A 72,089-nucleotide genomic window follows, 5' to 3' on the forward strand; every position below is an offset into this window, starting at 1 on the left:
TGATGAGCTACAAATCCTCTATTCTGAAATCTCTTCTGCACAAAAAGGATTACCAGAAGCTTTCCTGCATGTTTGCAGCAGAAATAGCTTCCCCCCCACCCCCTCCGTTCAGTAAAAATAAATAAATAAACACATTCCCTGGGTATCTGACAGCTTGACTAATTGCAAACAAGTTTTCAAATGAGGAACAGAACAGCAAGATTTTCAATCAGGTCTCTCCACAGTATATCATTTTAATTTGAAATTTATTGAAAATAAATTAGCGTAATTATCCACCGAATCTAGCATTCATTGACAGTGAGAAAGATTTTAGGCCAAATTACTAGAATTTAGTATTTTAGAAAATAACACTTCCTGTGCAAAGCTCTAATACAAATGAATTTACATTAACAATCAATAGTGGCCTCAGGTTTAAGTAGCCAATGTATACAAGTCTGTAAATTCCCTAGGGTCCCTTGCTGCATGTATTCTTTGATTTGTCATTTGGCTATAGGCTCAATCTCAAATGTACTGACCTTTTTGCTATCTAACCTAATACCTGCAGTTGCAACCTCTGGCTAAGATTAAATCCTACCTGTCCTACCTTGCACTAGTATCTGCTTGAGAAGTTTAGCATCAGCACTGCTGCCTGGTTTGCAAGCCAGCTGTGGTCCCCATAACATCTGTATGACACCTGAGAGTGATAAATGCATTAAAAAACAAAACAAAACAAAACAAAAAAAAACACTAATGTATCAAACAGCACATCAAGAGCTGATGAGGCACTCAAATGAAATAATGATAGCAGATCGCAGATCACAGCCTTCAGTGAATTGCTGAGCAGTGACATGTTCCACACCGCCTAAATTAATGCAAGTAGCTCAGGTCAGACAAAACAGATCCATGAGAGAAAAGGTAACTGGGTGGTGAGAGGAGAATGGCTCAGGCTACAGAGGTCTTTTGGGGCAAGGGAGCCTTGTGGATGCCACATGGCCCTACTTTGGCCTTGCATTAAGCTCATTCACAAAACAACTGGGGTCAATTCTGGTATCTCTGCATGCATTAAAAAATTCCAGTGAAACCCAAGATGACGGAGGACATCAGTGACTCAGTAGGTGACATTCTCCTTTCTGAGTCAGAGCTGAGCAGACACAGCAGCATGATGCTGGAGGACAGTGCTGCTGGACAAGATGCAATGAGATCAGAAACACTGACAGTCCCACACTGTTATTTTACAAAGCTGTTTGCTCAGTTATCCTCATCAGGCTCCAACTGGAAATTTACATCCTGCAGACCAAAGTCACTCTTGCAGTTCTACTGCAAACGACACTGTTCATAATGTTCTCTCTAAAAATTTATACAGCAATGCCATATCATCACTGTATTCAGTCTGGAGATGACTGCAACTCTGCTAAGCAAATCCCATATGTTGTTTGCAGAGCGCTAGGGACCTGTAAAATGTGAAAGAAGCTATAAAAGGTTAAAATTGAACTCTATCAATAAACCCAATAAACTAATAGCGAAATCAGAATTTGTAATAATTTTTATGATGATATGTTAAAAAAAAAAAAAAAAAAAAAAAAAAAAACTATTACATTCCATCCTTGGAATCTTCCATGGTCAAGGAGTGACATAAGTGACATAAAAAATACTATTGTTTTGGTGGTGTCAAAGGAACAGATAAGTTGAGGACTCTCTCCCTCTTTTTCCTCTCCTTTCCCCACTCTTCTGGACACCATTATTACAAACGGATAGCCTCTCCCCCAAGATGCCAGTTTTCTAAATCCTGGCAATCCTTCAGAGGAAGGAGAAGAGGGCAGAACTCACAAGGCAGAGTAAGTATCACAAATGGAGCAAATATCCCATGAGTTTTCCGACACATTTGGTTTGGGGTTTTGGAGGTTAGGTTTAGCTAGGAAAGGCTAAACTAATGAGGAATCTGTATTTCCCCAAATGAGGACAGACAACCCCACAGACGCTAATGTTGGTCCTTTGAGTGTATTCAGCTTGAGTGCCAAGCACATGGTACTCCAAAGAACAAAACAATGCAGGAGCAAACCTGCAGTCTAGACTGACCAGTCTCTAGCACTAGCAAACATCCACCTCTAAAAGCCTGCATGCACTTCAATACCATGTTTCATTATTTGCATCTTCAAGTAAGGTATTTGTTTGACATGGACATAAACCAAATCTCTTTTCTCATTGTTCTCTATTGAGTCTGGGGCTGAAAAAGCAACCTTCACTCTCTCCATTGTGGTAATGACTCTGCTTTCCCAGAAGAATAAATGGAATATTTTGCTGCAAAGTCACAGAAAGAAGGGTGTGAAAATAAGGTGACAGCAGAAAGAGGCCTCTCTCTCTCCCAGGAGAAAATAGGAATTTAAAAAGCAGTACAGTAAAAGAATGTACTAGCTACAAAATTTGCATTGAACATGTCTCCAGGCATTGCAGAAACTCTGAAATTACAACAGATATGGAGAATATGAGCTCTTTCAGATTAAAAGGCTATATTGTCCTGTGAAACATAACAAGCATGTGCTATAGTATATAAAAGAAAAAAATAGTCTTTATTAAAGATAGCCAGAAATGAAGATAGGCCAAAGAAAGTCTTATGTTTATGAAACTGCCAAGGGAAAGGGTGAACACAGTATAAAAGAGACCCCTACTGAATCAGAAATGGCATATCTAGTTTCCTCAGCAGCTCAAGACAGAAAGAAATCAGGTGGGAAAACTACAGAGGACAACAGAAGAGGCTGCAATTTGTTCAGGAAGATGAAAGGCATCATGGAAATCAAGCCTCCGTTTACTTGAGGGAGGGTGGAATAGGAGCAGTGTATAAACCTCAAAGAAGCTCATGATTCAGAAAACAGGCAAACTTCCTCTATGTATTCTTCCCAGACAACAGCACAAATCCAAAGGAAAAAAAAAAAAAAAAAAAAAAAAAAAAGGCAGGGCTTTATTTAATCTGGTAAGAGTTTGGTCCTTGGTCTTTTTCTAAGGAAGTAGAAAACCAAACTACAATTCCTCTCAGTATCATAGTTAAATTGCTAATGTTTCCTACATAAATATTTGCTTGGAAGATTTAAGCTCTCACATCAGAGATGCCATGCCATCCTGAGGATGTGGAATGCATACTGAAGGAAGCAAAACTGACTGAAGTCCAGTTTTTCGTGTTGACTATAGAGAATCAGGAGTCTGTGACTCAGCTCTTAGCTTTGCTACAGACTTTCTGATAATCCAGGTTTTAATTTGGTTATGCCTCCATGGTGTGTCCATGCAACTTCACCCAGTGAAATTGATGTGAACCGTAGCTGTTTGTATTTGGTGAGCTCAAGATGACAGTGCTTCATACAGAAGGGATAAATTGCTGTATATGGAAAACAGTTGTAAAATGTCAAGTTTTTCTTCCAGATTAAAAAACTTCATCTCTAGTGTTAAATACAACCAACAGAGTATATACAATGCTTTTCAATATTTTGCCATAACATTATGTTCCTTTTGATCTATGAATTTTAGTCATAGGTGAAAGGGGATTACTTTTTAACTGATGTTAACTTGATAACTGGAGATGGATTTTGTTTGTTTGTTTTTGTTTGTTTCTTTGTTTCTTTTGCAGTTATAAAAACAAACAAAACCATTATTATGAAAAAAAAAAAAAGAAATTTTGTATAATATTCCTAACCAATGAGTCCTGAACTTTATTTCTTTCCCTTATAATAGGTTAAATTTGAAAGATTTCTTGATTGCAGGAAAATGATGGCATGACTTTGAAAACAATTGTCTATGGTGTCTTAGACATTGTTTTCTTTTAAACAGCAAACTGTCAATGCTTGGATGTCAAGCCAATGATGAAGAACTCTGTTGAGAAAGAACTGACCTGCCATGAGGCAAGAATTAAGACATACTAAAAAGTTATTGAAAACAGCAGTCATTGCCATGAAATCATTATTTAGAACTTCCTGGGATTTTTAATGACTTTGCCAACTTCAGAGAAATGCAAGCCAGAGACAATATTTCCAATGAGAAATGTGGAGGATCTCAAGGTACTTTGCAAATCAGGTGTGCATTCATTGTAGAAGCACCAGTGCATCTTCCGTTGTAGAAAATATCTGCTGTTTAAGAACATGCCACAACTTCATAAAAAAGATTTTGGACACAAAATTAAAAGTAGTTAAATATAATATAAATACATATAATACATAATAATAAATAATATAATACTAGTTAAATATAATATAAATACAACACTCAAATGAGCTTTGACCTGGCTTTCAGAGAGAACCTGGTTTCTTTGGAAAAAAAAAAAAAAAAAAAAAAAAAAAAGTTTGATTAAGAAACTAAAATATAGACATTCAACTCCTTTAGGATCCATGCAGTTGTGAGTCCCTAAGATATGCATTGCCTTTGTGGGATCCCATCAACAGAGCACACTGTAGCACAGAGGTAGAAATAGCTCATCTGAGCTGCCATCCAGCTCATTCCAGCTGCCATCCTCCAGTCTTTCTGAACCCATGAGCAACCACCCAACTCCCTTGAAGCTAGGAAAATAACTCATTTATCAGAGCTGTCTCAATGCATAGGGAGCTGCTGGGGCAGCAGAAGACCCTAAGGCTCTCCTCTCTCCACTGTTTGGGCAATACCCCTGGAAAGCCTGCACTGGTGATTCTGAGGAGGGATTAGGGCACATGCTATTGCTACAAAGAGGAGGAGAAGGAAGAGAAACAACAGCAATTATTACCTCAAGCTGCTTGTCAGCACCAAGGACAGCAAGTGTGATTCTGGACTAAACAGTGCAGCACCACACTTGGGATGCACACCCAGCATCTGCACTTGATGTGTCCCCCTATTTCTTTTTCTCTGGCATCAGGTGCCCAAGACATAAAGGAAGAAAAAATACAGTTTAATTATACTGCTGAAGAACCTAAAACATTTGCTAATTCCTAGGTGGAATGGGACATGGACATTTGCATATCACCATAAAAAAAAAAAAAAAAAAAAAAAAAAAAAAAAGTGGGGGGGGACGACTTTGGCAAATGTTTTGAGTGTTAGAACACAACTGCACATTCAGTTTTGCATTCATTCAACACAATTCGCTCTGTCAGGACTGGCTGTACTCTCCCACTAACACTGTTATGACTCTCCAAGCTGCAAGCAGTGAAGCAGGCAAACAAGTAAAAGTAAGTGCAGGGCTCCCATGTTCAAATCCAGCAGATGTATGTGGAAGGATTTTGGACTTCCCTTTGTTAACCCAAGCTAACAATAAATAAACCTACTTTACTGTGGGACCTGAACCAACAGTGATAAATCTAATCCACTTATGCTACAGAATAAAAATAATTGATGTAGTGTCTTTGCTTCTACTGTTTAAAGAAAAATCATCATGACTTTAAATAGTTGGTGTAACAAAGGCTTAAGGTCTGTTAATAATTTATGTTTCATAGCAAGAAAGAATTGATAACAGATTTTAAATGGGTCGTGAGGGTATGGTCTAACTCTGGCAGTCATGGTACTGAATGCAAAAATTACACACAATACCATTGGCAGGGAAAAGATGGCTCATGGTGGGCAGAAAAGTGGATGGCTTAAGAGGCAGAGAAACAGCAAGTAGTGGCAAAGGGAAAATGACCCTTGAACAACAGTCAAAACTAAACAGACTGTTTGAGTAAATATTTCTCTATGGAAGTGTTAAAGTAATTCCTTCCTAACACAACAGTGAACTCCAGGGACAGCTGGAGCTTGATGACTTAAAGGATAAAGATTTTCTTAGTAAACAAAAGACACTGCAGGGTTGACCAGGGACTTTTTTATTTTATTATTTTATTTATATATTTTTTATTTTATTTATTTTACTTTATTTTATTTATTTTATTTTATTTTATTTTTAGGAATGTAAGATATTAATAGCTTAGAGAGAAAAGCAGAAGGGTAGATATATTGTATGAGACATGTAGTATTAGTAGTGTGAGAGAATATTGCATAAGCCATCTTTTTGGCATTTCTATCACTATGTATTTAATATTCTTAATAAACATCCTGCTTGCATTTTTAACCATACCAAAAGAGGTGAATATCTTTGGACACTCAAATTCAATACTGGCAAGCAATAGACAGGAGTGCTAAATCTTGATTACTGCTTCATGGTCATGACTAACAGTCTTCAATATGGTTCAAGGACACCTATGCTAGCTCCCAGAAGACGACATTCCATGCACGGAAGTCTATTGATGACATCATAGAGCCCAGAAGTTCTCTTGGCACCTCTACAATGCAGCAGAATTTTTTACAACCATACCATCCATGAGATGCAGGACAGAGAGAGGAGGCGATTAGAAAAGGCTGAATCCCATGAATTTAGGGAAGAGGCCTAAAGAGAAGAAGCTAAATTGGGTTGAGCAAGTGACATCTAGAACATAACTAGAGAATTTTGTTTCCTGACCCTTTCTTATTAGCATCCAAACAATGTTGATAACATTCTTAATGGCGGACCTGCTAATCACACATTTACATGTGTGATTACATATAATACAAGACATTGTACCTCTGTTTGAGCTCTGTCCCTATGCACACTCATTGTGCGGGGCAAAAAAACAAATTCATAATGATGTCAGCACAAAGACCCCAGTTATATGATTCAGAAATTTAACTTTATATCCTAGTAAATCCATTTATGTACTGTCCTACAGCTACGGATAAACATTTTGCAACATACTTCTTACATAAGGAAGGTAAGTGTTTAATACTGATTATGTTTAGATCACCACGGCTCAAGAGAGAAATAGACAGTTTGTCAATACCAACTGAATGTATATATACTGTGATTATTGGATTAATCACTTTTGACACATTGTTGGAAACCTGTAGCAAAAAGCAACCCACGACTGAACACCAGCTCAATCACCCAAAAATACGTTTTATGACCTGCAGTGTAACTTCTCTTGGCATAATATAGTGTTATAGCCATTGCACCTCAGTTTCCCTGGAAGGATTTGCCAGCTGGTCTAATAACTTGCAAGGGAACCTTCACATCAGGTTAACAAGACTGACAAAGCCCTCCCAAAATAAGAAAGAGATATAGTCAAACACAAAGTAAGTTTCTCTGGCTCAGGTAGCCAAGGCTATCACATTATGTTGTGATTTCTGTCGCTGCTATATTAATTCATTACTTTGATCCTATTTTTCCCTTCAAGCTCCTATGCAGCTCTGACCAGTTCTTGACACCAGCCTCAAGCATGAATACTTCACCAGCATCCCTGTCACTCCCAGTCTCAAAGTCCCTGCTAGCCAACCTGTTTCCACAATCCTGACACCCACAAGCTCAGTGAGCAAAGCCAACAGTGCTTGCTCTGCTTCATTAAGCCTAAAAGGACATATGAAATTTGTTTACAACACCAGGCCTTTGTCTCAAATGGAAAAGTGAATCTCTGCAACCACTTAAGGTGACAAGATGTAGTAGTTAAAAACACGAAATAAGAACCTAGAAAATATTGGAGACAAATAGTGAAAAGCAGGGTGTAAGTGAAGAAAAGTGCACTGCTGCAGGATTTGGGTTAGGGTCTTAATAACAGTATATTCGTTCTTGTGGTGGTTTTACCCTGCTGGGCAGCTGTACTCTGCCACTACCACTCTCTCACCCTTCATCCTCAAAAAAAAGTGTAATGAAAAAGGGTTATAGATTGAGATAAGAATAATTTATTTAAAGGGTAAAGAAATGGGGGGGGGGGGGGGGGAACAAGCAAAGGCTGCATGGAAGCAAAGAGGAAAACAAAAACAGACACAATTATTCTCTATTTCACATCAATGCACTATGCTCAGCCACGTTCCAGGAAGCAGGACCTCAATACGTGTAGTGTTTTTTTTGGGAGGACAGACATCTTCATAACAAGAGCACCCCTCTCCTTCTCCTTTCCTACTTTTTATTGCTGTGTGACATATGGCATGGAATATCCCTTTGGTCAGTTTAGGTCATCTGCCCTGGTGATGTCCCCTCCCCACCTCATGCCCACCCCCAGTGTACTGGCTTTAGGGGATTTGGAGGGAGTCCTGATGTGATGCCAGTATTGTGCAGCAATGGACACAACAGTGTTGTGATACCAGTGCTGTTCTAGCTACAAGTGCAGAGCATGGCACTGTATGGACTGCTGCAGGGAAAGTTAACTCCATCCCAGACAGACCCAGTACAGTACTCTAGGTATCTGCAGCTTTCATTTCGTCATCTAGTCTAGACAAATGTAATGTTGCCCACCTGGATTCTCCTTGGTAGGTGAGATTAAAGCTAGAATCATGTCACACGAGTCTTCTATTGCCCTGAAGTAAAGAGTTGACCCTGCTATTGCAGGCTGCAAAGGGTTATCACTGAAAGAGGAAAACCATTATAAAATGGTGAGAAAATGCTACAACTAAGTGCAGAGATATATGTATTTAAGTTGATTTATCACTATTCAAAACTAAAAATTTGCAAAATGTAAGATCAGGTTAATTTGAAATAAACATTGTCAGTTTGGTCAGGACCAAAGAGGGGATGGGGAAGAATCACTGTGGGTCAGCCACAACATTTTGTTTTGTGTGAGGTTTCACAAAACCTTTTCCAAAAATCTGTTTCAAAGGAAATTTTTCAAATCTGTCATTTGGCAATACAGCAATGTTTCCTTTTGAAGAAACTGAAATTAAGCAGATTTTTCTGAAAATAAGTTTTCCTGTTTTATTGTTTGGTTTATCCAAATGTTTGGTCAAATCCAACATAATTCATAAATGTTTTGGGTCATCCTGAAATGATATTCTGGTCAATGAGCTTTCCAGCAGAAGAGGGATGTTTAGTTCTACTTCAGATTTTAGTGCTTGTCGGGCCTTCAATATTTGTATCCAAACTGAAGGCTTACAGAGCCTTGAAAAAACATCCACCAGGAAGCTATGCCAGGATGCTTTTAGCAACACTCTGAAAAGTCGTGGGTTTTATTACATATCAAAGTAGACCAGAAAATAAGAAAACACTGAACTGAGAACTCAGTTCTAGACACAACATAAATAAGGTCTGATCTTTATTTCATCAGCTTCATCTCTTACCCAGTTCCTTGCCTATTCTCTGACTACATTTACTAGACTTTTAATTCAGGAGGAGGATGAATGCCTTCCAAAAGTGCAAAGCTCAGCCCAGCCATAACTCCAGCCATCATTATTCAGCCTCCTTGCTGATACCTAGTTGGCTGGCATTAACTCTAATTCCAAACTTCTCGCCCACTACCAGCACAAATAGGACTGCATTCATTAAAAAATAATAATAATAATAATTAATAAATAAATAAAAGCCCCACATGGTGCATTTTGTCACATCACAGTTTTGCACACTCAGTGTAGAGAAAAACAGTTTAGAAAGTATTCTAAACAGACCATTATTTGGTAGCCCGGAAGTTTGTTATTTGTATTTTCTGTAATTACAATACAAATTGACTTCTCAGAGAGTGACAGCTACTACTGGGTCTCTGTGCAAAGTCTTGGTGAGAGAGGTAGCTTTCCTATGAGTTTTTCTAATAACAAATGCAACACAGTGGGTGGTCTGTAGCTTTGGATTTTGTGACCTATAATATTTTCTGTCAGGGGACATGTTATAAGATTGGTTAGCACTTATTTCTTATGGTTGCCCAGGCATATGTATAAAATAAGTAGAAATCACATAAGTCTGACTGCATTTTTTTAAAAAATAATAATAATAATAAAAAAATAAATAAATAAAAAAGAAAAACACTGATGTTAGTCAGATTTCTACCACAATTTGTGAAATATGCTGCTGCTTGGAATAATTTGAATAACTCTCTATATTTATTTGGCTGGGAAACAAACAAAAAAAAATTGCTGGGCTTTTGTTAGTCTTTTGTTATCTTCTGACATATTACTTATAATATTACTAGCAACATGGGATTATCACACTTAAATTCTCAGCCAGGCTCCAGCTATGCTTCTGAAGAGTATCAAAAGACAGCTCAGAACATCTGAAGATTTACACAGACAGGGGAGAACTAAAGGGCTCTATTCTTCCTTCAGTGTTCATGTTAGCTATGCACAGAAATCCCTCTTGTATCAGCAAGAGCCTCCTGAAAGCACTGAACGAGTGCAAGAAATTTATATACCATGCTTTTGAAAATACATAATAGAACTCAGAGAGGCCTCAAATGCTCCTGTGCTAAAAACATTTTATACAGTTTCTTGGGTTTTCCTAATATTTATATTGGAATGTAAAATGTATTGACTTATCAAAATGAAAACTATGTAGATTGAATGTGTACCTGTTTTTTGCAGTCTTACAAGTCTCTTGTAAGTACCAAATATAAGGTGGTCACTGGGGAAGAAGGAAGACTGAAACATTTGGTTGACTAACTTGTAGCCTTTATATACCTTGACTGAGATATATAATGAGATATATAATGCAAAGTGTTCACAATTTAGGAGGTAGTTTTAACAGTTTTTTATGTATAAATAACAACTTCTGCTGGCAATTCAGGGTGTGAGCTTCACTCAGGTTCTATTCTGAACTACCCCTTGGAGGCAGATTTCTTCTCCATTGGCTACATCTAGGGGTGCTAGTTCCTAGCTTGGGTATCTAAATAAGGTTGCTGAAGTTAGGTAGAGTGGAGATGGCATATTAAAACTATAATATGCCTTTCTCTTTTATTGACAGTTCCAAGACCAATCCTATTTTCTCTCCTGTCATCCCAGGATGTGAGCATCTCTGAGACTATATGCACCCCTGCATGGGTAAGATCAATATTTCAATTTTGTTTTACAGAGATGGAACTGCAGTACTGAGAAAAACAAAATGCCTAAAATAACCCAGTGGATCTGCTGCAAAGCAGGTCATTTAACTACTGGGTTTCAAGTCCTAACCTAACAATAAGGGATTGTTAGGGTTAAGGCGGAAAAAAAATGCAACCAAATCTAGGAAATAGCAGGGCACTGATTTTAAATGAGCAAGGCAGAATATTAAATCTCACCCCAATTCTTTGAGTGCTAAGGTGGAATTATTAACACCCTGGGGGTTTTTAAACCATCTGGAAAAAAATGACCAACTTGAAACACATGCTACAGTGTGCAGTATATGCATCTGTGAAGTGAGATGTTTCAGTTCTGTGACAGATCTTCAAAAGCATAACAGTTTCTCCCTTTCACAATGCTTTCAGGTTTATACAGTCACCTTGAATTCTGCAGGTTCTGACTGTTTTCTAAATCACGTGCAATAACCTAGCATCATTAGAGTCTCTGCTTTTGGATTTGGAGTAACCAGAACATGAGACAGAGGGAAGAAAAGGATTTGGGGGATGGTCCCATAATCAGAATTTTACACTTAATGTCAAACAGTGCTGTTGTGTCTGGAAGTTAAATGCTTTGCTGGTTAATTCCCCACAAAGAATAAGATTTTGTTATTATATTGTATTTGCCTGAATTTAGAATACATGAAATGTTGAATATTTCTGATCTGTTCTGGAATATCAAAACAAGCATACAGTCATTTTTTTCATAAAAAATTGTGAAATATAACCTTAAAAAAAAACTTTTGTAGAATCATTGAATGGTTTGGGTTGGAAAGAACCTTAAAGATCACCTGGTTCTGACCCTCTTACCATGGGCAGGGACACCTCACAATAGACCAGGCTGCTCAAAGCCCCATCCAACCTGGCCTTGAACACTTCAGGGATGGGGCATCCACAGCTTCTCTGGACAACCTGTGCCAGTGCCTCACCACCCTCTGAGTAAAGACTTTCTTCCAAATATCTATTTTAAATCTCCTGTATTTGCTTAAAACTGTTACTGCTTGTGCTGTCACTACACTCTCTCACAAAGAGTCCCTCCCCAGCTTTCTGTAGCCCCTTTTAGGTAGTGTCAGGACACTGTAAGGTCTCCCCTGAACCTTCTCTTCTCCAGGCTGAACAAACCCAACTCCCTCAGCCCTTCTTCATAGGAGAGGTGCTCTAGCCCTTGATCATTCACATGGTCCTTCTCTGGACTCATACATCACTGGACTCATTCTTATACATCTATGTCATTCTTGTGCTTTGGGCCGCAGAGCTGAACACAGTACTCCAGGCATGGTCTCATGAGAGCAGAGTAGAGGAGGAGAATCACCTTCCTCACCCTGCTGGCCACGCTGCTTTTGATGCAGCCCAGGATATGGTTGGCTTTCTGGGCTGCAAGCACACATTGCTGGCTCATGTCAAGCTTATGGTCAAACAGCACCTCCAGGCCCTTCTTCTCAGGGCTGCTCTCAATCCATTCTCCACCTAGCCAGTATTTGCGCTTGGGATTTCCTTGACCCAGGTGCAAGACTTTGCACTTGAAATATAATATTGACCTTGCACCTGAAAAATAATTCAATTCCACTATAAGCTGGTATCCACTATAGGCTAACATTGAAGCAGAAAGCTTTGACTATGCATACTGTAGTTTTCAGAAATTGTTCAGACTTCATGGAGATATTAATGAGGCACTGGCTTTCTATTTGTCTTAGGGTGGTGACAGGCAGCACAGAATCTGGCTGGAGACCTGTGACTAGAGGTATTCCCCGGGGGTCAGTGCTGGGTCCGGTCTTGTTCAACATCTTCATCAACGACCTTGATGAGGGAATAGTGTCTGCCCTCAGCAAGTATGCCAATGACACAAAGCTGGGAGGAGTGGCTGACACGCCAGAAGGCTGTGCTGCCATTCAGTGAGACCTGGACTGGTTGGAGAGATGGGCAGGAAGTAACCAAATGAGGTTTAACAAGAGCAAATGTAGAGTCCTGCACCTGGGAAGGAACAACTGGAAGTATCAGTACAGACTGGGGGATGACCTGCTGGCGAGGAGCTCTGTCAAGAAGGACCTGGGGGTCCTGGTGGAAAACTGGTTGACAATGAGCCAGCAGTGTGCTATGGTGGCCAAGAAGGCCAATGGGATCCTGGCATGCATAAAAAGGAGGGTGGCCAGCAGGTCAAATGAGGTGATCCTCCCCCTTTACTCTGCCCTGGTCAGGCCTCAGCTGTTGTCCTGTGTCCAGTTCTGGGCTCCCTGGTACAAAAAAGACAGGGATCTCCTGGAAAGAGTTCTGGGTCTGTTCAGCCTTGAGGAGAGAAGACTGAGAGGGGATGTTAGCAATGTTTACTAGTATCTTAAGTGTGGGGGGCCAACCTCTTTTCAGTGGTTTGTGGGGACAGGACAAGGGGCAATGGCAACAAAATGGATCACGGGAAGTTCTGCACCGACATGCGAAAGAACTTCTTCATGGTGAGGGTGACAGAGCACTGGAACAGGCTGCCCAGGGAGGTTGTGAAGTCTCCTCTGGAGATGGAGATATTCAAGGCCAATCTGGATGCCTACCTGGGCAACCTGCTCTGAGGAACCTGCTTTGGCAGGGGGGGTTGGTCCCAGTGATCTCTTGAGGTCCCTTCCAATCCCTACAATTCTGTGATTCTGTGATTCTGTGATTTTCATGAAGAAAAAGAAAAACAAATATAATTCTGAAAAAAAATATATATATTTTGTTTTGTACACACTTTGAGTAAAGAATTTAGCTGCTATCAAGAATGGAGAACAAGTTTTTGCTTCATTAGAAGTATTAACCCTGCATCATACTGCTACTGGCTCAGATTATCTTCTCATTTCGGCTGTGCTTATGCTTACTTGATGCTCAAAGAGGTTTTATTTTTACTTTGGTGGAAGTTAATATATGATCAGATTTTGACTGTCTGAAGGGATGTACTTGAACACAAATTCTGAGAAACAGTACAAATCTGTGCAATCACCAAGATTTTTTGGTGTCTCTCAATAAGCAATTAAATCTTTGGCAACTGTTGATCATACAATGACAAATGAGACAGTTATATGGAAAAAGGTATATCTGTGAGTGAAGTATCCAGGATTTGTGATTGTTCTGTACAGATTCTGTGTTCTCCCCCATCACACCTGCCAATTAAATGAACTTAAAAGTAACTGAGAAAGTTGAAGGAGAGTGGGGGGAAAGTAACATGGAAAAGATAATTAATGTAAAAGGAAAGTGGAAAGTGTTTGTTTTTTTTTTGTGGGATTTGAGAAAACAATATATTTGATTATTTTTTTTTTCTGTAAATCTGTTCTAAAATTTATCATTAAATGAGGAGGTAATTGCTTCCCAAAGAAAATATCTTTTTGTATTGAATGTTTTAGATAAATGCTTACAAATGTAATACATGTGCAACTGAAATTAAATAAATGATACAGAAATGTTTTAGGAATCTGAACCACACCCTTCTCTAAACTAATATGTAAATCTGAACTTCCCTTACTAATTCATTTTAAACAAGTTTCAGCCATATTAAACTTTTTAATGGGCCATGTTTATAAACCATGTTTATAAACGTAATAAAAGCAGCAGAAGTGTTCTTAATTATGTCTTTATTAATTCTAAATTTATGTTTAATATAAAAAACATGACAATCTTATCATTAAACAGCATCAACAATAATAAATTGCTAAATAAATACAAACAAATTCAAAAAAGCAAGAAGGTTTTAAATCATATCTAATTTTATGTCACAGCTCAGGTGCAGACCTGTTGGTTGATAGACCTGTGCAGACCTGTTGGTTCTGGTAATAGAAACATTATCCTTTTCACAAATGGTTGGTGCTGAAACTGGAACAGCCTCTCACTTGATTGACTGCATCCCAATGAAGAGGTGACTTTCTTGTTTGGTGATTTTAACCCTTTATGCACATAAGACATAATAAAAATAAATAAATTCTGACTTTTAAACACTCCTAACTTTCATATACAAGAGTGGAGGCCTGGACAAAATCATAAACTTTCATTCGTTTCCTTCTGTTTTATTTCCATTCATATGTGAAGATCTTGGGCTGGTCTTCAGATTTCTGGTGAGCATCCAGGTCTTCTTCTAAAGCTTATGGGTTGCCTTGTGAAACTACAAACACTCTTTGTAGGCTATCCTGCTCTTGATCAAAAGACTAATTCAAACTCCCATACTGACTTTTTCTACTTTGAAAATATCTATGTCTCTTTTCTACTCTCTGTCATTATTCATGCCCAAGTGACAAAATGTGGTTTATTATTTTTCCCACTAGCTAGGAGCTATCAGAGTATCAGTTATTAAGAGTATCAGTTATTACTGGTTATCAAAAAAATAAAATAAAATAAAAAATCAGTATAGCTATTTTCCTCTCTGCTAAATGGTATACAGATAAACAAATGAGAGATTCTAAAATACTGCAATACAACAGCAAACCTTCAGCTTTGTTTAGGGTATGTACACAGAAAATAAAATCCTCAAGTCACCATCATTTAATATAAAGACATAAATGCTTTTTATGATAAAAACAAAAGAGATTAAAAAAAATTTCATTGAGTTCTCAGGTATGCAGCCAAGAGCTGTTTTCTTAAAGACATTCTTACAGTTTTGTAGCAGATTTGAAATTTGTATTAATTTAACTTATGAAGTACAGAGAGTATGTGATCCCAGTTGTATATGAGTGCATCTTTATCAGGACTAGGAACCAAGCTAGAAAAACAGGAGAAAACAGGGGTAAATACTTGCAGTTCACTAGAGAAGTCGTTCAGTTTTATCCCTTTTTGGGGTCCCTTGGCAATAATACTACCTTAACATAACAGTGTCATTGGACACAGCCCAGTGGCAGATCTGATTAACACATACCTTCTAGATGTGTATCTGAATTTGATATGAAGATAGAAATGGCAATTCCTCCATTTTTGCTACTGGTTTGTTCCACTGGTTAATCAAATATGGTGATAATACTGTGCCTCATTTCCCACTTTAACATGTCTAGTTTAAATTTCCAGTCAGTTAAACTAAAGAGTCTTTAATATCTAATATTTCTGCTGTATGATGGCCCTTATCCTCAACAATCAAATCACTTATCATTCATTGCTGCACTAATGAAGCCAAGATGGTGGCACAACACAGCGCAGACAGAAGCCTCATCATCATCTATGGAGTTCAAAGTAGGCCTGGTCTTCAAACAAAAGGATAAACATTCTGTGAGAGCACACGATTTGTGATAAACTTAGGAGCCTTTTATCTGACCTGGTGACCAGAACTAAGCTTAACAAGAGAATGTTATTGCAAACCGAAATTTTGACTCTCAGCCACTCTGCCAGTATAAACCCATTCTTACCTAAATTCAGGAAGATTTCTGTGTTTTATTCAAGAATTGGTCCACCCTGATATTCTCATACTCAGTGAAGTACAAGGACAGCTAAACATCTCTGTCTATTTTATCCTAGCTGGCAGCAGTACACATCTCCCAAGAGCAGTTCATGGGCGTCCTTCACCTCCTGTAAATAAGCACTTCCAAGACCACAAAGGATTCATTCTCCATAATTAAGACCTAATTCAATACCCGCTGAAATCAATGGAAGTTTTTCCACTGACTTCAGTGTACTTCAGCCTCAGCCCTGAAACCGACAATCATCTGGTGACATTTGTGTTATATTAACCCAGCCTTTAGGAACTATATTGAGGTCTCCAACTCATTTCACATAAGCCACCAAACAGTAATAATTTTCAGACAGTGTCAACCTGACCCAGATTTGAACTGGCAATCTGGAGCTAGAAAGCACTATAATCCATTACTAGCCCCGTGAACCATCTGGTCACAATATCTCAAGCAACTTATACGGTACTTAGTAGCTGAGTAGTTTACTGAAACTTGCGGATAAAAAATAGAATGCATGTATGTATGTGTTCATGTATGCATCCAAAAATAATTTAGAATTTTATTTTATCAACAGAAATACATACAAGTGACACTGAGTTTATGTCCACATAGATTTGTGTATTAATTTACAGGTTTCGCACTGGAGAGGTGATCAGTAGTCAAAAACAAGAACTTATGATAAAATCCTAATAAAGGCATTTTAACCAACTAGAGTCAGGCATGTGAATGTTTTTGCAAGAATCTCCAGTGATACTTGTGTGTGTTTCTCTGAGCACACAACCACTTAGCCAGACACATATTTTCCTCTAATTATATAAAGAGCCTGTTTTGCTTTTAGGATTTTTTCCCACTAAGATTGGAACTTGTTGGTCATACCCAGAATAAACTAATTTCTGCTACCATCTAGGGTTTGTATTTCACAGAGAAGACAATGGACACAGTTTTCTTTTGTTTTGTACCTTAAACACTCATCCGTATTTAAGTAAAGTGACTGACAAATGCTATTAGGTTAAGTGGTGTTATTTTAAATCCATTTTGCAGACGTATAAATGACTAAAAGATCCAGAGGGAGTTTTGTATGAGGACAACTTGGACCATAAGTCTGTTCATTAAAGGTCATCTTTCAAAAAAATAATTTAGTCTTGAAATATCAACAAGAAAAATCTTTATATGATTCAATGTATATACTTTAATATTTTAATAATCTGCCTGGTCTCAAAGCCACACTTCATTTAAGATATATTTTAGAGTACCAGTCAGGGTCAATTTACAGAAGAAAACTCATTAACAATGTGATAGACATGAATATAAATGCACCACAAGAAACTCAGACTAGAAAAGCACAGACAGGAAGGCAGTCTATTTACTCAAGTCTTTTATTTGGCTTTACAAACTTCTTTTACTAGTGTTATAATGACAGTTTCAAATTAAATAGTGATGCAACTTGGCAGTCAGAGGGTTTTGCCAAATAGATGAACATGTACCTGCATATTTTACCACAAATTTTGAATAAAGCTTGTGGATTTCCAGCTCATGTAAAAAGAGTTTTCTAACATTTTTCCAATATCTTACTTTCTCTATCTGAAGTTCTGCACAGTTGTGCCACAGTACATTGCTCACTGGTTATCCATGAGTACATAAGTATGAGCTTTTTGTTCTGACTTGCAGAAGTATTTAAATGCTAATATATTATTTTTTTTTCTATTTATCATTCCAGGAAACAGAAACAGGATGTATAAAGTAAATCTCTTTATTTACCCCTTTATTGTTTCTCTTTACAACTAATCAAAGGTACCTGATACTCTTAATTTAAGAGTTTAATTCTACAAATACTTTCCATGGCAGATATCTTTCTTACTTCATTTGCCATCTGTCTCTTGATGATGAAAAGCTCCACTACATACCAAACCAGATGAGGTCTGTAGAGAGAAAATAAATGGCATTCTAACTAGAATAAATGATGGTGGGGAAAAACATTTTTGCACGAAAGTCATTCTTTAGGACTTGCTGAAGGAGAGAAGCAACCCTAGACTCAGATTGATTCAGCCTTTGACTCTAGGGTGGCAGGAGGGTAACAAACTTGGGTTAAACCTCAAATGCCTCAACACACACCAAAAAAAATAAAAATAAAATGTTTGTGTGTGAGAAAGGATTTAAAGATGTTTGAGCTTCCAAATAGGATGTCATTAGAATGTTCACCTGCTTCCCAGTCAAACATTGTTTTAGCAATATTTGAAAGCATAATAGACATAGCTATATAGTCTCAGTGGAACTACAAAAGCACCAAATAAAATATCTATACAATGGAACAAAGTGTAAAAGAGAAAATGTATTTTATCATATAGTTGCTGAAATAAAAATTCCATTTGAATATTCTGAGAGCAGTTGATACAAGGAATCCTCATATTTGATACTTTCATAGACTGTTGATATGCTTCAATTAGCTTTAAAACATTTATTTTTTTTATATAAGATATGGTAGGATATTCAATAGAATTCCTGTATATCACAGTTTTAAAATAGTTAGAAGATCATGAGAGGAAAAAAAAGTAGTATCCTCATCTTTCAATTCTCTTCTTAAGGTTTCTCATTGCTTCAGTAGACTTGCACATATTGCATATATGTTGTTCGGCAAGAACCAAACTATTTTCCACTGTCACATGTGTAGTATTTTGTTTTATCTCCACTTTTATTATAAAGGCAAGAATAATACAATTTTAATATAAGGCAAGGATAAAGATTATTAATTGCTAGAATGATTCTACAAATCATCAAATGCATTACAAATACTAATGAATTAAGCTTCACATTCCTACTGAGATTTTTTTTATTTTTTTTTCTATTGTACAGCAAAGAGGCAAAACAACATGAGAAGTCTCACAAAAGGTCACCCAGCAAGCCAATGACCTAGCTAGAAAAAAAAGGCCCTAGGTAACCTGACTCTCAGTTATGTATGCTAATCACTAGGCAAACTTCTGCCAGGAGATTCGGAGAATCAGTGTCACTTCCTAAGGCCAGACTTCTATGTCATTGCTGTGTCAATCAGAGTTACATCCCCGAAGCTGTACCACCTGGACCTCTAGCCTTAAATAGAGAAGTAAAACTACATTATTGGTATATTTTGGTAAAGGAAGACTGCTTTGCCACTTCAGAATCAAATATAACTTTGCTAATGTCACTAAATTTACGTTCAAAACACCCTTTTGGTGTATCAGCATTCCTAAATCCATAGAGTGCTTTCTGGCCTACATATGTTTCTAAATGTAAATATCACACACCAATCACATCATAATCAGTCAATACCAGCTCATTTGATTGAGGCTTAAAATCTTCTGGCAAAGACAATATTTAAATTCTAAAGACAGAAAAAAAGTTTAAACTCCCCCAAGCATGGATTAACAGTACAGTTTACTTTTTTTTTTTTTTAAAAAAAAAAAAAAAAAAAAAAAAAGGAATTTTGCTAACCCTGTGTTCTATCCACGTTCATTTTCAGTAGCCATCTATTTTTGAATTTTAACTGGTTTAGATATATTTAAAAAAAATAAAATACTGAAATATACATGTGTAAGTACACACAGAAAAAAAAAATAATAATAATAATCCTTATTTTCCTTCACCCTGAGATTCTTCATGAGTGCAATTCATAAAAAACACAAAAATATTGAGTGACTCATCTGAATAATCTCTGTTAATTATCGAAGAAGCAACAATATCCTTAAGCATATTCTGCAAACAGAAAGAAGAAAAGACTAATTTCATGGTCAAATCATTCAACTCAACTTAATCACAGTTACCAACATCAAAGTTGTCATGCTGTGGTTCACATACTATGAGTGGTCTCAAAGGAGAGGCAGCATTTTGCTAGATGGAAGGAAGACTGGGGAATCTTACAGTCTTATCATACTAGCAATAGATAGCTCTCATTCATGAAAAAAAAAAAAAAAAAAAAAAAAAAAAGAGAGAGAAAATAAAACTAGAGAAACATCTGAAACTGATGAAAAAGCACAAGACAAAACCAGAAGTGCTGGCAATTGAGAATAAAACATTGAGGATAAAACTAAGGAAAGGAAGAAATGGAAGGAGAAAGCAAATAAGTATCTGATAAATCATTGTCAATAATAGCAGAGTGACCTTTTGCCAGAGGCTGATATTTATCATGAAACATTTTATTCAAGGTCCTGTATGCATCACAGACTTGAATGCACTTATGATCTGAGGTAAGAAGTGCTATTACCTTCATATTACAGATGTTGAACAGAAAAACACAAAGGCTAGAGGCAAAGCTGAGATTAAATAATTCCAACTAGAAAGACACCTTGACCAGAAAGATGATTCAGGTAACTGGAGTTACACACCTAACTTTCCTGTTCAGCCAGTAGGGAAATGAAAACAGATCAGAAACATCAAGTAGAAAAACTCACACATGGATGGGGAGAAGGAAATCTGACCAGAAGACTTTCAGAAGGAAAGTCTGGAGAGTTTAATGGATCTATCATTTTTCAGAGCTTAGTCTGACTCACCATTCTAGTTAGTGTCTATCTGCCTGCGATTCAGGACCAGCAGGCCTCTTTCTTGGGGACAACACAGTCTAAGGAGGCAGAAACACTTACTTGTCTACCCCTAAAGAAAACAGGTAACAATCCATTCTCTGGCACCAAGGCCAAGTGACATAACATAGCATGAGTCCACCGAGCTGCCTTCTAAATCAAGGCAGTACCATTTACCAGTACTTGATGCGGTCAAGTTTTCAGATCCCAGGAGCTCTACACTTCTTAAACACTGGGACCTCTGAGATAGACTTAAGACAGGTATCTGAGGCAGAGCTCAAAATTGGGATGGAGGGCAGAGACCAGTCCTGCAAAATCAGTTACAGAGGTAGATGAACAAGAAACCAGATTATTTGAACAAGACTGAAGTCTGTTGAAAAATAAACGGGGTCTCTGTAAACTGCATTCTGCATTCACAGCTAATGACAGCAAGTGAATGAGAAGGCTGACAAAATTGGAAAGGTTTCTGATTAGAGGTTAGATGATCACAGTGGTCCTTTCTGGCTTTAATCTTTGACTCTATGAATAAACAATGAGAACATTTAGAGTGCAGAGGGAAACAGGGAGACCTTACCAGCAGGTGCTCAGTTGGGTTAGCAATAATATTCACTGCTGGAGATCCTTGCTGGTTGGGGGCCACCATTAATTGGATGGTGCTGGGAACACAAGGATGGGCAAGAAACGATCACATTTCACTTGGAAGCCTGTGGAGGACTATCACCCGTTGCAACTGGGGCACCAGGATACTTTTAGCAGAGTTGGGCAGCCAGGACTCTCATTTGACAGCTTCTGTGAGGGAATTAGTATAGGTGGGTGAGTGTTGTTGTTGTTTTTTTTTTTTCTTGATCTGACATTAAAAAAGTGAATGGCACTTTAGGAAAAGCTGTGAGAAATGAATTTTTTCTCTTCATATTTACAATGCTTGTGGCTTCAGAGTATGGGTCTATTTGCTACAATGCACTTAAAACATTAAACAAACTATCCAACTATCCAAATATGGAATTATTAGACAAAGGTCATTGCATTAGGGAGACTTTTAGGATCCATTAATTTCTACTTAAACATTCATTTATTTTTTTCACAGTGATCTCCTTTTTTTAATCTCTTTGATGAAAATATATATATATATATACATATATATATATATATAAAGATGCAGCTCTTGCAGATACAATACTTGTACCAGAATCACAGTAATGCTGAAATCAATGTGCAATGAGAGGAAAAGCACTTTATTTCAAAAAGTTGACTCCAATTGCACATACTTTTTAAGGTAATATGCAGTATGTCTTTAAGCAGATTGTATTGGTACAAGAGTTCCCTATGTAATTGGCTTGTGTAAGACTGACATTTTATAGAGAAAAAACAAACAAACAAACAAACAAAGAGAAGGGTTAAATCAAAAACTGAGTATATTGCATTCCCTTTTGGCATAAGACTGCAGCCATATTGAGTCTCTGAGCATCTATTTTTCAAAAAGCCTCCTGCAGTATTGGCCTGAGCATCCTCTGAACTAGGATATGTATAACATGTAGAGAAAGAGCAGCATCTGCTTAGTTTTCATATCATCGCTCGTCAAAATAATTCAAAAAGCTATTTTCCAGGATTAAAGGGTTTATTGCAAATAACACTATTAACGAACAAAAGATATAGTTTGATTCTGCCATCATAATTTCAACAAAAGCACCTACCCAAATGAGGTAAAAAGACTTCCCTTTGATTCCATCAAAGCCTTTTCTTAGTGTCATATTAACCACTTTATCTTGGGTTTTATGTATCATACTCGCTGAGATTTAACAGTTTCACAGTTAAGTATTGTAATACCTTTGTAAATTTGTCTATGAAAAAATGACTGGACACCTTCAGTTGTTCAGGTCAACATTATGATTAATGAGCACAAACATCCTCCCAGGAAACGTACTATGCAATTTTGGAACAAAACATTAAAATAAAAATATATACAGAATGCTAATGGAAAAGAAACAAAACTTATACTGACATAACAGTTTTGTCATAGTTAGTCATTGATTTTTTTCTTCTTTAACTCACCTCTGATACAACAGAGGTGGGGGAAGATTGACTGTTTCCTTTTGCAAAATAAGGCAGATCCACATTTAAGTAGCTTTAGCTTGAGGATTACCCATAGCCTGTTTCCCATAAATGTGTTGAATTTCAGATATGAGTTTTATTAAGCAATACATCATATATAAGTTCCAATTTATTAAGAAGTAATACATCAAAACATAATAAAATAAAGTCTTAGCTAACAACTATGTGATTACTCAGCTACTTACTTCACTTGGTACTTATACTGGTATATATGTAATCATGGGTAGCACTAGTCAACTCTGCCAAAAATGCCAATATATTGAAATTATAAGTTTTCACAGGAATGTACTAGTTCAGATGAAACTTTCATTGAGTAAGAGTTTTTTTGCTCCAGGACAGAATTTCTGATCAAAATGAGAGAGAAGACAGAAAAGAGAATAGCCTAGTGGTTATAACACAGTCATGGAAATCCAAGTCCCTTAAAAAGACCCAAGTTAGGGGTCTGGTTCTCTTGCAATCCAGGTTCCCTGCTGTAGCACTGTAATCCTGTGTCCTCTCTCAGATCTTTAAAAAGTATTGGTTTTATCTTGTGGAATAAGAAATGTTTTGAGGTTTCACTAAATTGCAAAGCTGTTTCCCCTACTGTCCTATCACTTCCTTATCATTTTGTAAAGAAAGCTTTGTAAAATGAAGAGTCATAAGACCAACAAGGAGTTAAACCAAAAAAAGAGTTGTCTTTATGAAATAGTAACCACATATTAAAACAACAATTTAGTTGTCAGATAATGATATATCTTGGCCTTTAATATTTAAATATGCACCTAACTGTTGAACCTAGTTTTCTATGAAGACAGATATTATAATTATGCTTGCTATTTGCCCATCTTTAATGTATACAACAAACATTACCTAATTTAAAAGAAAACTCATATTATTGAGATGGGTCTGACTTGTAATAGATATAAAAATTTAAACAAATTTATTCTTTTTCTCCATTAGATTGTGTCTAAAAAATCCATTACAACTTTCAGATTTCATGTCTTCACAGAAATTTGATTTTGCGTTATAAGTTTTAACTATTGTTTTCATATAATGTTTAGTTATATAGTTCAGTACAAGGCAACTCTCAAAAATAGATTTTAATACTTGCCTGGACTTCTAGTAGAACAAAAGAAGTTGGAGGAGATGAGGCAAGCAGAGACCTGCAGCTTCCCATTTCAAGCCAATGACAGAAATTGACCCCCTGTGGTGGATAACCACTAATGAAATGTATCACCTCAGTAGGTACAGGTTCTACAAACAGAAAAAATGAAAAATAAAAAGTAAAATAATAATATTAATTTAAAATAAAAAACACCACATCAACACTTTTTTATTATTATCTACATAATATCACCATCATCATTCTTCACCAAATAATTAGTAAATGATAACAGTTGCTAATGTTATCATAAAATTATAGCAAAAGACAAAGCATATCAAAGGAAAGCAGAAATATGGTCTCATCAGAAAACTGGGCAAGTTGGCAGGTAAGTCTGGAAACATGGGTAACACCAGTTATTTTTGTATCACTATTCCAATTTAGAGTTCAGCCAGTCAATAAAATAGGTCTAACCACACAAGTTCACCTCCACATATAAGACCAGATTTTCATAATGTGTCTCAGACATGCATCTACCTTTTCCCTCTTTACATTATCAGATTTATGAGTGGGCTTAGCATAACATCCTTGATACAAACACTGTTTCTCTTTTATCCTGTTGACATATTAAAGGCAGACAATCCTAACTAGTTTCTTTGATTTGAATAATTAACAACCCAGGTACAATTTCCAAAAGCACCTTTCAAAACAAAACTGTATTTGCTATGATGGTGCAATTACTAGCCATCAACAAAGAATCTATAGGAAAACTATATAAAATATTAAAATTGGAATTAAAATTGAAAGAGTAGGCTAGGTATATACGTAGGATTACACTTCAATAATTTATTATAATTGCAGTAATGTAGCAGGGGAGCTGCTACTTCAAATGTAGCTGTAGAGTTGCTACTAGAAACTAGAAGGATTTTATGTAATAAATATGCTTCTTAAATGCAAATGAAGAAAAAGAAATTGTAAATGTATTTATAGTTTTGTGCCCTGGCTCTTAAAATGTTTCATTGCAGTCCACACATAGGTGGTTCAAACAGAAGATAATGACAGTTTGTTTCCTTTCAGAGAAATGACAATTATCTCACAGTTTCAGGAGAGGCCTCCCCATGCAGATCTCTTGGGAGAAGGGTGAAGCACAGAGAAAGGCAGGATGTGCTCCAGCCCGGTACTGCAGAGATGGGAATACCACCTGCAACTCTGCAGCTGCAACCCCCCGACCAACATCCCTATTGCCACCTTCTTACAGCATCTGGCACATATTTGAAACTGGGACTGTGAAGAGACCCTTACAGGGCAATCCGTGGCTGCCTCCTTTTACACCAGGGAATTGTCACTGAAAGAACTGAGAGATAATTCAGAAAGAAGGAGAGCAAGAAAAAATGACAGGATAAAAGAGTAGGTAAGAAAAGACAGTCAGTGGAAAAAAATCAAAGGCTGAAAAACTAAAACAATGGAAGGTGGTAGAAAAGCCATTTTCCTAAGCCTAACCCTTTTATTTAGCATAAAATAAGCAAAGCTGAATAATCTTTCTCTTCTGCCCAGCAGCTGCAGACAAAAAATCAGGTAGCAAACATCTTGGTATGACATGAACTTTCTAGACAAACAATGCTGGAAAGGTCACATAGCTCTGGACTTGTCTTCACTGAACCAGCATTGGTTTCATCTCATGTAATAAAGGCACACTGGTGGTCCTGATGTAAAATCATAATGATGGTACAGTACTGGAATTTTAAGCACAAACTGTACCTAAGTCACACATACACACAGCAAAACCAAGAAAATCCTGTGATCTTCCTCAGACAACATTGCCTCATGGCTAAATACCTACCAGAAGACAAAATGCATTATCCAGGAAACAGTAGAAGGGCTGTATTATGGGTAGAATACACCAAAATTCACTCTGAGGCTACTTGATCACTCTGGGGAAGGAAGAGTGAAGACCTGGGGAGAGGCATCACCAGACCAACCAGATTTTTCAGTGTTCAGTGAGATACAGGGTACCAGAGACTCCCTTATCTTTTTCCAGCCTTTCACTTCTACCACCAGAGAAATTACAGAAAGAAATGGGGATGTTATCAAATTTATAGCTACGCAACAGATATCAGAATTTTGCCCGAAGAGTCTATAATCGTTTAGCACACAATCCAGCTTCCATTGAAGTCAATGGACTTTCAATACAGTAGTCTTTTGGGCACTTCCACTGTGTTCAGAAGAAGATAAATTTAGGCCTGTAGCCCTTTCTGAAACCATAGATAAGGCTCATCTGCCTTCCTTCCTTCAGTGTCAAACTGAAGATCTTTATTCTTTATGAAGTTAAAAATATAGTCCCACAAAACATCTGTCTTCAAAATAATAGCAAACTCACAAATTTTTAAAACAAAGCAAAATATCTTGCAGAGCAGGAAGCCATCATCAGTTCATTCTCACTCTGCAGTTTGATGATTGGCATGTGCAGTTCTCAGCGAGAGCAGCCACCAAAAGAAACATATGTAGACCCAATGCGGCGAAAGCAGCAGGGGGAAGAAAGGGCTCTCAGGAGCAGCATGGTTTCAACTCAGCTTGAAATGACTGTGAGACAGCACCAGCACAGCATTTAAACTGGAAAGAGGAGGTGTCAGTTTTCCTTAGGCAGCTCATATTCAGCCTTAGAAACCATCACCACTTTTTGTTTGGGACTGAAGAAGTACTTGATTTCAACCAGTTTCCTACAGAAATAAAGACTATGTTGTCTGTCTGTGGTATTCCTCTTCCCCTCAGTAATTTGTGAATCATTTTGCCACCTTCAGCTACCTCTGATGCAGTGTTAGAGGTACTGAAAATATTGGCTTCCTCCAAGTATCATGAAAGTGCATGACCAGGTGGAGGATAGAAACTGGGACTGGCAGGGGCTGAGGAGTCATTTGGACACCTATGAGCAACAATGAGAAAAAGTAGTTAGGAATGTTCCAGCCTCCAGAAAGTTTAGTGCTTGCCTCTCCTGTTAGTTATCCAGCATGGAAAAAAAAAAAAAAAAAAAAAAAAAAAAAAAAAAAAAAAAAGCAGAGCACCATGGAAAGCCATACTGCATATTTTTTGCTATTAATAAATGGTACTGTTTTTTGTTGTGTTTTTGGTGGTCACGGTGGTGGTGGTTTCACAGAAAATGCTTTAAAACCTTGGTTGTGACAATCCTTTCTGTCATGTAAGCTTGACAAAATACTTTGCAAATTCTATAAGCCATTATAATTTATTTTCTCCAGCTGGTTATTCCAAAGTAAGAATTGACATTAAATGCACATATTTCAAAATTTCACATTAGGCAAGATTAATCTATACGTATTTACAGAAAATGTAATGAGTTCCACTGCCCGAAGGGTTACATGCTCCATAAACTTAGTTGCAGTAATTATTTATATTAAGAAGATAACTTCACAACCAGAAGGACTAGAAATAACTTAAGTTCTGTTTAAAACTTTCTTAAACTCTATAAAACAGCTTCACGACCCTGAAGTCAAAAAGGGTTAAATAACTACAAATAAATAAATAAAAATCCCTATATGCTCAGAGATTAGTTTAAATGATATTTCACTGAAATCTGTAACTTCTCCCAGCACTTTGCAAGAAGTAGTGATTGTAAATACAGGACTACACTTTTTCAACTTATAGCTTAAAAAAGACATTCAACAAGAAATACAAGTTTACAAACATCTTACCTGAACCTATTTCAAGCAAGCAACAGAAAAGAACAGCTAGCTATTTGTTGTCTTGCTACTTTATATGGCATAATGGAAGAATAATTTCCCTGGATTATCATAATTAAGCAATACAGATTGTACTTATGTTTCAGCAATAAATATTTTCACATTTCCATTTGCACCATAAGTAGCTCAAACAATATTTACAGTCTTTGCACTAGGCCATATAAAAGCCATAATGAAAGTAAAAGAAACTGTTGGGATCACTTTTTAGAGCAATAAAAGCTGTCAATGTTACGGAATAAAAAGTACATTTTTCTAGTGGCACTGATAGAAAGACAAGCCAAAATTCTGAAAAGTCACTCTGCATTTTGTGTGCCTAATTTGCACTACCGTAGAGACATGAATTGTCAGTCTTGAATTTCAAAAATGCACATTTAGTTTAGTATGTACCTCAGCTCTGCACATCCAAAAATAGTTATTATGAAATAATGGGAACACCTAATAATCTTTATCCTATATTATGCATTACATGTATATAAAAATTTAATGTAGAAAAAAAAAAAAAAAAAAAGATATCTTCTGATATTTTCTGATATTTTCTGATATTTTCTATTTTATTTACCCCACTGATAGGTGAAATTTGCTATCCCTCTTACTTAAAACTAATTTTGCCTTTGATTTTTCACTTAGATGGTGGTTTTCTTCACCCTTTTAATCATTTATTCTAAGTAATTTTTTGTTGAGATCATTAATATAACATAAAGACAAGAGCAAAGTATTCCCGTAACCAAATTCATCCTTTCAACCTGTTTTTCTAAGATGCGTTCCGGTACTTAGATTTTTGATCCTGAAAATATACTTGTTCATTAAGTAAATGTCAATTGTTATTAAACATCTATCAAAAATGTAATTTAATTCCTTGTGTTTTCTTATCTTTTCCCCTTTACCTTTTTTCTTCAGTAATCACTTTGGAAAATGGTAGAAAGTATTGCGTCTCTTGACCCAAATGGCCAAGCAAAATATGCAATCTTCCACAAGAAGAAACTGATAACAAAATCAGGTATTGTTCATTATTTAGAGAGAATACATCCCTTTTCCACAAGAAAACCAATGCTAAATAGCCAGGAGACTTTTTCTTGGCTTACAGATTCAGGTCTTTTCAGTCAACCCCTTGCCAAAAGCTTTCCTTTCCTTTTTTTTTTTTTTTTTTTTTTTATGAAACAGACTAAGTGGTTTCTCTCTGTGCCCCTGTTGTGCTTAGCCACTTCTCTGTCACATGCAAAGCTGGCTTCGCATCAGCTCCTTGTCTCTGTATTTTTAACAAAATCCTTGAAGAAAAACATTCAACTGAATGTTTTGGGTCATTGTCCAAATTTCTGTATGGGTAATGGCTTTCCATTGTTTACCATAATGGCATTTCATTTTTCCTTTATCTACTCTGAATAAAAGCTGGTTATCAAGACATAGTGCAACACATCCACATTTTCTCACTTCCCCCAGTATTAAATTCATCCTTTGCCTTCATATGAAAAGGAATAGCAATTTTGCCTATGGTGTGATGAAAAAGAAAGTCATGGTTTCCAGATGACACAAATAAAATATCAATATAATTGCATGGTGGCCTGTTTTTTTGTGTGTGTGTTTTTGTTATGTTTTTGTTTTTTGGGGGTGGAGTGGGGGGTTAATGTTGGGGAAATTTCACATCAGCCCAAATTGGTTTTGCAGCTGTCCAGTATGCCTCACTGCTTCCTACCCAATTTGCTTTCATCCTCCCAGGATGGACATCTTTCACTGAGCCCCTGAGGAATGCTTATTGTTGCTGTGAATTCTGCTGACTGAGACAGGTCTTCCTCATTTTGTTCTAATGGAAAATTCATCTCTGTCACAGGAGTATCCTGCCATCAGTCTGCACCGAGAACTCATATCGACATCAATGGAAGCTTTGCGTGCATTGTGCAGGTAGGGTATCATCATCATTATTTATTAAACACTAATGGAGTCCTGGACCCAGATCATTAAAAGTTATAGTCTAGAAGCAGTCAGTATAAAATCAGTGATTCTTTGGGAGTGGTCACATTTTATTTTCTGTTTCTTTGCTGTTTTTCCACTATATTTAGCATGAGCAGGCTTTTGCTTCAACACTAGTTTAAGTGTGACAGTGAGCTACTGAAACTATTCAGGTTCCCAACCTAAAAAAGTGTCGTATAATGAGACTTGTAGAAGATGACCTGCACTAGAGGCAGAATCAAGTTAGTCCTGTGTTGTCTGTAACATGACAACTCGTGTGATAGGAATGAAAAGTTTATAATCTGTCTTGCATCCCTCATGTTTGCCTCTCCTAGATCTTCTTAGACAATTAGAATAAATGAGAACAAAATTTTATTTTATTACTCTCATAAAATTTATCCATCTCACCATCTTGTACAAATTGTGATTTTTTTTTTTCTCTCTTCTTGTTTCCTTCCATTTAAAAATCACATCAGTCTGTGAAGCTCCTGATTTGTCCTCAGTTTTCTGTGCTTGTCTTTGTCTACCTTGGTAATCACAGGACTTGACTGAGGTGGGGACAACAGCTCCTGATGTGAAATCATTTCAAAGACTGTTTAGTCCAGAAATTAGTCTCCTGAAGCACCGAGCTGGTGTAAAGTCTTAGCACATTGCTTTTGATCCAGCCAGGTCTACTTTTTCTTGTCCTGTTATTAATGAGGAAAAACAGTCCTGAAGCCTTATTTTGTGCTATTGATCACATTTTGAACCACAAATCACTCCTTGTGCACAATCTTTCAGCTGCCTCCTGTGAGGAATTCAGCAAGTACAGAGTGAATTTCTAATCAGCTGCGACTGTTCAGCGCTATGGCTGGTAATTATGCTACCAGAGCCTGTATCTGCAAGTGTTATACATTTGTATTTGCTTCTTGCTGAGATCACACAGTTGGGAAAGCAATCATGCTCCATTACTCCTAGTTTTGACTCTTGGCCCATATGGCTGCTCATGGACAGTCTTTCAGTGCTTTGCTTCATTTATAGCTAACATGGTTAATGACTCTTTGCTTTCTGCAAGTCTCTTGATCTGCTGAAATTTGCAGATGTTCTTTGTTAGGAGAAATGGTGAGAGCTTTCCCTATCTTACCTTACGGGTTTCTGTTCTACCTGGTGATAACTGGCCTAGCTCTCTTTTTGGGGATGTGAGGAAGGGCAAGACTGCAGCAAGTGGTTGCCCTTTTACTACTAGCAATTTTGTCTGGGAATGGATTATATGAGAGGTTTCAGTCTGGCTTCAGGGAGTACCACAGTCCTGGGATTGTTTTACTTAAGGTCACAAATGATTTATCACCAGCTGCTGATTCAAGTTAAATTACAGTACTCCTGCTGATGGATCTTTCTGCTGCTTTCGATACAGTAGATCTTAGAGCTCTGCTGAATCGTTTGAAGTAATTGCTCAGGTTATGAAGCACTGTCCTGGATCGCTATCGCACAGAATTGATAGCATATTATCACGTTGTAACTTGGCAATTGTGGATCAAGTTCTGCCTCACTGGTCTCATTGCTCCTCAGAATATAATATCCTATAATTCTCTCTCTTTTTTATTTGTTACAGATGTGGACAGAATTCTCTAGCAGCATAATATTAATTTTCACTGCAACACAAACAACTTATAGATGTATTTGTCTTTTACAGTTTAGCTTCTTGCCACTGTTTGGACCACAACTGTTTGTTTTACCAAAGCGTGATCTTGGATCCTCACGAATGGTTTGAAACTGAACTGAGATAAAATATAATTGCTTTTGGCAAATCCTCTCTGCCTACTAGGTGGTTCTTTCTAGGCAATCGAAACTATCTATGCATATCTAAAGTATACATCTGGAGCTGGTCAGATCATTTCCATGAAATGAAATCTCATCAAAATATGCTGCTCTGTCAGAGCCAAAGCATTTTGTAGAAAACATATCCATTTAGGTGAAGTTTTAATCAGGGAGGTATTCAAGACACAAGACTATTGGTCAGTTCTTATGGGAGAGACAGAGAAAGCATGCAGCCCAGTTTGAAAACCCATGATTTTTCATCACAAACCAGTAATTTCAGAAAATCACTTAAAAGGTTTTGGTTTTGTTCCCATGCCAACTGAAAACAATGTTGACACCACAAAAGCAGCCATGAAAGAGAATTACTGTCCTCCATAAAGGATGCTCAGAAAAGCTGTACCTACATCATCACATCAGCAGTGCGATCCTCCTCCGCAGAGCATCACATGAAGGTTATCAGGGCTCAGAAGCTGGTGGCTGGAGTGGCTCTGACATGGCAACTGGCAGTCCACCACTGGTCATTCACCACCTAGGAAATGGCAACCAACAGGAACACATGCTTTGTGATGAGAGATTCAGGAAAAAAACACTTTCCATTCCTGAAAAAAATAATTCCTACTCAGAGAAAAGATGAAGATTCAACCTATAATATTTTCCAGAAATTAAGGTCTAGAAGAAAACTATGCTGTCAGCATGTACCAGTAACTATACATTTAGAGTATGTTATTGATATTCCAGAGGATTGTAACTACTTAATCAAGGGTTCAAAATGTTTTTTGTTGTTGTTGTTTGTTTGTTTGTTGTTTTTTTCTCTTTTAAATTTTTCCATTTTTACAATTCCTTTAAAAAAGAAAAAAAAGAAAATTAATCATTATCTTTCCTATAAAATATTCAAGTGAACAAGTTAGCATACAATAATGTTCAATCTCTCTAAATCTATAACAAATTTTAATATTTGCCATCATTATCCTTTAGCATTTATTCTTACAGGTTTCTCTATTTCCTAAATGCAAGAGTATGCCCAGCCAAATTCTGTCAAAGAGAAGTAATGGGCACTTGCCTTCAGAAGAGGGATCTAGCTGTGATTCATTTGCCTGAGCTGTGGACAAGTGGGGTTCCACACACGTTTCTGCTTCTGCTACTCTTTCATAGAGCCTGGTCTGGTGAGCCTGTTATCACCCTGCAAAGCAAACCTCCGTCCCTGTGGACCAAAATATAGACCTAGTGAATCTGTGTGCTGGGGCTGGGCACCATAGGATTCTGGGATTCACAGCACTGCAGTGTTTCAAGAACTGCCACTCCATCTCAGGAAACTCAGCACCATCTGTTTCAAGAGACCTCTGAGATCTTCAGGTCAAGCACTCACCTTCAAACAGAAGAGCACTTCTGCTTCCCAGGGTTTTAGGTAGATTTATCTCCTTTGGAAATGGCAGGGAAGCTTTTAGCGAGGCCAGTTCAAGATCACCCAGTGAACAAAAAACCTGTGCAGCACACAAGGGTGGATGCAATCACAGTATGAAGGGCAGAGCTGACTGCTTCCCCTGACCAGCTCATACTGTTAAGGCATGTGAGGATACAAGTGTCCTCTATTCCAATGTGGTGAGTCACTTTCCTGTGGAAGACAAGGACATGTTGGGAGAACGGCAGGAAAACCCCATCATCGTAATTCCTTCAATTTCCCAAGCTGGGTAGAAAGCTTACTGTTGTTTTTTTTTGTTTCACTGCACCAAATTGTAACTTTTCTCACTAACAAAAATACCTGTACTTCAGTTTAAATCACATTAATAATTGCCATTTGGAGTGTGTCACACAATGCACAGCAACAGGCTTCTTGGGCAAACAACTGTTTGAGTGAAACCAATATGCATAAGATTGGAAAAATATTGTAACTTTACATAAGCTAGGCAACATGCCACCCCCACATAGCTGCTGATGGCCACCAAATGCACAGTTCTGCTCTGTGTTACCCAGTCTTCGGGGTCAACTGGTTGTTACAGCCTGGAAAAATATTGCAGATGTCTCATTATAACTCTGTGCATTAACACTAGCAGTCTGCCACTAATCTCCAATTATCCCCATTGCTCAGCACCTGATCTTCAAAGGATTAGGAGCATGAAAAAACAAACTAAAACAAATTGCACTAAAATATTAAAATAAAACTATTAAAAAATCCATAAGACCATTAAATATTGCAGGTAAATACCTCAAATGCATTTTTAGAAATTCTTGCTGTGGCTTTATTTTTTACTTTATCTCAGATGTTGCACAGTCCTGTAAATCCTTGTGTCTTTCTGCCTGACTGTACACTAGGTGCTGTAGAGCCCATACTTACTTTTAGGTTGCTTAATGTCTATCACTGCCTTCTTATAGGTTCAGAAAACACTATCTACACCTACTAAATTATGAAATGAAATGAGTGCCAATGGCAATGTGCAACTCTTAATTAACAAGAATTTGTATTTTATTTTACGACACTTTGAGCAAGCATGGCTTAAACAAACACAAATTTTATGGGGTGACAGCTGTACCAGGTTTATTCAAAATACTGGAATATTAGATTAATTTTAATAATAGTCCAGAACATCCAGAACTAAAATCTCTTTTATCTCACTGCATTTAAGTATCGTTCTGTACCAGGTTGAACAAGCACTTTGTATTGTATAAATAAATAAATAAATAATAAAGGTAGTGAAATAGAAAACACCCAATAGGTTTTTCTTTTCTGCTTGCGTACAGAAAACAAACAGCAAATCATTCTGATTCTGTGAAACTAACATCAGCCTGACATGAGGTGAACCTTGAAGAAACCTTTTTTATTGCAGGTAATTTCCTACCCATCAAGTATAAATTGCTTATGGTCAATATATTTCCCTGTATACAAACAAGTGTTCTTCCAACACTGTGGGAATAATTCCCTTAATATCAGGATGCAAGGTATATGTCATCCCAAAGACTGGAGACACAACTGAATGAGTGGAGTTATCAAAGTGGAAGGTCGTACAAATCTCATGTTGTTGCTAGATACTACATTGTGTTTCACCAGTGAGGCTCATGTTTTGTAGCCTACAACTTTATTTCATCTTCCAAATTGGTTTGGGTCAGAAAACTTTTGTTTTGTTTTGTTTTTGTTTTGTTTTGGACTGGGTACATGGTTATTTTGACTCCAGACTATCTGAGTGACCCTGTTGGCAGCAGATCCATGAGCATTTACTAACGTATTTGAGGCGGCAGTAAATTGGTTGTGGATCTTGGGAACTTTCTAGCCAGTTTTGCTGCCAAGATGACATATCATGTAGTGACAATCTCACATTTCAAACCATAAAAGTACTACCACAGAAAGGTCAAAAACCTTAAAAGATGTCTCTTTGGTTAACTCCCTGGCAGAAACAGTATCTCACACTTTGAGCATTTTCTTCACTTGTATTTGCTTCCCCTCCCCTTCTAATTCACAGTTTTCCCCTTCAGTCTCAGGTGGCACTCTTGCTTACTGGCCAGGTTTGCCTTGATAACACATAGTCCAACTCTGCTATCACAATAACTGCTATGGCCAAAGAATGTGTTTTGTTTTTATATCAAGTGGTCCTTTCTGCCCTCTCCTTCACTGTTTGTTGCTTTGCTCTGGTTTTACAATCTATTGTTCTATTTTTATTATTGCATTGACTAAAACTACTGCAGACAAATTTACTTGTTCTAATTCCCTGTTTTAATATGTCGTCTTTAAAAACTTTCCTAATGAAACATGTAGGTGGGATTTTAAGAAGCAGTTAACAGTGACAATATCTTTGTTATCATAACTTGGAAAAAATAAAAATAAATAATAATAAAAAAGTAAATATTTTATATCTTAGCTATGTACTTATAGCCATGAAATGATCAAATCTGTTTTTTGTGTTTTGTCTTGCTCTGTGATCCACTGGCTAGGCACTCTGCTGATAATGGCTTGCTTATTCAAATGACTTTTTCTTTTCTCAAAGCCATTTAAAAATGCTTCAAGCATTATCATGCTCTTTGCTGATGGGGAAAGGAGCTGGTAAAAGCTGACTTTGTTGCACATTGCCCAAGTAGGAGACTCCAGTGCTACTGCCAGTTTAGTACTTAAACAAATGTTGACCTTCATTTGTAAAAGTCCTTCATAGGATTTGAGTATGTCAAGAAAAACTGAATTACTGTGACTTACTCTAACCTGAGAAAACATAGCTAGTGTATCTGTGGGGGTTTGGTGAGAGAAGTCATTTTCTGGATAAAAAAATAATCACTGAAATGCCCCAGTGGAAATTATGTCCACATAGGACCTATAAAATGATAAAACAAAACACATACAGTTATGACTTGCATTATACCCACAGGTGTACCTCTAAACAAAATAACCTCTCCTACATAGGAGTTTATGAATCTCTGAGAAAAATTCTGGAAACAAACTAATCAAATTCCCTGAAAACTACAAGTCAAGCCTCTCACATTGAATCTTCCCTCTAGACACTCTTTAAACCTAATTGTTTTATAGATTTGGGGGATGGTTTATGACAGTTGGATGTTTTGGTGCTGCGGCTGCCTGCTTTAGTGCAACTTCACCCATGACACACTAATTCTAATATTTTGGGCACTAATTTACATAATACAAGAAATATCAGTATGCCGATGTTATAGAGAAGGGGGAAAGGTACAGGAGATCTTTCACAGCAATGGGAAGAAGCTATTACAGAGGAATTTGCTTAGAGGGAAGTTGGGGTACACTATAGGAGCCCGTAGAGCCCCTGATTTTATAGATTGCAGATCTGTGGTGCTCTGGAGGAAGCCCTGGAGCTACGACTCTCACAGCCTAAAGGCACTGAGGGGGAATTGTAATTTGTGACTCAGCTCACCTGGGTCTGTGGCAGTAATCTTCCCCGTGGGCAGAAGAGCCTGGGTGAATTCATCAAGAGTGGCTGGAAAGCCAGCAGCCCTGTGGCACTCATAGAGAGTGTAGTATTAACTGCTTCCATCTCAGAGATTAGGACCAGGGAAGATCACTCGATCTGAACTCCTGGGACCTACAGCCTGTAATTAGCCTGATTTGCTGCCTTAACCTTTTGCCCTGCATATTCCCAACCAGTGAGGCTAATTAAAGCTCCCGAACACAAGAAGTTTCAGACTGGTCTGCAATGCCTTCTGCAGAATCCTTGTACTCATCCAGCCCTTCAAACACCAGGATAGGAGAAGTCACATATGGGAAAACCCTCCTTCTCGCTTGGCAGGGCTAGCAGCAGGGTCTCCTCCTTCCAGACCCTCTAAACATCACAGAAGGTGCAACAGACTGGAGTGGATTGCTTAACCATACTCTGCTTGGTATCCTCCACTTACTCAAAATGTGAGATTTTTTTCAAGTACTTACATGAGCTGAATGGGGGCAGAGCCTCTTGTCCCCACCTGCCAATATATGTCCATATGGCTCGCTCAACTGGGAAAGGTTAGGCATCAATGTCCTATATGGAAAGCATAGGAAAAATCCGTCTGACACAGTTTTCAATGCTCTTCTCAGTTCTGCTTAGAAAACATAATAATAATAATAATAATAATAATAATAATAATAATAATAATAGGGAAAGTATAAGACCTGAAACTAAGCAGCATTCCACTCTCTTCTCCCAGTTAATTTTCCCCTTTGGGATATTGACTGAAAGACCAAAGAACCACAGGGCTGGCATTGCTTTATGGTGATCCTAGTATTGTAATAGTGTTAACAGCTCAGAAATGAATAGCATATGCCTAGCTGAATCAGGCTGGCCAAACAGCTTTGAACGTCAAACTACCTGACCCTTGACACTAGAAAGGTTGATTTATTATACTGTTAGCCCGCCTGACAACATGCACTGTGGGCTTGGCACTGTCTGGTCATTTTTCAAGCTCTTTGCACATTACTGGCACCTATATCCTCTAACGCATTACATCAGGCAGCTCAGCTACAGAATGCTAAAAGCCCTTCTCTTTCCTCCCTCTCTCTTTTCTCAAATAGGGAATTAATACGTGAACTTAATGTAAGATAAGAGGTTAATGCTTTTATCAGTGGAAAGAATAAATATACATGACGCAGGTGAGGTCAAAGGGATGGAGTAGAGGGTGTTATACTATTAGTATACTTGAGATGATGCTTATTAACTGATGTCCAATTATTCAGAGAAGATATTCCCTGATATAGGAAACTCACAGTCTTAGAAAAAAATCATACTTTTTATCTATAAGGGAATAATCTAAGCCAGGGGACCACCCAAGGACAGACCTATGAGCAAAAGAGTCACAATATCCTCCACATTTCAAAGGGTTAAAAACCGTTACTGGCCAGGAGGAATAAAGAACTACATTTCATCAATGGCCATAGCCTGAAGTACTGAGTTTGCAGACCCCAAGGACAAAAAGTCTTACCTCTAAAATGAGGATGAATAGCTTATAGCTCTTGAACTACATGCAGCTTGTACTTGTATCTTCACTATTCATCATATGCATCATGTTCATGTGCTATATCACATGCAGGGCTGGCATGGGAGCTACTGAAGAATATCAGACCACAGCTGAGGGAGGAAATAAGTTAGTTGCAGCTGTTAGGACAGCCATCATCTTCCAGCTCCTTTTCACATGACCAGGCCAACCACACACCACAACACAGCCACTCCTTGTGCAGCTGCTGCTTAGACAATGAACAAGCCCAGAAGTCCTTTGCTCTCCGAAACAGCCTGTTGGCACCAGCCACCCTACCAGACACTGTCATTGACTGAAATTCTGGCCACTACTTGCCACACAAATATAATAATCTTGGTGTAGTCCTGGATAAGTCCTTCTCTGCAGAGCTGCTCTCAATGAGTTCTTCTTCCAGTCTGTACTCCTGTCTGGGATTGCCCTGACCCAAGTGCAGCACCTTGCACTTGGACTTGTTGAACCTCATGCGGTTCATGTGGGCCCACTTCCCTGGCCTATCCAGGTAGGTGTCAGTTTGACTTAGACACTTTTTTAGGAGTCATGTCTCACAAATAGATTAAAGTTCTCTGATGGAGCAAAAAGAAGGTGGAGCAGGATGATACAAAAGGGTCTGAAGACATTCATTTGCAGAGACTCTTAAAGAAACTACTCTGCAGTAGTAATGACAGGGTAAATGACCAAGAATAAAAGGCCAGCTACGCATCAGATGAATCTTATTAAGGTAGTCTCCCAGGTATCTATGACAGAGAATTTCAAAAGGTCTTCAGTCTTCAGCAGATGAACTGCAAGAGTGATAAATGCACAATCATAAGCATGGGAAAAACAAAAGTAAGATATTGATGGTCTATATATTCAAAACTGCTGCTATGTGGGAACATAACATAAGAATGGCCATTCTGAGTCAGGTCCATCTAGCCTCATACTCTGCCTGACCGAGGCCAATAGCATAAGTTTAGAGAGAAGCATAAAAAAGGCAGTAAAAGTTCCTCAATGAAATCATACATTTTATGAATGCTTTATAAGAGCAGTTCTCTGAAAAAGACAGCTCAGTGGCCTGCAGCTGTCAAATGGATAAACTATTATTAGGAAAGGGAATTAATTGAAAAGGTGTAGCTAGCAAAACAGGAAACTTCATAATGCCACTGTGTTAATACATGGTGTGCCCACATTTTAATCACTGCACTCAGTGCTTGTCATCCCAAGAAAGATACAGTGGGACCTGTAAAAGAAGAGTGTAGGGCAACAGAAAGATTACCATATAGCAAGTCTTTCATGGGAGGACATTTTAAATAAGATACTTCAGCTTGTAAGAGAGATGAGGAAGGAATGATGTGATAGAAATATATCAAAACAATTTGAAAGGGGAAGAATGCAAATGTAGGAGTGCGAAACACCTCTTCAGTTTCCATAATTCTTCAGTTTTTTTACTTCTCCTAGTTACCGTACAATGAGGTTGGATAAATTTTAGATTTTCAAGAGTGAGAGTAAGTAGAAGATGCATCTTTAAGTAGTTGTTCCTGACACAAGGTTTTAATGCAGGACTTCTGTAAAGCAAACTCCTAGCTATAGTTTGCTATTCTAGAAACTTCACAGTGAGAAAAAGTATTTTATTAACATGTATTTTAAAGCTATTTTAACATTAATCATGTTTCATTTAACAAATTTCCATGCATCACTAAGGGAATAAATTAATTTGAGAGTTCTTGTCCCAGACAGCAACAGCCTCTCATAGTATTTCTAAAGTGTACACAAGTGTTGTGTTTTTTTTTTTCCTTTTTTTTTCATTCCATAATAACCAGGCAAAACGCTCTAACTGAAAAAAAATAAAAACAAAACATTACCTGTTTTGCTTGAAACTTGGACACTGTGATTATATTTGGAGATTCCTAACATGAATCAAACCAGACAAACCACAGGACACTAGCTAAGGCATAGCAGGGAAGCCAATAATTCCATCATTTATGCAACACAAGTATCACTATATGCCTAAAAGAACTGAGGTGAAACTATTTGCTGAATATACCCACTTTCTCTGTTTAGAAATAGAGCACTCACTCTGTCCATGAACTTTTATACAAACATCATTTTGCTTCTTCATGAAGAAAACAAATTACCTGGCTAATCTAAAATTCTTCTGAGGATTAAGTGCATTTGCACTACATGGAAGAAATAATACCATCAAAAGTTATACAGAGATAATAAGATATATAAAATAAAGTGAAGAGACATGATAGAAATCATAAGAGATGTTTTCATGAAAAAAAAAAAAAAAAAAAAAAAAAACAAAAAACGATCATAACTATCATTTAGGGACAAATGTACTGATGATTCATACCTGTGGATTTAGGTTTATGTGTGGAGACACAAAAATAATATATATGTATCTCATCCTCTTTGAATAGAAAAAAACTCTTAATTAATGGTAAGAACTGCAATTACAAAATCAAAGAAAGTTCAGTATTTGTTTGGATTGGGCCCTGCCAAAATGCTATAATGAGGCTTTGCAAAACCTATGCTTTAGCACTCATAAACATGTTCTAGTCCATTGACCCCATTCTATTGAAAGTGGTCCTTACGTCAGACTACTGATTTTCACTGGCTGTTTCATCCCTTCTCACGTATTGCTGTGGTCATTGTGTGCTGCTGAGTCATAGTCCACTTCTGCATCCTGTTCGCTATTTTGCCCTTCAGCTTCTCTCTTTTAGTTTCCCAAGGATCCTTGCTAATGTCTGACACCTAGCAGTTTAACCTGGAGCTTATTCTTCATTCTTCTTCCTCAGTTGCCTGTCCTTGATAAGATCTTCATTTTCGTTTCCTCTGGATCTTTCATAAAAGCAATGTCCAAACCATATTACTCCTTCTCTTCCTAGTCAGACTCAACCTCAGTCCATGAACAGTGTTTGGATCTCCTTTACCTCTGATATTTCTGGCACCCTCGTTATCCCTGCCAACCTACACAGAACATTAGCAGTCTTCCCTCATATAAGTACTGAGATAGTTTCCTCCTATAAGAGGTCTCACTTTAAAACTCTTTGTTATGGTTCTTTGTAATTCTGCCCTTGTTGATACAATAGACCTCAGTCCGTTGTAAACATGTACACAGAGCTTCCTGGGCAGTGGTGGTTTTGAGAGCCTATCTTCACTTTCCATGCTGCCCAAACATATGCCTTCCTTCTCTCATGCTCTTGCTGATAGTATGCTGCTTTCTGCCATTATGAACATAAGCAGCAATTTAACCTCTAGATATTTCTCTTCAAAAGAGTAGTTATACTTCAAAGTATAAGCTTTCCAGGGCAGAACTTATCTTTGTGTCTACTAGACAGATAAAGCACTATCTTGCACAGTGACTAATAATAGTAGTGGTAGTATTAGTAGTAGTAGTAATAGTAGTAACAACACAGAGAAAGGTTTATAAGAACTTTACTTACTTACACCTCTACATCTCTGGTAGGCACCTCTTGAAATTGTTTCAGTAATTTTGTCTGATCTTGGCTTTGTTCAATATATATTTAAACCTATCTAGTTTGCATTGCTCATTTTTATTAACTAAACCAAGTTCTTCTGGATATGATTTGCAGTTGTGGTTCCTGCATTTTCTATGTGACAGATTATGTGAACAAGTTTGTGCAGAGCTCCATTCTTCAACGGGGTATTTGTTGCCCTGGTTTCCTAGGGGACTCAGCCTTGATCCTTTGGGAAGAGGAAGAATATGGGGAAACGGAAATATATATATATATATATATATACAACAGTGCTATGAAATAAGGACTTTCTAAAACATCTTTTTAATTCAGATGTCCTTCACACAAACAAATATTCAGAAAATAATTAGCTAAAGTAAACTGTAGTATTGCCATGACGGAGCAAGACTAAATGCTTATATATTTAAGGGCCTTTTCTTTTCAACATAAATTTATCAATAAAAAGGTGTGTTTCTGAATCATTGACATACTGAAAATAAAAAGCCCCAGGGAGGCACATATAACCAAAAGACTTTTTGCTGTCCTTGCTATTTTAAATTCATAGAATCATAGAATATCCCAAGTGGGAAGAGACCCATAAGGATCATCAAGTCCAAATCCTGGTACCACACAGGTCTACCCAAAAGTTTAGACCATGTGACTAAATGCATAGTCCAATCTCTTCTTAAATTCAGACAGGCTCGGTGAAGTGACTATTTCACTGAGGAGCCTGTTCCAGTGCGCAACCACCCTCTCAGTGAAGAATCTCTTCCTGATGTCCAGCCTAAACTTCCCCTGCCTCAGTTTAACACTGTTCCCACGGGTCCTACCGCTGGTGATTATGGAGAATAGGTCACCCGCCTCTCCACTCCCCCTCGCGAGGAAGTTGTAGACCGCAATGAGGTCTCCCCTCAGCCTCCTCTTCTCCAGGCTGAACAAGCCCAGTGACCTCAGCCGCTCCTCATATGTCTTCGCCTCTAGGCCCTTCACCATCTTCATCGTCCTCCTCTGAACACTCTCCAACAGCTTAATGTCTTTTTTGAACTGTGGTGCCCAGAACTGCATACAGTACTCGAGGTGAGGTCGTACCAGCACAGAGTAGAGCAGGACAATCACTTCCCTCGACTGACTAGCAATGCCGTGCTTGATACATCCCAGGATACGGTTGGCCCCCCTGGCTGCCAGAATTGCAAACTGCAAATTACAAATGTGTTTAGAGTCAATCCTGTAAAACAATGCAAAGTGGTCAGGAAAATATGTAAGAAAATATTTGATTCATGTCAGATCAGGGTGTGACTCTAACAAGATGTAAACAATACAGAGTATCTTATTTTTCTTCTTCCAAAGCTACCAATAATATTAAAAAAAAAAAAAAAAAAAAAATTGGTATTCCTTCTCCAAGTCTCTTGATGCTTTTCAAAATGCTTAAGACATGTGTTCACCAAAGATTTTGTCTTTTCATTAACCAATTGCCAGTTGAAGGTTCTTTACATGTTTGTAAAGGTTAGATGCTCCATATATGTTTGTTTCAGGTTACAACCTTTTTTTTTTCACTTTTACATTTCCTCTGGCAGTTGCTATTTGAGAATTGAAAGCAGAAAAACTATAATAATTGAGTTCAGATGAGTCCTAAATGATAGCTTTGAACATCAGCTATCATTGATCAAGTTATTCATTTGCTAACATTATAGCAAAGCAAGTGAGAAGATCATAAAGAGAATTCATAATGTCCAACTTATATTAGATGTCTTTAAACTTTCTATTCATATGGTTAAAACATGTCTTAAACTGTAATAACCCAACAGTTTCGTTAGTGGTTTTTCACATTATGTAAATCTCTCCCCACTCTCTCTCTATCTTTCTCTCCACTCTCTATCTCTCTCTCCCCACTCTACTCAACCTTTTTCTTTTCACAGAAATCTCTAGTTCTATTTATCCTATTTGTAATAAAAAACAGTAGTCATATTGGGTATCAGACAATATTCCACTAAGTCACCAACAAAGAAATAGATAGAAAAGTAATGATGAATGTAATGTAACCTATTATTCTCCAAAATAATTACCATGTTCTTGTTTTCAGGCAAAGAAGAGGCAGTCACCTAACCTATGTGGATTTCAGTATCGTGTGGGAAATTGTTCTTAAGACTGGCATATGAATTGGTTCCTGGGAAGTCTGTAAATTTGGCCACAAACCAGTCAACAGAGAGTTCACTTCATCTGCATTTTCTTCCAGGTTTGTTTGAAAGGGGTGTTACCAAGCTAAAGAGGGACAACTAGCAAAACCTATTAATTTAGGTTTTTATTTAGGTATTTATTTAGGTATTTATTTAATATGACAGATCCTATCTAGGATCTTCATTAATGACTTCCAGGGGGGATGAAAGGAGGATGAAACTTGCTGATTAAACAAAGATAGTCACTATCAAAACAGAAGAGGACAAGGTGTGATGGGTGACCGCAAAATAGCAATAATAGAATAGCAATAATAAAAACAAAACAAAACAAAAAAGAGAGAATGAAATGTAAAATACTAACAACTTAAAAAAAAAAAAAAAAAAAAAAAAAAAACAACAACAACAAAAAAACTGACACACATTAGTCCATTAGCTGAATGGAATATTCAGGTAATTAAACAGAGTAGTGATATATGAACTGATCACACAAGTATAAACCATCAGACAATGCACCTCTGTCATTCACAGTCTAAAAACAGATGATGTTGAAGGCCTGACATGTCCTTAGACATGTCCTCTTGTCCCACAGGCCTGCCAGATGCAAAATGGCTGCAGTAGCCCAGTGTAAGTGTGTAGAGACACACTCTGTGCTCCATGGCACTCAACAGAGACAGGAAGAAATATGGAATTTGAACTCTCTCAACCAAATTAAAACTGAAATGAAGACTCCTCTTCCCTGGCAACTGCTGTAACTATAAGGCTACTAGTCATAGACAAAATATCTGAAAAGCATCTTTGTAGGTATCTCTTCTCAGGCAAGGACTATGACCTGTGAATAGCAGCATGACCTGAAGATGTGATGGGAGCAGTCTGTCCTGTGTTTTGCTGCACATAACAAAATAATCCTTTCACATTATCTTGGATGTTGTATGACATGCACGTATACAAGAAGACTCTGGGCTGAACAGTGCCTGAGGCAGTACACTTTCCCAGCATCCACCTCAGTGGGACTGTGATACAGGTATCCAAGTAATCATTGAGTCCAAGAAGAATTATCATCTCCATCTCAATTCTATCAATGGCTGACCTAAGCTGGCAGTATATAGGCATACTCAGAGATCTCTAGATCTCTCCCTGCAATATGCTTCACAGTAACTGTGATATCCAATTTATAACATTTTCCAGAATAACTTCCTCATTAGCAGAAATAACAAAGATTGATGGTATTGTTCCAAGGATATCAAATAGGTTTTGAACTTATTAAGATGTTGGAAAGATGGCAGAATTATTTGGGACACTTGATGCTGGGATATTATGCATTTCTATAGTGTTGCACTGAGGCTTTCCTTACCAAGTGTGGGAGAATTTGTTTATTCTGTGTATACGACACATGAGAAGTCAAAATCCATCCTTTACCATATTAGATGATGTTTATTTGACTGATGAACTGATAGCTAGGTCATAGTTTTTAATACCAAAATCATTTTAAAAATCTATAATTTCTAGTATATCTCAAATGGGAAATATAGAGCTCATTTGTCATTTACTAATATAACTTTCTGTTGCTGTCACTGTGTAGAAATGGCATGTGTTCCAGAAAAGTGAGCATCCACACAATGGAGTCTGCAAAGGAGATGCAGAAAGTGCAAATCAAACTAGTGTAAATGAGATTGTTTTTCAAGAGGAAAACTCTTGTTGTTCAAGGCTTTGCTTTCTACTCTAAGTTTTGCAAAGAGATGGGGTCCTTCAGGAGCTAAACAGAATCCTGGTCTTTCTCCATAAAAAATCACAGAATCACAGAATCACAGAATTTTCTAGGTTGGAAGAGACCTCAAGATCATCAAGTCCAACCTCTGACCTAACACTAACAGTCCCCACTAAACCATATCCCTAAACTCTACATCTAAACGTCTTTTAAAGACTTCCAGGGATGGGGACTCCACCACTTCCCTGGGCAGCCCATTCCAGTGTCTAACAACCCTTTCGGTAAAGAAGTTCTTCCTAAGATCCAACCTAAAACTCCCCTGGCGCAACTTAAGCCCATTCCCCCTCATCCTGTCACCAGGCACGTGGGAGAACAGACCAACCCCCACCTCGCTACAGCCTCCCTTGAGGTACCTGTAGAGAGCGATAAGGTCACCCCTAAGCCTCCTTTTCTCCAGGCTGAACAAGCCCAGCTCCCTCAGCCGCTCCTCGTAAGACTTGTTCTCCAGGCCCCTCACCAGCTTCGTAGCCCTTCTCTGGACTTTCTCAAGCACCTCCATGTCCTTCTTGTAGCGAGGGGCCCAAAACTGAACACAGTACTTGAGGTGCGGCCTCACCAGAGCCGAGTACAGAGGGACGATCACCTCCCTGGCTCTGCTGGCCACACTGTTTCTTATACAGGCCAGGATGCTGTTGGCCTTCTTGGCCACCTGAGCACACTGCTGGCTCATATTCAGCCAACTATCAACCATCACTCCCAGGTCCTTCTCTGCCAGGCAGCTCTCCAACCACTCATCTCCCAGCCTGTAGTTCTGCTTGGGGTTATTGTGCCCCAGGTGCAGGACCCGGCACTTGGCCTTGTTGAACTTCATGCAGTTGACCTCGGCCCATCGGTCCAGCCTCTCCAGATCCTCCTGCAGAGCCTTCCTACCCTCGAGCAGATCGACACACGTACCTAACTTGGTGTCATCTGCAAACTTACTGAGGGTGCACTTGATCCCCTCATCCAGATCATCAATGAAGATATTGAAGAGGACCGGCCCCAGCACCGAGCCCTGGGGAACGCCACTAGTGACCGGCCTCCAACTGGATTTGACTCCATTTACCACGACTCTTTGGGCCCGGCTATCCAGCCAGTTTCTAACCCAACGAAGCGTGCGCCAGTCCAAGCCAAGAGCAGCCAGTTTCTTGAGGAGAATGCTGTGGGAAACGGTGTCAAAAGCCTTGCTGAAGTCAAGGTAGACCACATCCACAGCCTTTCCCTCATCCACCCAGCGCGTCACTTTGTCATAGAAGGAGATCAGGTTCATCAAGCAGGACCTGCCCTTCATAAACCCATGCTGACTGGGCCTGATCGCCTGCTTGCCCTGCAAGTGCTGCGTGATGACTCTCAAGATAATCTGCTCCATGAGCTTCCCTGGCACTGAGGTCAAACTGACAGGCCTGTAGTTTCCCGGGTCAGTCCTCCGGCCCTTCTTGTAGATGGGCGTCACATTTGCTAGCCGCCAGTCAACTGGGACCTCCCCCGATAGCCAGGACTGTTGATAAATGATGGTAAGCGGCTTGGCCAGCACCTCTGCCAGTCCTCTCAGTACCCTCGGGTGGATCCCATCCGGCCCCATCGACGTGTGCACATCCAAGTGCCGTACCAGGTCACCAACCATTTCTTCATGGATAGTGAGGGCCACATCTCTCTCCCTATCCCTTTCCACCAGTTCAGGGTACTGGGTATCCAGAGAACAATCGGTATTGCCGTTAAAGACTGAGGCGAAGAAGGCATTAAGCACCTCCACCTTTTCCTCATCACTTGTAACTAAGTTTCCCCCCGCACCCAGTAAAGGATGGAGATTCTCCTTAGTCCTCCTTTTCGTGTTGATGTATTTATACAAACATTTTTTGTTATCTTTAACAGCAGTAGCCAGATTGAGCTCCAGATGAGCTTTGGCTTTTCTAATTTTGTCCCTGCACAGCCTCGCGATATCCTTATAGTCCTCCCTAGTGGCCTGCCCACTTTTCCAAAGATTATAAACCTTCTTTTGTCTTCTAAGCTCGAGCCACAATTCTCTGTTCAGCCAGGCTGGTCTTCTTCCCCGCCGGCTCGTCTTTGGGCACGTGGGGACAGACCGTTCCTGCGCCATTAAGATTTCCCTCTTGAAGAGCACGCAGCCTTCCTGGACTCCTCTGCCCTTCAGAATCACCTCCCAAGGGACTCTACCAACCAGTGTCCTCAGCAGCACAAAGTCAGCCCTCCGAAAGTCCAATACAGTGGTTTTACTGGTCCCCTTCCTGGCCTTGCCAAGAATAGAGAACTCCACCATTTCATGGTCACTCTGCCCAAGACAGCTCCCGACAATCACATCCTCCACCAGTCCTTCTCTGTTTGTGAAGAGAAGGTCTAGCGGGGCGCCACCCCTGGTAGGCTCACTAACCAGCTGTGTCAGGAAGCTATCTTCCACGCTCTCCAGCCTAAAATGCCTAAATGCCTCTTCAGTGGCAGATACAGGAAAAAAAAAAAAAAAAAAAAAAAAAAAAGATTATACTTCAAGCTGTCTTAGAACATGTGGATGCTAGATTAATAAGGGCACACCAACTACTACCCACAAGGTTTCACACCTCACACTGTGGTTTATTAACAAAATTAATGTCCCTCCATGACAGCCTTCCACATCATTTTACACACATTACACACATTTACACACATCCTCCACAGTGAGGAGGATATAGTGAGACCCCATCTAAATGACTGGTTTTGCAACTCTCACATGAGACTGTAGGTTTCATAACCCATAAAAATACTCCAGCACATTCAATACAAGCGTTACCTGAGACCAATGGAAATATTTTCAACTTTTTTTTTTTTTTTTTTTTTTTTCTTTCCTAAATGTAGAGGGGAAAAGGCACATTTGTCAAACCTGGAACATTTTGCTGAAATCTTTCATTCCAATAAAGGTGTTCTTGGTCTTAGGACAGACTTTCTGTACTTATGGTGCAGGACATCCTCTCCCAGGTGGCTAGTGAGCTCCCAAACACAACCTCCACCAGGTCCCAGTTCTAGCTGATTTTTTTTAAAACAAAAGTTATTCACTGAAAATAAAACAGCACCAACAAGAATGATTTGGATATTCTGGAAAACTCTGAATTACTTCAGAGGTACATCCCTCTTTGTGGGTATACCACTCTAATTATCCTATAGCAGGGTACCATCATCCAAAACAACTTTAAAATATACATTTTATTCCTGTCCAGCACCAGTGATGGAGCAGGTGATCAGATTAGGCTAGATTATAAATCAGATAAATAGTAACCATAGTACCGACGAGATGTCAGTCTTAGGTAGGGGGATTTTTCCTCAGTTTTGAAATATAGTATTTAGTTTGACAGTCGGTCCCAGTTGTCACTAAAAATACCAGACTGGGAGTGGCAGTGGAATTTTAATTTATTTTTGAGGTATGCCACAGCTATCCTTACCAGAGCAAATGAAAGTCAAAAACACAACCATAAGAAAAACAAGAAACTGCAATACACTCACTTGTAATAGAGCAAGGAGGATTCAGAAGAATGTTATTTGTTGTAAACTTTTATGTGAGGATGATATTTCATTTTGATTTACTTAATTAAAGAAGATCCTAGAAACTCAATAGCCAATATTTTCCAGCTAGGTAACTCTAGAGGAAATTTTAGTTGTCTGTTCATAAGAGCTCATAATCTCTCTGCTTCTGATCACGTGTCAGCCAAACTTCTAATTTGTCGTTGTTTTGGTTTACAGAGAGGTCTGTTTAATTCCTTTAGTTTTTGAAAGGAAGAATAACTTCCACTGACACCTATTAATCTGTTTTTAAACCATAACAGGGTTTCATTGAAACCATTTTGCCATCATAACCTTACATTGTAATGGTTTCATAATGGCACCATCAAAAAGGTCCTTATAGACTTGCTGTGAAATAGTTTTCCCATAATAACTTCATATCCCTGACTGCATTGTAATGATTTCATCATGAGGTCATGGACTAGCAATGAATCCCTTTTGCCATTGAAATCTTAGAGTTCCTCATTATAGCCTCTTTCACTGTCGCACTGTTATGGGGTCTCCACTGGATAACAATGAAACCATTTCCTTCTGATACATTAGGCTTAAATAATATTATCACCCTAATAATACAGTCAGAGGTTAAGGAAGGGTAAGCCATACCCTTGCTCATTTCAGCATTTCAGTTCAGCATTTGATTCAAGGGGCTGAAAATATGCAGTATGGTTACTGAACTACTATCCCTTCTCTCATAATGAAAGTGAATGGTGGTTACACATCCTGCAGGAATATGGAATTTTAGAAGAACAAAACTAAAAAAAAGAAAAAATAAATAAATAAATAAATAAATAAGTACAAGAGTCGCTTTCTGGGCCCCAACTCAGCAAACACTGAAGTTCATTCCTCTCCATCAATAAGTACAAGTTCAATTTTAAACCTGAATTCAAATCTCCTAGAATCCATTGAAGAGTCAAGCATTTTGTTGCATTAAGACAGACTCAGGAACATTGTTTGCAGCACTGAACTCATGTTCTCACACATCAGCAATTGCAGCCACATTGGTGCAAAACAAATCTTGAAAAATGACACAGGTTTTGAACTCCCACCAGGTTCAGTGGGACACTCAGACCCTACACATACAGATTTACAGGGAGCACCATGCAACAATCCCTGCTCTCCTGTCAAATCCAAATCCATGTCCCTCTTATCCCACACCCCCATTTCTACAGAAAACTGTATCTATTCTGCTTATTCAGCTTTTCTATGGCAGCATGAATACTCCTGATACAATTTATCTAATCAAGCTGACCTAATGCAGAAGACAATTCCCTCTGGCCTCTCACCACAGGCTATGTTCTGCCAAACTACTAAAATCCTTGCTGTCCTATTTTCTCTTCCTCATGGACTTGGAATAGGAGGGTCTCAGTAGACTTGCAGTTCATGCTACTGAAATCTTGAATTATAAGGACTCTGTAACTATCCCATCACAAGTTTTTTTTCAGAGATTGATGATCCTTGTGCTGCCACTGCTGTTGCGCTAAATAATAATAATTAAAAAAAATCTTCACATCACTTGTTAATCCTGACTACTCTTGAATACTCTTGAAGTGGAAAAAAAATCACCTCAATTCCCAAGTTAAAACATAGGTCATCTGTGTTATCTGTTCCCTCAAAGAATAAGTACCGTAGGTATTAGAAAAAGAACCCTAAGGGTGTTGCTAAATGTAAGAGTTCCTTAGAGCTGAGAAGAAAAAATTGAATGATTATCTTAAAACTTCCTCAACTTCTCTAATACTGATGTCATGGGAGCCAGGCAACCAGGGCAAGTGAGGGCAGGGCCATTTGTGAGGTTGCCTCTTCCAGTTTGACAAATACCAGTATTATTAATGGAAGTGGTGATGGTAGATCATCCTTAAGCTTTGGGCCATTTTCTTTTCTTGTCCTATTGTAGCCATCTCAAATATTGTTATTTTTCTAAGATGTGGCTATCCAAATATATTCAGAATAGCTTTGTAAAGGTGCATGCCTTTACAATTGGGATACACAAAGAACTTGCTAGTTATAGAATCATAGTATCATACAGTGGCTTGGGTTGAAAGGGACCTTAAAGATCATCTAACTCTAATCCCCTGCCATAGACAGGGATGACACCCACTAGACCAGGTTGCCCAGAGCCCTGTCCAACCTGGCCTTGAACACCTCCAGGAATGGGGCATCCACAACTTCACTGTTCCAGTGCCTCACTACCCTTAAAGTGAAAAAACTCCTAACATCAAGTCTATATCTTTCCTCTTTAAGACCTTTCCCCCTTGTCCTATCATTATCTACCCAAGTAGAATCCCTCTCCATCCTTTTTATAAGACCCCTTTAAGTATTGAAAGGTTGCAATGAGGTCTCCACAGAGACTTTTCTTCTCCAGGCTGAACAACCCCCTCTCACCCAGCCTTTCCTCATAGGAGAGGTACTCCAGTCCTCTGATCATCTTTATAGCCCTCCTCTGGACTCACTGTAACAGATCCACCTTTCTTGTGCTGCAGGCCCCAAAGCCAGAAACAGTACTCCAGGTGGGGCCTCACAAGAGGGGGTTGAAATCCTCCAGGAGGATAAGAGCCTGTGAGCACAATGCTTCCTGTAGTTGGAGCAAGAAGGCCTCATCCACAGGCTCCTCTTGATCGGGTGGCCTGTAGTATACCCCAGCCACAAGATGTCCTTTGTTGGTCTCATCCTTCATTTTTATCCACAGGTTCTCAAACTGCTCATGTTTGTTTCTTAGAGGGAACTCTTCACAATCTATCCATTTCTTAACATGGAAGGCAACACCCCCACCGTTCCTTCCCTGCCTGTCTCTCCTGTAAAGCTTGTAGCTCTCTATTCCAATGTTCCACATGTGTGATTTTTCCCGCCATGTTTCCATGACAGCAATTGGATCATAGTTTTCTAACTGCACCATGGCTTCTAGTTCCTCTTGTTTGTTTCCCATGCTGCATGCATTGGTATAGAGGCACTTCAGCTGTGATAATTTCTAAAAAAATATTTCTAAAAAAAATAAAGTGGGTATTTTATCAAATACTACAGATTTCTAAAGATTAAAGCCATCAATATTTTGCACAAAATGTGATGATTGTTGCCCTCTGTTACACTGCTAGGACAACCATTTCTCCAAGGCAGCCTTAATGTGTATCAGATTCAAAGATTCCAAATTTTTTGGATGAGGTCACTCCGTTCCTTCAATGCAAGAAGGAATTCTCTTGGCCCTGGGACACTTCATCCCATCACTTTCAAGAGGGAGCACCACTTCTGGGTGAGCATTTATTTATGAAGGATATGTTGAACAGAGGTCAACGTCCTAGCCCTTTTCAAAATATCAACGTAACTCACATGCTCATCCTTTATTCTTTTCCAGCAAAGTTGAGTTTCTTGGGAAGAAGGGGAGGGGAACTGTTAACAAAATCCATCTGCAGATTACAGCTATTTTAGCTCCATGATACAATCAGCTCCTTTTGCTTTTCAGTAGATCCTAACAAATTTCTCCTCTCTTAGCAGACCTCTACCTAACCAATGCCAAAGGGAGCGCTGGAGCAATCTATCCCTTCTTCACTAACAAATAAAACCACAACCCCTTCACTCTTTCAAGACTCAGGACTTGCAAATTTAAAACTGTACTACTTCCAGGTAATCTGGAAGACTTGCAAAAGGGGCATTTAGTAAATAGTTCTATAGCAGGTATTTTACAGCCATAAAGTCAGGTTTTTATCAGAAATTAATTTCTGAAAAAAATATATTCTGCTGATGTACCTTCCAAGCAGAAGTGAGAAAGGTATCCCTTCCTCTCATTATATACCTAAATAACTGAACCAGAGAGAAAGAAGCAGACTTCCTCTCACCCCACAACTTTTATGTTTTGAGAAAATACATTCAGCTTCCTTCAGGAAAAAAAAAAAGAAAAAAAAAAAAAAAAAAGTGATCAAGGATTTTCTGCATCATGGATTAAATCTGTAACTGAAGTGGGTTAACAGGAAGACAGAGCTGCATTATGAACTTCTTCAAGAATTAAGTTAGCTCTATTAGCATTTTGGAGATAATTGAACCTACATTGTGTCAAATATAATTTTTGCTGAAAAATAATTCCCATCTACAGTTTATTTTTTCTTTGCTTTGATGTATTTAGTACTATTTCTTTTCCGGAAAACAAAAGCTAAAACTTTGTTAAATTTCTCTCACTTTTTAAAACCACAAAATACACACTTATATGTCATTCATTACTCTGTGGGGTTCAGATCCTGAATCCAGATTTCTGAAAGACATTATATTGTGAGATTGCTTCTCTTTACTCTTGCATGTTCCCATGTGGCAGTTTTTGACTCCTTTTAAGCACACATTTTCCCATATCAGACTTCCTGAAAACACATAACTTTGTTTACACCAATGATGAAAATGTATACTTAAATCTCTTCCAGAATAAGCAAAGAAGAAAAATATATATATATATAGCTCCTGTGGTTTAGTATGATCTACTGGCCAATTATGAAAAGATTATTTTAAAGAAATTGTATACAAATCCATAAAATAATATAAAAAAAAATCACCTTTTCATGAGCTCTATTCAAATAATCTGAAAATATTCCCATAAAGATTTTATTTAGAGAGCTGAGCACTGCCCTAAAAAAAATAAAAATAATAATAATAATAAAAAAAAAAGACACACAGATGCAGAAAAATGACTTTTAGTTCCAAAGGTGTTTCTAGACAATTTTAATCTTTATACTGATTTTATAGCCAACAGCCTTAACTCTGCCCTAATATTTGATAACAATTGTCAATACTGTATTATTACCACATGAAAATAGTCTTCCTGTGCCAGCCAAACACTTAATACAGGCTTTTAATAGACCCTATTACATTTGTTTGTATACCTCTAAATATATATGGTTTAACTCTTTCCCTCTATAATTTATACTTCATTGTACATATATCTTTGTTAGAATAGCTATTATAGAAAAAGGCATCAGCAGTTAAAATCACAGAATCCCAGAATCACAGAACCGTGGAGGATGGAAGGGACCTAGAAAGATCATCGGGTCCAACCCCCCTGCCAAAGCAGGTTCCTCAGAGCAGGCTGTCCAGGTAGGCATCCAGACGGGCCTTGAATATCTCCAGAGAAGGAGACTCCACAACCTCTCTAGGCAGCCTGTTCCAGTGCTCTGGCACTCTCACAGTGAAGAAGTTCTTTCGCATGTCAGTGAGGAACTTCCTGTGTTCTATTTTGTGGCCGTTGCCCCTTGTCCTATCCCCACAAACCACCGAGAAGAGGTTAGCTACATCCTTCTGTCTCCCACCCCTCAGATATTTGTACACATTGATAAGATCCCCTCTCAGTCTTCTCTTCTTCAGGCTGAACAGACCCAGGTCTCTCAGCCTTTCCTCATAGGGAAGATGCTCCAGGTCTTGTATCATCTTTGTGGCCCTCCACTGCACTCTTTCCAGGAGGTCCCTGTCTTTTTTGTACCGGGGAGCCCAGAACTGGACACAGTACTCCAGGTGAGGCCTGACCAGGGCAGAGTAGAGGGGGAGGATCACCTCACTTGACCTGCTGGCCACGCTCCTTTTAATGCACGCCAGGATCCCATTAGCCCTCTTGGCCACAGGGCACACTGCTGGCTCATGGTCAACCTGTCGTCCACCAGGACCCCCAGGTCCTTCTTGACAGAGCTCCTCTCCAGCAGGTCGTCCCCCAGCCTGTACTGATACTTCCAGTTGTTCCTTCCCAGGTGCAGGACTCTACACTTGCTCTTATTAAATCTCATTTGGTTTCTTCCTGCCCATCTCTCCAGCCAGTCCGGGTCTCGCTGAATGGCAGCACAGCCTTCTGGCATGTCAGCCACTCCTCCCAGCTTTGTGTCGTCGGCGTACTTGATGACCTCACCAAGGTCATCGATGAAGATGTTGAACAAGACCGGACCCAGCACCGACCCCTGGGGAACACCGCTAGTCAGAGGCCTCCAGCCGGACTCTGCTCTGCTGATCACCACCCTCTGAGTCAGCCAGTTCTCAACCCACTTAATCATGGTCCCTTAAAAAAAAAAAAAAAAAAAAAAAAATTAAGATAAATTAACTCCAAAGTCTAAAATCCTTCTGGTTTAAGTGGAAGACACTTTCTCTTTTTAACGTTAGGCAGATGCATTGACTCAAGCATTGGCATTCTTTACCTCTGTCATTTTTATGATTCAATATCCTTAAAATAAATAAATAAACAAAGCATAAGAATATGGTCCCAGATGAAAAAGAAAAAATCTTAGAAAACGGATGGTCAAAATACTGCAAGATGGCCAAAACCTGGAACAAGTAAAATGCATTAGAAAAGAGGACTGGAAATTCTGTAATACTTCCAGTTGTCCAGAGAATATCAAGTATTGCTAGACAACAGCATCACCCAAATAATACTACACAAATGATCTTATGGCTAAAGCACCTGAAGTGAGGCTTAATACTACTATATGAATGATCTTATGGCTAAAGCACCTGAAGTGAGGCTTAATACCTGCCTTTGCTGCAACCTTCATGGTGTATGTAGGCAAACTGTGCGTGGGGATGTAAGGCCTGTTGGCCAGAATATGGGAACAACTAGATATAGAATAGTTAGATAAGAAAGATTTGTTGAAGTAAGCTGTATATTTGCTACACGGCTAGGAAATTCCAGTGCCTTCCTTGGAGTGTCTGCAGGGAGTATTATTTGCGTGTAATTTTGCTTGAATGTTTACGGTCTCTGAGCAAAGTAGGCAAGACTTATGAGCATCTCCAGGTTACTAATTTCTCAACTAGCAGAAACTGCCACTGGGAAGTGCCCTTTGCTACCTCTGAACAATGTTCTGAAAAGACACATTCCAGAAAGAGAAATATTCAAGACTGTGTTGGGAGCTGACATTTCAGTCCTGGAGGAATGATATACCAAAGCTCTGCTTCAATTCAAGCTATGCTACCAGTGAATCCAATATAAAGAATCCAATATAAACAGGCATATCAAATATGTTTTAGCAGCCTAGAAGCACAAACTTCTTAGGTTTTCAGGGGGACCATGTATCCTTAAATCATGCAGTGCTTTTAAAAATTTCAACTAATACACTTGCAAGAGGCTTATTTTACAGGTTAGATTTATTTTTTGAAGCATAGACCAGATAAAAAAAAATGTTTTCTTATATATAAAAGTAAATATATTTCACGTTCTCTCATCTTTCTGCCCATGTATGCATACTTAAATACAATGGGTTTGCTCCCAGACAGCAAAGACAGACGATTTGAGTCTAAAGTAATACCATAAGAATTAGAAGTCACTTTGCTGACATTAGAGCCATATAAAACTAGCCTGGGGGGGAAACTGATTCCACTGTTGAGATTTCAAGCTCCATATTGCATACATGCACAGCTGCCCCTTAATTCTGCACTTTTTACCAAGAAAAGTATCAGTGAGGAACAGACATAGAAAACCAATCCTTCCACCTCTCTCATAAAGCTAATAAAAGGACGTCACTTTTCTTAACAAAGTTTACATCTAAGCAGCTGCAGTTCTGGCAGGTTTTTCCACTCCGTGAAGCTCAACTCTTCCCTCTTTTTTCACCTCCCACTCCAGCACCCATTGGGAACGAGTCATAGCAGACATGAGCAGAGGTTGCAGAGGCAAAGTATGAGGTAGATGAGATAGAAACATATTCTTTCTTGCCTTTTTCACTCCAAACAATCCTCAACCTTCCTTGTACAGGCAACTCTACCTTCCCTTTTAACCAAACATGGTGCTATCTCAAACAGCTGGGAGGAAGCAATCTGAGGTACCCATACATTTTCCCTTATCTTAGAAGGCAAAAAAAGCTGGAAGGAAAAAAAGAAAAGTCTTCCCAGGCTGAAAGTGAAGAACAGAACACCTTACCTTTACTGTGTCTGCAACTCCAAATGCAAGTGGTAATGCTTAGTCAGAAAAGCACACCACCTGAATGTCTTGAGACTAGATATAAATATTACAGAGGAAGACCCCAAATCTCCAGTGACACAGTGGCCTTTGCACTTTCTGTGAAGGCATGATGCTTACCTTCTGGAAGGTAATTGTTAATTACAGTATGTGGACAAGAGCTAATGACTTGTTTTGGAGTTAATGTCCCATTCAAAAAAGGATTAGTGTTGTTTCCAACCACAGCAAGCAATTAATGGCACCCATAACGCTTAAAAAATTAACATTGGCAGCATAGCTGAGTGACTATTTTGAAAAACTGGTCATTCCTTTGAGATTAATGAGCAATTTTCTGTCAAAGTGCAGGGTGCACTCTGGTACAAAACTGACAAAAGAAGCACCATCCTCAGGGGATTATTTTTAACAATCCATTTTGTTGTGCATATTTAAAAGGATATTGGTAGATATCACTGCCATTCCAGAAGTATATTCTCATTTATTTTTCCCTTTAACCATTATAAGGCAATATATGACAAGTTACAGTGGACTGGATATCTAGAATCTAAAATGAGTAATTACAGAGGAATAACCAACAACATGTAAAACACTGCATAAGGCTTTTTTTTCCAATTGCTTTCATTTTTGACAAATTGTTAGACAAATAAGTATCAGCAATGTAGGCAATTAGTTTTCACTTAAATCAGTCACAATCAATTAGGGTGAACTGTTACACAATTTTTGCTTAAGTGTCTCTAAGCAGGTATTCTGTTTAAAAGTACAAAGTTTCAGAAGAGACCTATCTGGTTAAAGAAATGCAATTAGGAGTATGATGACTATGATTTTCACTAGAAATCTGAAGTGTGATTTTTAATAACATACATATATTCTTTCAATAAAGAATTTTCCTACTTTAAAACCTTGATTATTTTTTTAAACAAAAACTTTGCCAAGATTCTATTTTGTTTCCTCACGTATCAAGTTACTATCACTTATCCTCACTTATCAAGTTACACGGGCAGAGAGTGAGGCCAATGGGGTCTGTACCCTTCAATGGAGGCTTAGCACAAAGTGTAGAATTGGATCTGTGGTTCTCAGCCCCCTCAGCTCATAGTGCTATCTCATGTGAAAAAAAATGTGTGTCCCACATCTTGTGGGGTTACATTGTGAATCCAGGTCTCAGGGCTGCTCCTACTCCTTCCTAATCTCCCTCTCAGAGCTCACCAAGCTTCATCTCTCTATGACATCTCTAGTAAAGCTATACATCACCACCAGGGACCTCCCGCATGGGTCTGGAACAGACTGGTACAGATAAACAGTTTATAGGTAGGAGGCAAAAGAAAGTTTCAAACTGAACATATTGCAAACTGATTCCTGTTGCATAAAAGTCTTTACAAACTGAGCTCCTCTTCCAGAGGCTGCAGAATTGTTACACCTGTTCATGACAGTCACCTGAGAAGATCATATTCTGCCATTGAGACGGGTCACAGAAGAAACACTGATGAACTGGATTGTGGATAAAAAGGACTAAGGGTAGAAAAGCTAAAACAAAGAAATCAATGACTCCCACAAAATTCTGTAAAACTTTAGACTTTCCCAGAGATAATCAAGACAGGCGAAAAAAGGTAAGTGTAAGGGAACTAGGCAAGTTTTAACAAGTATATTCATAGCCACTTGGGTGAATGACTCCCTTTTCCATGGAACCTTCTGAAAAGAAGTCATTTTTCCTTGTTTTGTTCAGGATTCATATATTGCAGTCCCTAAAAAGCATACCAGTGCAGGGTCCCTGACTGTGTTTCTGAGCAGTCTCCCTCCACCCCTTGCCCTGACTGCCATGGCTTTCACTGTGAGCTTGGCAGTGGTCCACAGCTTTGTCCCAGTGTTCTGGCGGCTGCTCTCCGACATATGGTCTATTCATTTTTCCCCAGCTGTTACTCTGCCAGGGAGACCATGATTTCTCTTAGCTACCGACTTTTGTTCAGAAACTGGGAATCAATTTTCTCCTTATTAAAGGGGTGCAAGGGGCAGAGGGGAAGTGAACAGGTATGCACATCAACCTCGTGCATCTAAGCTACGTGTTGGTATAGAAGCCTGCTTTCACTGAATCATCAATCAAGCATTCAGAGGGCAATACAGACTCTTCAGTGTGGAGCATTGTTCAGGAGTATGTGTCAACTAATCTTACCCTCCATCCCCGCCCTATGACTTTTTTCCAAGTCATTGATCTTTTGCTTTCTCCCTCCTTCTGCTCTTTGGTTGCTCTGGAGGCTTTGATGATTCTTTGGGAGCTTTGATTCCTAATCCTGTGAATAAACTACATGGTGCCTATACCAAAATATGTGCTCATCTGTACCTAAAGTAGAAGGACCTTCTGCATCTTTCAGATGGTGGGCAATGTGAAATGACCAAAAATACAAAACTGACTCACCCACTCTTGAATTGTGAGATGTGATGTGACTAAACAGTTAACACAAAACGATACAGCAACAGTGCAAGAACTTTATCAGACATTATGTAGGAATTGCCTTGAGTATCCTGCAAATAAGGACCAACCTGTTAAAACTTACAAAAGACTATCCGACAGAAGGAAAAGGTACATTGAAATATTCTGAGACTGGTCCATACCTCACAAATCCAATACAATAAAACTCCAGGGAAAAATAATATTGTGAATGAATTGAAGAAGGCTGAAAAAAAGATCGTGCAGCGGGAAAATCAAATAAGGTCTGAATTAAGTGTGATTTTTACAAATACCCATTAGAAAACTAGTTATCTATACAGGAAGGGAGATTTCATGATTTGCTGACTTGGCAGCTTGCCACCAAATGAGCAAGACTGGTAGTTTCCATGGTTGGAAACTTCTTTCAGCCAAGACCTTGTTTGTTTTCAGTTCCTTCTAAATAACATAGTATCAAGCACCAATAGCCAAAAATTGCACATAGATTAACAGGGTGCTGAATTACAGAAGAGAAACTGCAAGCAAGAGAATAAATCTCCCTCTCTCAGCCATACTGCAGCACAGTATTTGGGATTTGGGCATTGTCTTGGACAGAGCTGTAATAGTAATGCCAGCATAAAAGCATAAACAGACTTATGAGCAGAAAAACGCAAGGGAAAGAGATCACAAGCTTCACAATCAGTTCAGATGTCGCTGGAGTAAAATGTTACTTCCACACTCAAATTTTCACACATGTAAATCTGTCTGGGATCATACAACACAGAGGAAGAATGGAAGTCAAAGGAAAGGTCCCTAGCATCTCCCAACAACTCCATCAAAGGTGAGGCACAATATTACAGTAAAATAGATTTTATAGCACTTATTATGTTGACTGCTATCTAGGAAATGTTCCCATGATTGATGTAATCTCTTCAGTAACAGATAGAAAGGTAGTGGCAGGTATTTACCAGTCTGTGACTTTGACTTTGCTGCTTCTTAGACACATAGATTCATCTCCAGCAGATCTTTAGTGTCTGGCCTACCATAGCTTCCAGCTTAGCAGCTCATGTCAGGTCTGTTACTTCTTCCTTCCTCCTCCTGCCATGGGGCTTGTCAATATTGGCCCTATATCTTCATCTGAAAGAGAGGGTAACCCCATATTTTGTGGATGAGGGGACATGAACAGGACAGATTACACAGTCATTTGCCAGACTTGCCCATTGATGTGGTTCTCAGACTCTTATGCCAATCCATATTTCTTTTGTCCTGAAATAAACCGAAGCTCATTTACAACCCACATACACTTGCATGCTTGCACTAAATAGTGCATTGACACTAGGCTTTACATTAAGAGTACAAATGGATAAAACAAAGATGCCAGGAAAAGGAAAAAGGACAGTTGCACATGCAGTTGCAGTGAATCATGCAATTACTCCAGAGCTGAGTGCACGCACTGACTGAAAGGACATTTTTCTATGGTTTATACTACTAGAAGACAGCAGACCATGAGAGTCAGTGAATGAGAGTCAGTGACCAGTAGGAAGTAGGTAGGGAAGAAAGAGACATTTGTTATATGGCTCTTCTGGGCTGGAGATTGAAAGCTGCTTGTCTTCTCACTGGAGAAGCAGACTAATTTCTGCTGCAAGAAGCATGTCAGGGTCATGACTCAACAGATAAGGATTTGCTACTAAAAAGTGTGCTGGCCACTTCAGAGATGCCTTGAGAGATGCACACCAGCAAATTCTGCCACAGTCCCTATATCCCCTAAATTAGGAATTTTGACCTCCTCTATAGAGTCAGTGAAGACTCCAGAGGACAACTCACAATACTTCTGTATGGAATTCTTTGTGGGAATAAATGGCCACAATTACCTTTACTCTTGAAGTTTTTTCCTCCTGTCCTCCTATCTTTCATCCCACCCACCATTCCCACCCCAGATGATTTTCTGTACATTTCCTTCTGGATGTTCTTTTAACTGAGGTTTCAAATTCATATTTCTAAATTAGACGGTACAGATAAAATAGTCCAAGATGAGCTTATGTGTGCCTAGGGCAGGGACCGATTTTTGTCTTTCTTTTAGAAGTGGAGAGAGTCTATTACTCATTCACATTCTCTGTTTATGAGTATCACCATGTCTGACTTAACAGTGCTCTGTCAGTAAGCACCAACATCAAACAGGTATTTTTTGGTATTTCTGAGCTGAGTAAAGCAGGGCAGATATGAGGTAGTGGATCTGAAATGAGGATTTAAGTGGCAAGCATATAGAAACATATACACATGTAGTTGCTGGTGCACAAGGAAGGAAAAATGTCAGAAAAAATCATATATAGAATAGAATTGGGGAAACAAGGTGAATTTTACTTATTTGCTCACTGCAAAGTAGATAAGTCAAAATGTTCTTTAAGTACAACACAGACTATATCCTATAGCTCCATCTGAGCAAATACATCACTATTCAATGGGCAGGCATGCTAGGATTTAAGGGGATGTGAATAGCCGGGGTGGGGGGGATTTGAGGTAAACCTCAGATAAGAATGTGGATTTCACCCACTATGAAGGCATATCCACAAAAACCACAGAGATTTCTTCCCTCCATACTCTGTTTTGGCTCCATTCCTTTTCACACACAATTAAATACAGCTTCCCAAAGTGGACCAAGACTGAAGGTCTCACTGATATTAGCCAGCACTCTCTCAAGTCATTCCTCTAGTCTCAATGAACCTGTCTCCAAGAGCAGGTGTTTGTTAGAGAGAGAACAGATTTCATAATCTGAACTCTACTTACTAAAAATCAATCTACTGATAGAGTTATTAAAATCCCCATGGTGCAGATACAGCACAACATTAGACCCTAGAAAATCTGCTACAGAAAGTATATGTATGCAGGTTCACAGGAGCTATGTGAACCAACACAGAGGTTTCTTTCACCTCTCTCATACCAAACCATAATATCCTAGATAACGGCTCAAAACTTTTGGATTTGGGTATCTACAGTTTTGGGACATATTTCCTAATTTCTCCCCAACAAACTAATCAATGAAATCCATTCTCACATCTCTCTCTAACATTCTTCCTGTACTACCCAGAAATGTCAGTGGTAAATATGCAAAAATCATCTGTAATTCAGCTTTATATCCAGAGCAGTCCATCACTTCTGTGAAACTAGTAGTTTCACCTGAATATGAAATGTCTGGGTATAACAACCAGTAACATTGTTTGCTTTCATTGACTCTTAAAATGACAGTTTGCCATGGTCAGTCTATTTTCTAAGGTTCACTACTAGAGATATTCTAGATTATCTCAGAAATAAGCTGTTTTTTGCTGTAAACCACAATGCTAAATTACTGAATCAGTTCCCTTCCATTCATTCTTCCACACCCACCGAGTCCCTCTGATTGCAACACTACTCAATGAAGGCTCACTTGCTCAGGCTCCTCTGGAACATCTTCAGTTAACAGACTGCTTCTCGGTTTTATCAGAATGGGTATAAAAATGAACTATCACAATCCAGCAGCCTTGCTGTTTCTTAAAATACCAAATTATCTCTGTTGTTCACTGTCAGTAGACTCAGAGATAGCAGACCTAAGAAAATGAAGTCTATCTCAGTATAACTCTAGTTTCTATGAACTCTCAGCTCCTTGTATTTTGAATTAAATTAAAATACACTGATTGATACTGGCATACCAGAAAAATCAATATTTGACCCAAATCCCTTCAACAGTAACATGTTCAAGTGTTACAGTGATTTCTCTGGAGAGGACAGATTAGATTTCATATTCATTCTGTCTAGAAACTACAATATTAGTGGAACATAAATGCTAAGAGTTGAATCCACAAATGACAGGTAAATCAAAAATAAAGTTCCTTCAGTCCCTGTCCTTGCTTCCTGTCAGATGTTAGGGTCTGAGAGCATGTAACACAAACTAACAAGCATGGACCTGAGAACCACTGAACACATACTAATTGATTTACAAGTTAAATGGGAGAAGATATAGGTGCACTTCTTGTGCTAAAGGTGCAAAGCAAATAAACTAGTATAGATTCTCCTCTAGTTGCCGCATCATAATGAAAATACAAAAGGAAATAAACGTTCAACAAGGGAGAAAGGAGGAAGGCACAGGGGACCACAGTGCACTGATGAGGCAGAAGAAAATCTCATCCTTCAATAAAGTTCTATAATATTCCTCTGCCATCTTTGCCTCACTGTTCATGCCATTTTGCTTTGTCTCACACTGAAGTTAACAGTTGCCTTCCTTTTTTTGTTGCCTTTTTTATTTCTTCTCTCTTTCTCCCAATGTTTTTTTTGTTTTGTTTTGGTTTGGTTTGTTTTTTCTTTCCCTGAAAATCCTCTGGGATTGGCTGGCGTGATGGAGAATTAACCACATCTGCCAATTATGAAGTGTCAAACAGTTTCCAAGCAATATTTTATCACATTGTTTTTGATATCAGAAGTATTTAGCTAAATTTAAATTATTGCTTTACTGGTAGTTAGTAAACTTTTCTAGCATACTTAATTAACTAAAATCAAGTTCTTCAAAAAAATGTAGATGCTTCAAATTTGAGGTAGGCACAGACAGCTTGTGAATTCTCACCCAGATGCTGTCTAATGAAGGATTTCCCCAGGATCTACACACTATATGTTTGCATATAAATAGGAACATACTTGTTACTATATATAGTCTGAATTATTATATATATGGTATAGTTGTATATATATATATATATATAAGTATCGCTAGGTATAGAAATATGTAAGTATATATATTTGTAACATTTAGTGAGACAACTAGGGACAGTGCCCCACTGGAGCTTTTGCTTGTAAATAGAGAAGGACTTGTGGGTGATGTGAAGGTTTGAGGCTGTCTTGGACACAGCAATTTTGAATTAATGGAGTCTTCAAACATTGGAAAAGTAAGGAGAAGGATTAGCAGAACTTCCAGAGGGCAGACTTCAGCCTGTTTAGGAGACTGACTGGTGGAGTCCTTTGGGAAGCAGTCCTGAAGGGCAAAGGAGTCCAGGAAGGCTGGACACTCTTCAAGAAAGAAATCCTAAAGGCACAGGAGCAGGCCATCCCCTCCTGCCGAAAGATGAGCCGGTATAGAAGAAGACCATCCTAGCTGAACAGAGAGCTATGGCTAGAGCTCAGGAACAAAAAGAGGGTCCATGACCTTTGGAAGAAGGGGCGGGCCACTTCGGAGGTCTACAAAGATGTTGTGAGGCTGTGCAGGGGCAAAATTAGAAGGGCCAAAGCCCAACTGGAGCTCAGTCTGGCTGCTGCTGTTAAAGACAATAAAAATGTTTTTATACATGGCATAATATTACATAGTATATACATTATATACATTACATTACATAAACAAGAAAAAGAGGACTAAGGAGAATCTCCATTCTTTATTGGATATGGGGGAGGCATAGTGACAGGAGATGAGGAAAAGGCTGAAGTACTTAATGCCTTCTTTTCCTCAGTCTTTAGCAGCAAGACCAGTTGTTCTCCAGGTACTCAGCCCCCTGGGCTGGTATATAGGGACAGGAAGAAGAATGAAGCTCTCATAATCCATGAGGAAATGTTCAGCAACCTGCTACTCCACTTGGATGTACACAAGTCTATGGGGCCAGCTGAAATCCACCCGAGGGTACTAAGGGAGCTGATTGAGGTGCTTGCCAAGCCATTTATCAGCAGTCCTGGCTGTCACGGGAGGTCCCAGTCAACTGGGAGCTAACAAATGTGACACTCATCTACAAGAAGGGACAGAAGGAGGATACAGGAAACTACAGGCCTGCCAGTGAGACCTCACTGCCAGGGAAGCTCATGGAGCAGATTATCTTGAATGCCATCATGCAACACTTACAGAACAACAAGGAGATCAGGCCCAGTCAGCATGAGTTATCAAAGGCAGGTCCTGCTTGACAAAACCAATCTCCTTCTATGACAGTGACACACTCAGCGGAGGAGGGAAAGGCTGTGCATGTGATCTACTTTGACTTCAGTAAGGCTTTTGACACCATTTCCCACAGCACTCTCCTGAAGAATCTGCCTGCTCAAGGCTTGGACAAGTGTATGCTTCCTTGGATTAAAAGCTGTCTGGGTGGCTGGGCCCAAAGAGTCATGGTGAATGTAGATAAATCCAGCTGGAGGCTGGTCACTAGTGGTGTCCCCCAGGGCTCAGTACTGGGACAACTTTTGTTCAATATCTTTAACATTAATCTGGACAAGGGGATCGAGTGTGTCCTCAGTATGTTTGCAGACAACACCAAGTTAGGGGTGTGTTGATCTGCTCAGGGGTAAGAGGGTTGGCTCCACAGAGGGATCTGGATAGGCTGGACTGATGGGCTGAGGCCAACTGTATGAAGTTCAACAAGGAAAATGCTGGGTCCTGCACTTGGGGCACAACAACCCCATGCAGAGCTACAGGTGGGGAAAGAGTGGCTGGAAAGCTGCCTGGCAGAAAGGGACCTGGGTATATTGGTCAATAGCTGTCTGAATAAGAGCCTGCAGTGTGCTCAGGTGGCCAAGAAGGCCAACAGCATCCTGGCTTGTATCAGTCTCTGTACTTGGCTCTGGTGAGGCTCCACATCAAATACTGTGTTCAGTTTTGGCCCCTCACTACAGGAAGGACATTGAGGCCCTGGAGTGTGTCCAGAGAAGGCCAATGAAGCTGGTGAAAGGTCGAGAAAACAAATCTTATAAGCAGTGGCTGACTGAGCTGGGGTTGTTTAGCCTAAAGAAGAGGAGACTCTGGAGACGTTATTACTCTCTACAATTACCTTAAAGGAGGCTAGTGAAGTAGGGATTGAGCTCCTCTCCCAAGCACCAAGTGATAAAATGAGGGGAAATGGCCTCAAGTTGCACCAGGGGAGGTTTAGGTTGGATACTAGGAGAAATTTATTTATTGAAAGGATTGTGCAGCACTGGAATAGACTGCCCAGGGAAGTAGTTGGGTCACCACCCCTGGAGGTCTTCAACACATGTAGATATAGAACTTAGAACATGGTTTAGTGGTGGACTTCAGTACTAGGATAAAGGTTGGACTAGATGATCTTGGAGGTCTTTTCCAACCTAAATGATTCTATGATTCTATAACATATAAGTCTCTTAAAACATTAAATTTACCCAGGTACCTATGTTCTGTTCAAGAACCCTATCAGCAGTGTCATTTGACAAACCCTCATTAGTTTGAGTACCCTATAACATTTATCACCAAACACTCTTCTTTTATAAGATGTTTGTCACACACGAACTGTTATTCACTTGCCTTCTTTAGAATTCAAAGCTTGGCTATGCTGTGATCTGTTAAATGAGATTGGGTCAAGTCATCTAAGTTCTTTGTGACAATCTAAAATAAGGACAATGATATCTTCCTTTGTAAAGTACTTGATCCAACTCAGAAAAGCAGTCTACATTTGAAATTGAACATTGAAAGTCGGTAACACTGAAAAATAGGCAAATTCCACTTAAATATTTATTTTCGTTCATAAGTCCTATTCCTCATCATTTCAGAAGTTGTACTGCATTGTAGTGCAACCTTCAGAACAACCCTCAGGTTGTTAAAAAAAAAATAAAAATAAAAAAAAAAATCCTGGAGGTTTCTCTTCCCTGCTTCTCTGGCATAATCCTTTTTATCCTTTTTTTTTTTTTTTTTTTTTTTTTTTTTTTTTTTTTAAACTGCTTGTTTGGATTGCTCTGGTTCCCAGTCAATTACAGCACATAATCACAGAAAGCCTGGTACATTGGTATATAAGTATGTGAACAAATCCCACCAATATGCTTAAGTGCATCACTAGATCAAGACTAAAGTAGCAGCACCCTGTAGGATCATGATTCATAGGCTTTGATAATGCAGGAATCCTGGAATCCCAAGATGCATTTGATAAGAGGAAGAAAAAAGAAATTCCTACTGCAGTCTCCAAAGGGCATTCAAATATTGTTTGGTTGGGTACAAGGTTTACCAGCTATGCAGGTACACATCCAAGTTAACTAAAGCAGAAATTTAGCCAGCATGAGAGCTTTTCCCTAAGAATAGGCAGAATGAATGTCTATGTGTTTAACTTGGATGTATGGATTTTTAGTGCTTTTTATTTTTTATTTTTATTTAATGTGATATACACAAATTAGAATATAGAATATCGTGAGTTGGAAAGAACCAAAATGATCATCAAGTCCAGTGCCTTATAATGCCAATGGCTGCTTGAAGCATTACATAGTTTTCCTATTTGACCAGAAAATGGTCACCTCTATTCAGGGCTCCTGCTCCTCTCAGTATCAGATGTGTTGCAGAAAGAAGGACGATTCCAATTTCTTATTTTACAGAATAAGGTCTCATATGTCTTTCACAGCCTCTACTTTCCTTTTTAATGTGGAAGTAAGTAACAATAAAATTAGCTCCAGCTCCATTGTGCCTAAAACTCCTGTCTGAGAAGTTACCCAGCTTTCTTGTTTTTCTTAAAGCCTTCAGTCTTTAGGTCACTGCAGCTTCTAATGCCTGACAAGTACTGACTGACCAGGAACCCACCATCAGTATGTCTGGGTAAAAAACAACATTTGCTGCCCCTTGGCAACTTCAGGATATCTAGAAAGGTTCCCATTTTAGAGATGACATTCATTCATGACATTCATCCATTTATTTATTTTTTTTCTGAAAACTAAGTTGGACCACCTACTTCTTAAACTTTAGCTTAAATCACATAGATAAAAGGCCAGGGATTTAAGACAACCACAAGCTGAAAAAGGAGGGACACCAGTTCTTTGTGTTCTCAAGGAGATCTGGAACACCTGTTATGAGTGTAGCTCAGCATTCACACCTGCTCCTATTTCGAATGAAAGAGATTTAAAACAAAACAAAACAAAACAAAAAACAACAACAACAAAAACAAACACCTGCTTGTGTGTTGGAAACTTAATGGTATTGATAAAATGTTGATCTCTGCATGTTTGATGCAATAATATTGCAAAGAACACTTACATTATTTTTATGCAATGTCCATCTTTTGATATTCCTATAGCGCTGTTGCAGTGATAGACAATACAACTGCCTCTTCCGGAGTTTTTCAGCAAAATCTAATAGCACCCATCTGGCTCAAAAGTACAAGGTCATTCAGATCCTTTGCAAATATATTCTTCACCAAGGGCAATCGCTTCTAGAAGCAACCCCCTAGGTCGTTAAAACAGCAGTTCATCCCTTATGGCATGTCAAAGGCACAGACATTTGAGGGAGGAAAAAAAAAAAAAAAAAAAAGACATCCTTATTACATTTACTTGCATGAAAAATACAAGTCTTTCCTTTGTGCTTCTAACAGAAATGTTTTAATTCCATTAGAGTTTTAATAACTGCATATTTATCAGCTGTTATCATTTCTCCTAACATAATAGGGCGGAGGATGCAAGATGTTTTTATAGCCATTCAAATAATGTCCTTAAAAGAGGTTAAACTATGCACAGATCATTCTGAACAGCCTTAACAAACATTTGCCAAATGGTGCAGTTTTTTCACTAACAAGAAAAGGTTCTTACAAAAGAGGTTCAATTTCATAATCAACATAATTAGAGTAAACAAAGGAAAATACAAGATTGGAATTCTTTTCACTTTGCTGACCTTTTCATTTAGGGATTCATATTGAGAGTACTTAAATGAAACAATCAAAGTATGATCTTTTTAGTGTACTGTAATTCATAGCACAAAAACATGAGCACACAAAATAAAGGTAGTATTTTAGGCAGAGCTGGTATTAGATAGCAAATGACACCTGGGTTTTCATTTTAATGTCGGGGACAGTGTCAAAGGAAAGGTAAGGGCAGCTTGAAATACCCGAATTAGAAGAGTTACAAGCATTGTCCTACTGTCAACAATTACCTCTGAAGACCATTAGTAAGGATGAAGGTCATATCCTACCAGCCACAGCCATGTAGCCATGGTCTATTACTGCCATCTGCACACTGTTTTCTTTCTGTGGTTTAAAGAGCCCTGAAGTCCTGCTTGAGGTGCCTGCTTTGGATAAAACAATTCCACATGAATTATGCTTTCTTAAAGACAACATTAAAATATACAACAAAAAATATAATTATATTACAAAGTATCATAAAGAATTTCATATAAAGAAAAGTTTAAGACTTTCTCCCACCAATGGCACCTCCACTTCATTTGATGCCAGCCACCTAACAGTTCAGAGGACAAGCTAGGGCAGTGGAGTGAACAGGATTTCCACTCATACACTCACTGCAGAAACTGAAATCAGTGTAATGAATGTGATGAGGGAATGAAAAACAAACAAACAAACAAACAAACAAACAAAACATATAACCCATATAACTGAATGCATTACCTTGAACAGTCAAGTTTTAGCCTTATTTCTGCTACAGAAGTAAATTCTGTAACTTCTGTGTTAGACTGTCATTTTACAGTCACAGGGGTCCCTTAAGGGGTCGCAAGTCTTTTCCTAGGTGACTCTGTGCTCCTCATTTTATGGTCCCCATTTGGACCATGGGATCCATTTAATAGATAGGAACTTAGGGTTACTCCTCAAAGGCCACAGCATCTTTGCTACCAGGTCACTCCCCAGTTCTATAAAACACCTCAAAATACCTTGGGTTAAGCATTGCTTGGGAGTCCCGACAATAGTCAACCTGTTACTTTAGTTCTTCAATCTGTAAAACAGATATAATGACATTTTTTAACATAGGGATATACTGAAGTTAAATTAATAAACATCTATGACAGATGGCAAGAGTACCATAGAAAAGATAATGACAACATTAGTATTTCTACATTCAGGATTAGGTTTGAGTTTTGCAAAAGAAACAAAAGAGAGAGCCCAGTCTCAACTAAAGAAAAATTAAATTAAACATGAGATCACTACTCATTTTGCAGGTACTAGCCATTCAGAGTATTAAATTTGGCAGGGAATGTGAAAAAAAGTTACACGAAATCTTGTAAATTAAAACATTTCACTTTCACATTACATACACTGAAAGTGGCCATATTAAGATTGCAAAGACAAACCTACTAACATTTCCCAACATTTGTATTCTTGATTTTTGCAGCCTTGAAGTTATCCAGATGTAATTTTTCATCACGTTATATCATCGTTTTTATTCCACCATTATAATTGCATTCATAGTCCAACACAATCAACTTTCATCCACTGATGGGGATTTCAGCTCTTCACAGGAAGTCTTTATGCTGTACATCTCAAAATGTATTGAGATTACTCCGATATTCTTTATGCTGGGCGCATCATGTTTTGGTCATGGAAAAGAAAGAGCTTTGAATCAATAAGTGTAAATACATTTATTCATAATACGAATAATGCAAACCCAGAGGAAAATTGATAAACTGGGCTTTTATACTCCATTAAATACGTAAAATATATGAATTCCAATAGAAGTACAATAGTGTAATTTAGCAGAAAATTAAACTGTAAAGCCTAGATCCTCAAAGCCATGTTGGTACCTACTTCTCACTGAAATCAGTGAGATTTAACATTTTAAAATACCTTAAAAATGTGTGCTTACTTTTTTTTTTTTTTTTTTCTATTTTGCATTTTGTTTGCAAAATGACTGGTAGACATTATGAGCACATCTGAGGGTGAACACACTATTTGTCTTATGCACTGGGATCAACACCTGTGGCCAAATACCTTTTCATATCAGTCACCAATTTTGTTTTTGAGTACCATAATCTTTTTGGAAGGGCAGAGGAGGAGGAAAGTAAGCAGAAAGAAAAGGAAAGATGCCACTGATGACACCAAAAAAAAAGTTTGGTAAATAAATACAAATACAATAAATACAATACATTAAGAATACAAAGGGATTGAATCTTCTCATACTTTGTAGCAATCAGTTTCCTTCTTTCTTGAAGGGTGCTATTTCATAGATTGCAAAGAGATAAAAAATGTAAATGTAAAGAGGTAAATGTAAAAAATATCCATCCATTTCAAATTTTCTGGACAATTTTCTGGCTGTCCATCTCAACAAAATTGTGTATACTACGCCCAAGAATATTTTAAAACCCAAGTTTTGCTCTCCACCTTTTTGCTATGTGTCAAAGTTTGGTTATTTTGTTAATGGCTCACAAAGAATCACAGAATGGTCTTGGTTGGAAGGGACCTTAAAGATCATCTAGTTCCAACCCTCCTGCTGTGGGCAGGGACACAAGGATTGTGTCTTTCAGTCTGCTATTCTCAACATCCCAACACATAAAACCATTTCTATTTTACAGACCAGGCACCAAAACACTGACACACTAGAGGAGCAAAGGCATCAGGTACTCTACTACTCGTGGAAAGTCCTAGACCAAGGTTAAGCATTAGTCTCCTAAACAATGCATGGAAAGAGCCTGCAGTCTCACTTTGGGATATGGAGGTTAAAGAACTTAGTCAGGAGTTAGTTCAAACTAGCTGATGCTGAAGAAGTGTGCTGAGCCTCACCTCTTCAGGAATGAAGGAATGCTATTTATTTTTTTCTCTCTCTTGACCTTCTCCTGGAATTAGCTCAGCCTTTTTCCCAAAATACAGTTGGAAGACATTTGTACTGCAGATCCTGCCTCCTTTTGTCCAATATCAGTGGATAAAGCATGCAGCTAGCCCATGCAAACATATTTTAGTTCCTTTCTCTAGCTGTGAGAAACTTGAAGTTCCAGGTGAATTTCTTAATGACAAAGATGCAGAATGTCATAATATGTGAAGCTGCACTGTTGAAGCTGCATCATTTTGATTGGTAAAATATAGAAAGAAATAGTAAGGGTGAGCATGAATGGTTAAGTGTGCTCATAGGAGGAAGAGCTGTGAACCAGTTTCTGCTGCCTTGTATGCTTAATACAAGACTTAAACATCCATTGAATTCGAATAATATTTACTTAAGCCATTAGTCAATATTTTCCTCATTAAGGACAGCAAAATTTGACCCATTCTACAATCAATCCAGCTGCACCATGTAAATAACATAGTTTTCTAAATTACATCTTTCATATAGAAGGATTCCTTAAGCAAATGGAATGAAATTTACAGATGCAGTACAC

At 38.5% G+C, this 72,089-nt stretch overlaps 2 long non-coding RNA genes across 2 annotated transcripts; one reads left to right on the forward strand and one right to left on the reverse strand.

The window, feature by feature from the left end:
• Positions 1 to 28,654: 28,654 nt before the first annotated feature.
• On the reverse strand, positions 28,655 to 38,277 carry LOC118163906. The gene is made up of 4 exons (XR_004749242.1): positions 37,795 to 38,277; positions 36,767 to 36,915; positions 32,762 to 33,007; positions 28,655 to 31,994 (listed from the first exon to the last, which is right to left on the reverse strand). It is a non-coding gene; the product is annotated as an uncharacterized LOC118163906 (long non-coding RNA).
• A 23,909-nt stretch (positions 38,278 to 62,186) lies between these two features.
• Positions 62,187 to 66,047, forward strand: LOC118163905. The gene is made up of 3 exons (XR_004749241.1): positions 62,187 to 62,197; positions 63,066 to 63,074; positions 65,944 to 66,047. It is a non-coding gene; the product is annotated as an uncharacterized LOC118163905 (long non-coding RNA).
• Positions 66,048 to 72,089: the final 6,042 nt, after the last annotated feature.

The sequence above is a fragment of the Oxyura jamaicensis genome, chromosome 3 (assembly GCF_011077185.1).
Source record: "Oxyura jamaicensis isolate SHBP4307 breed ruddy duck chromosome 3, BPBGC_Ojam_1.0, whole genome shotgun sequence".
Taxonomy (NCBI): Eukaryota; Metazoa; Chordata; class Aves; order Anseriformes; family Anatidae; genus Oxyura; species Oxyura jamaicensis.